The following is a 72,089-nucleotide window of genomic DNA, read 5'->3' as shown; positions in this document are numbered from 1 at the left end:
TAACCCTATCCCTGTACTAACCCTATCCCCGTACTTACCCTAACCCTGTACTAACCCTAACCCTGTACTAATCCTAACCCTGTACTAACACTATCCCTGTACTAACCCTATACTAACCCTATCCCTGTACTAACCCTAACCCTGTACTAACCCTAACCCTGTACTAACCCTAACCCTGTACAACCCTATCCCTGTACTAACCCTAACCCTGTACTATCCCTAACCCTGTACTAATCCTAACCCTGTACTAACCCTAACCCTGTACTAACCCTAACCCTATACTAACCCTAACCCTGTACTAATCCTAACCCTGTACTAACCCTATCCCTGTACTAACCCTGTACTAACCCTAACCCTGTACTAACACTAACCCTGTACTAACCCCATCCCTGTACTAACCCTAACCCATGTACTAACCCTAACCCTGTACTAACCCTAACCCTATCCTTGTACTAACCCTATCCCTGTACTAACCCTAACCCTGTACTACCCTAACCCTATCCCTGTACTAACCCAACCCTGTACTACCCCTAACCCTGTACTACCCCTAACCCTGTACTACCCTAACCCTGTACTAACCCTAACCCTGTACTAACCCTAACCCTACCTCTGTACTAACCCTAACCCTGTACTAACCCTAACCCTACCCCTGTACTAACCCTAACCCTGTACTAACCCTAACCCTGTACTAACCCTATCCCTGTACTAACCCTAACTCTGTACTAACCCTATCCCTGTACTAACCATACCCCTGTACTAACCCCAACCCTATCCCTGTACTAACCCTAACCCTGTACTAACCCTAACCCTATCCCTGTACTAACCCTAACCCTGTACTAACCCTAACCCTGTACTAACCCTAACCCTAACCCTGTACTATCCCTATCCCTGTACTAACCCTAACCCTGTACTAACCCTAACCCTAACCCTGTACTAACCCTATCCCTGTACTAACCATACCCCTGTACTAACCCCAACCCTATCCCTGTACTAACCCTGTACTAACCCTAACCCTAACCCTGTACTAACCCTATCCCTGTACTAACCCTATCCCTATACTAACCCTAACCCTGTACTAATCCTAACCCTGTACTAACCCTAACCCTGTACTAACCCTATCCCTGTACTAACCCTAACCCTGTACTAACCCTAACCCTAACCCTATACTAACCCTAACCCTGTACTAACCCTAACCCTGTACTAACCCTAACCCTATCCCTGTACTAACCCTATCCCTGTACTACCCCTAACCCTTTACCATCCCTATCCCTGTACTAACCCTAACCCTGTACTAACCCTAACCCTGTACTAACCCTATCCCTATTCCCTATACTAGTCCCACATCCACAGACAAACAGAAGAAGCTTCTCATTAACATCACATTATGATCCTAACCAGACAACAGCAGTGCAGGTTTATGTATGTAGCAGAGGAAGATGAGGTGACTCCTTTTCTCTCCTGTGGTCTCCTCTGGAGACGAGGTGTGAAATCAATGGGAAAAACAGTCCATGTGTCAAATCATGTGGTTTCAATATGATTTCAATATGGTTGTAATATGTTGTAATATAGTTGTGATATGATTTCAATATGGTTGTAATATGGTTGTAATTATAACTTCTGTTTTAGGACAAGATTGCCCATTATTATGTGAACTGGTGGTATTTACCTCTGCTCTTTTGTTAAGGATATAATTAGTGTGTAATGTGTTTAATGCCACTGCCTTTGAAATGGTGCGTGGATGTGTATTGTGATTGTCTCATACGTCAATTCAATCAATCCAATCCGTCACCCCAGTTATTGAGATGATTTTAACTGGTGGGTTATATACACTACTATAATGCTTTGCTGCTAGGATAATTCTCTCCAAGAACATGGTTTTATCAGCATACATTGTGTGTCTGTTCCAGTGTGTTTCATCAGAGTTAGATGGATCAGCGGAGCGCGGCAGGGTGATTATCATAGAATTTAGAGGTGCATATGGCCCAATCGACAAGGGGTAACACCTTCTCTGGGCTGGAGCCAAATGGGGAAACTAGAGCATTTATTCAGTGTTAACACAAGGTTAATGTACTACACAGGGGTTAAACACCAAGTAGTGTAGTGTGTATAAGCTGAATTCAGTTCTATTTATATATATATACATATACAAAGATAATGTCTGCACAACTCGAACATGCTCCCACTGTGATTTATTCAGACACACACATAACACAGTGTTGGTATATTGTGTATCAGGTGAAATCTTGTTGCATTGTGAAATATTGTAGAACCTAGATTCTAAGGATGGCTGTTGGAAATGAGAACCAGCTAGACACACTGTAGAGCAACTCTTCAGCTTGTTAGCTCAATGTGTCAGTGTGTTTGTCTACCTCTTACATGAATCTTCCAGTTACAGCATAAAGGCCTATTTGATTTCTTCTTCGTTGTGACCGTGGGGAATAGACAGACTGGGGAGTCTGGAACATACAGGCGTCAGTGTGAATAATATAAAGCAGGGTTGAATGTTGTTGATCCCCAGATGACATCTGAGACATGAAGTCACAAGCCTGCCACACACATGAAACCACACACACACCTCAACCCCCACACTAACACTGTCACTGAGGTGTGACCTGCTGGAGTGTGTGAGGACTGAGTTAGAGGAGGGGGAGGTTTGAGTGAGAATAGGGGAAAGGTCACACACAAAGAGGTTCTGTGTGTGTGTGTGTGTGTCTGTGTGTGTGTGTGTGTGTGTGTGTGTGTGTGTGTGTGTGTGTGTGTGTGTGTGTGTGTGTGTGTGTGTGTGTGTGTGTGTGTGTGTGTGTGTGTGTGTGAGGGGGGTCGTGAAGTCAGGGAAGGATAGGGCACAAGTCGTTTCGCTCCACCGGTTACAGAGACCCCCTGCTCCTGTCCTGATAAGACCAAGCTTAAAGGCCACGATGGGGACAGTCCTTCCCCTCCATCCATCTAGACAGACTAGGAGTGGAGGAGGAGACGATAAGGATTCTGAATGTAGAAGCAACAAAGCCAGCCTCTGGAAATGGGAAAGGCATTAGCATGACACCGTACGTCTTTTAACAGCAGTGTAAAACTGTCACTCCTACACGAAGGCAGCAGACAGAAGAGGTCCTATCAGGCTTTATCAGAGCTTCTGTGGTTACCATAGTCACTCAGGGCCAAATCGGCTGCCATGAGATGTGACTGACTGACTGACTGACTGACTAACTAACTAACTAACGAACTGCTGGACTGTAATGACTGGTCAGAATGACTGCAGGGACAGTATTTGTAAAGTATCTCAGAGAAGGAGTGCTGATCTAGGATCATGTCTTTCCCCGTCCATTCATAATGTAAAAAGACAACATTATCCTGCCCTAAATCACCACTCCTATTCTGAGACGCTTTACGAATCCCGGCCCGGGACTGATATTTCTGACTCTGTTCCATGTGGAATCTGTGGGGGTGGCTGTGTGTTTCTGTTCACAGTGACTGGATGTGATGGGAATTAGACAGGTGTTGCTAACGGTCCTGAAAAAGGCCTTTGTGCTGTAAGGTCGTCTGAACTATATCCCCTCTTTATTTGATATAGTATGTAACCCTGAAGCTTTGCTGTGTTATTCTGGATGTGATGTGACCAACAGTAGGCCGTTACTACCATCACACCCTTCAGCCCCGCCACCCCCACATCCCGAAGTGTGGCTCCTCACTTATCAGTAACCAGACTCCACGTCTCGTGTCCGTTCCCCTCTGCTGCCCCCGTCTGTCCGTCTGTCCGTCTGCCTGTCAGTGCCAAAATAACGCTGATTTACACAAGCCACCCTTGGAGATGGCACCTGTGTGTGTGTGTGTGTGTGTGTGTGTGTGTGTGTGTGTGTGTGTGTGTGTGTGTGTGCGTGTGTGTGTGTGTGTGTGTGTGTGTGTGTGTGTGTGTGTGTGTGTGTGTGTGTGTGTGTGTGTGTGTGTGGGGGGGGGGGGGGGGTGCGATAGTTTCCCCCCTTCCCCTGTCTGATAGATATTAGTCCCTCTCAGGACAGGGCTAATTTCCCCTTCCCCTGTCTGTGGCGTCTGTCTCTGATTCAGTTTGAAGCTAACCTTGTGCTACTATAACCTCATAATATACTGTAGCTCATGGATACACTTCTGGTCTTCTGGGCTCCGTCTGTTGAAATGGACAGATGCTCCATTAAGAGGTAGCAGGTTCTTCATATGTCACTTTTCCATCACGTGTGTGTGTGTCTCTGTGTGTGTGCCTCTACCACCCGAACCTCGTCCCACTTCATGCCCATGCGTGCCTGTCCACATGCTCACGTGAAGTTGAGGCTTAACCAAGTGTACTAATGAGGTATTACATTACAGTACAGTCTGGTGTTAGGTTCCCACTTAACCAACTGTGCTTTAGTGTGTGTATGTGTGTGTGTGTGTGTATGTGTGTGTGTGTTTTGATGTGTTCGCATGTGTTTGCGTAAGCGTGTATTTGTGCATGCATGCATGCGTGCATGTGTGTGTGTGCCCACATGAAAAAATACTATTGTATACTATAGTAAACTACTATAGTATTCACTGTAATTGTTTTTGCAGACCTTACTGTAGTATTCACTAAAGTTTGCAAAAACACTACAGTGAACACTGTAGTATTTAGATTGCAAGCCCTGCCACATCCGTTGAGTGTCAGAACCGGTGTAGTACGATTCAATCTTATCCCTGTATTAATGCTTTGCCTGTTGGATGGTTCATCTGAGGGCATAGCGGGATTTCTTATACGCTTCCGAGTTAGAGTCCCGCTCCTTGAAAATGGCACCTAAACCATTTAGCTCAGTGCGGATGTTGCCTGTAATCCATGACTTCTGTTTGGGGTATGTACGTACGGTCACTGTGGGGACAACGTCATCGATGCACTTATTGATAAAGCCAGTGACTGATGTGGTGTACTCGGAAGAATCCCAGGAATATATTCCAGTCTGTGATGCAAAATAGTCCTGTAGTTTAGGATCTGCTTCATCTGAACACTTCTTTATTGACCGAGTCACTGGTGCTTCCTGCTTAAATGTTTTGCTTGTAAGCAGAAATCAGGAGGATAGAATTATGGTCAGATTTGCCAAATGGAGGGCGAGGGAGAGCTTTGTACGTGTCTTTGTGTGTGGAGTAAAGGTGGTCTAGAGTTTTTTTCCCTCTAGTTGCACATTTAACATGCTGATAGAAATGAGGTAAAACGGATTTAAGTTTTCCTGCATTAAAGTCCCCGGCCACTAGGAGCACCGCCTCTGGATGAGCGTTTTCCTGTTTGCTTATGGTGGTATACAGCTCATTGAGTGCGGTCTTAGTGCCAGCATTGGTCTGTGGTGGTATGTAGACAGCTATGAAAAATACAGATGAAAACTCTCTAGGTATATAGTGTGGTCTACAGCTTATCATGAGATACTCTACCTCAGACGAGCAAAACCTTGAGGCTTCCTTAGATATCGTGCACAAGCTGTTGTTTACAAATATACATTTTCTTACCAGAGGAAGCTGTTCTATCCTGCTGATATAGTGTATAACCCGCCAGCTGTATGTTATTCATGTCGTTGTTCAGCCGTGTCCCGTTGGTAGGATATCCCGGAATATATTAATGTCCCGTTGGTAGGATATCCCGGAATATATTAATGTCCCGTTGATAGGATATCCCGGAATATATGAATGTCCCGTTGGTAGGATATCCCGGAATATATGAATGTCCCGTTGGTAAAATATCCCAGAATATATTAATGTCCCGTTGGTAGGATATCCCGGAATATATGAATGTCCCGTTGGTAGGATATCCCAGAATATATTAATGTCCCGGAATATATTAATGTCCCGTTGGTAGGAAATCCCAGAATATATTAATGTCCCGTTGGTAGGAAATCCCGGAATATATTAATGTCCCGTTGGTAGGATATCCCGGAATATATTAATGTCCCGTTGGTAGGATATCCCGGAATATATGAATGTCCCGTTGGTAGGATATCCCGGAATATATTAATGTCCCGTTGGTAGCATATCCCAGAATATATTAATGTCCCATTGGTAGGATTTCCCGGAATATATGAATGTCCCGTTGGTAGGATATCCCGGAATATATGAATGTCCCGTTGGTAGGATATCCCGGAATATATGAATGTCCCGTTGGTAGGATATCCCAGAATATATTAATGTCCCGTTGGTAGGATATCCCAGAATATATTAATGTCCCGTTGGTAGGATATCCCAGAATATATTAATGTCCCGTTGGTAGGATATACGTGCTTTTAGTTCATCCAATTTATTATCCAGCGATTGTACATTGGCCAGTAGTACGGATGACGGGGATGAGGGCGTGTTCGGGTGTCTGGAGTAAATCCCTCTCGTCCGACTCATTAAAGAGTTAACTATATTATAAATACTCTATTAAAAGAAAGGTGTAGAATATACTGTAGTAGTGTAGTGTGTTTGCAGACTGTAGTATACTGTAGTATTTACTGCAGTTTTTCTTGTTTTATTATCTTCCACATAGAAGGTTTTCTCCTTGAGGAAACTGGAGAAATACTAAGGGAGCTAATTTTCCATAGCCTGTAGGTAGATAGGACTGGAGTGTGAACACATACTGTAGGTCGGCGCTTCTGCTCTGTTCTACTTATAGGGAACACAATATATGCTCTATACTTGGTATGTCGGTTTCTCACTTATGTGTGGCACAAATTGGGAGATGGGGGAGGGGAATGGTTAGGGTATATGCAAGATAAATACAGTGGATTTGCTCTAGTTAAAAGTGTAGTGTTTTTGCAGACTGTAGTATTTTGGGGAATAATATTGAAGTATCTACTATAATATTTTACAGTATACTACAACATACTCGATATGTTGTAGTATACTCGAGGGATTCTACAGTGTGTAGTATAGTATTCTACAGTATACTACAGTTTACTACAGAATTATATAGTAAGTACTGTAGTCTTCTATAGTAAACTGTTTTTTTTTTCATGTTGGTGCGTGTGTGTGTGTTTGTGTGTGTGTAGTAGATTTGAGTCCCTCTCAGGACAGGGCTCTGTGTCGCCTTACAGATAGAATATCATCCCACCATCTGTTCTATCCACTAACAGAGGTTTCACTCTGCTGGAACCAGAGACCAGCTACAGTTATTATTATGGGTTATTATAGGAAGTCAGGACACACGTTACTGTAGATGTGTGTGTGTGTGTGTGTATGTGCGTATATGTGCGTGTGTTGTTCTGTGTTTAAGCTATCCTAAGCAACGTTTATCATAATTTATCATCACATAATGATCCTTTTTATTATCTCACTCCATTCACACATTGATCCATAGTAAAGAAAGCACTATGAATGTAATGTTAAGTGGTTGAGGTGGTTGAACGGAGCGGAAATACAGTTTCAATACGTCTTCTACACGTTTTTTCTTTGCTGTTGAATAACTGCTCTTTTCCGGTGGTATTTTCTCTCCGGGCATATCCCCTCTTCCGTTCAGGCTCGCTGAAGTGTGAAGTCCTTTCTTTTCCCAGGAAACTATGGGGTGGGTTAAAGGAAGGGAGGAAGCAGTGGTTATGAATATGCTAATGAGAGAGGTGCTTCCAGTAGAAATATGCATTACATTAAAATAAAAAGAGGTGGGGAGAAATGTGATAGTTGAGGCAGCTAGGCTTATTAGGTGAATTCCACCTTCATCATTTTATGCGCATACATTAGTCTCTTTCTCAGCAGCAAAATGTTTCACTTTATAAGCTTTTGGCATGTTCTCTAATTATGCCCCCACCCCTTGTACACAAAGCTGTTTTGCTCCCAACCAAATTTGAGAACCCCCCCCCCCCTCCACCCTGTTCCCCACCAAATAACGTAAGATGGCTGACAAAAAAAAGCTAAACTAAAAAACTCTCCCCAGGCTTTCCAGTGGTGTCTGGCATCTGGAGTCTCTCTATTAACCCTGTGTAGAGAGCTTGTCTCAGCCTCAGTCACAGAGCTGCTGTCAACTAAAAACAAACCTGTTTCTCTCTCAAACGAGAGACTGGAGAACAATAGGGAGGCAGAGCAACAGGGCTGACACCATGAGACATAGTGGTGTCTACAGGGCTGACACCATGAGACATAGTGGTGTCTACTGGGCTGACACCATGAGGCATAGTGGTGTCTACAGGGCTGACATCATGAGACATAGTGGTGTCTACAGGGCTGACACCATGAGACATAGTGGTGTCTACAGGGCTGACACCATGAGACATAGTGGTGTCTACAGGGCTGACACCATGAGACATAGTGGTGTCTACAGGTCTGACACCATGAGACATAGTGGTGTCTACAGGGCTGACACCATGAGACATAGTGGTGTCTACAGGGCTGACACCATGAGACATAGTGGTGTCTACAGTGCTGACACCATGAGACATAGTGGTGTCTACAGGGCTGACACCATGATACATAGTGGTGTCTACAGGGCTGACACCATGAGACATAGTGGTGTCTACAGGTCTGACACCATGAGTACCTCACCATGGGTCAAGTCTGAGAGGGAGGTTTGACACAGATTAAAATGTCATACACACACACACACACACACACACACACACACACACACACACACACACACACACACACACACACACACACACACACACACACACACACACACACACACACACACACACACAGTACAAGCTCTCTACAGGCCCTAGAAGTACCCTGTAATGGCCTGCCAGCTTGAGCCAGTGTGTGTCCGTTCAGTACGATGGTTCGCTAATAAAACAGCAGGGTGCCCCCATCCACCATGCACCGTCCAGCCAGACCTGAGTTCAACCAGTATTACTATCCCTGCACCGTCCAGCCAGACCTGAGTTCAACCAGTATTACTATCCCTGCACTGTCCAGCCAGACCTGAGTTCAACCAGTATTACTATCCCTGCACCGTCCAGCCAGACCTGAGTTCAACCAGTATTACTATCCCTGCACCGTCCAGCCAGACCTGAGTTCAACCAGTATTACTATCCCTGCACCGTCCAGCCAGACCTGAGTTCAACCAGTATTACTATCCCTGCACTGTCCAGCCAGACCTGAGTTCAACCAGTATTACTATCCCTGCACTGTCCAGCCAGACCTGAGTTCAACCAGTATTACGATTCATTCTCCTTTGTCTGCTCTTCATTTAGCTTACCAGGCACAAAGGAACTAATGGACTAGTTCCAAAAGTGCAAACCCCAACCCAAGACAGGCAGGCTGAATAAAACACTTTAATTTAGAAAGATAATGAATACCATGTGAACCCATGTTCTGTCCAGTCAACCAGATCCCCCTCCATCACTCTGTGGGTTCCCATAGTATCCCTCTATTCTCCTCTCCTCCACCAATCCCTCCATCACAGAGGAGTATGGTAGAGGGGTAGCTACCCTCTGTCTGAACCCCAGGCTGGGTGATTAATGTGGGCCTAATCGCTGACCCTCTGAGGTCTAATTCAAACACATTGCCTGTGTTATGTGGTGGCTGGGGCTGGCAGGGAGGGATATTGTGTGGCTGTTGTTTTAATGGCAGCAGGGAGATGAATGGAGGAGTAATGATGGTGGGAGGATCAGGACACAACGGAGATCCTGGCACTGACCAGACCACATTCATTACTCTATCAGGATAGAAATCTAAAGAGGGGATAAAACCCAGCCGGAGGGAGGGAGGGAGCGAGGAAGGGGGGGAGGGAGGGCGCGAGGGAGGGAGCGAGGGGGGAGGGGGGGAGGAGTGTATAAAAGACACAGAAGTGACACACTTCCTGGATGTAAGTCCCAACATGGGGTCTTTCATGAGGTAAACAGAGCTAGATGTGTTAACACAAGACAAAGTCCTGTTCAATGTGGTTGTAAGCAGTAGAAACATAATACAACAGACATACTGGAAATGGATGCAGAGGCTTCTCACGGACCCTGTTTGTTTGTTGCACCACGACTGACACCAGCCAGAGGGATTTAGTGTAAAGCAAGGAATGTGTCCGCTCTTCTGCTAGCCAATATTGAGAGAGAGAGAGAGAGAGAGAGAGACATAAACCCTGATGAGTTCACTTGCCAACAGAGTGGTGTGGTGGAGAGATACTACTATCCAGTTGCCAGTATCCACACGACCACATACCTCGTCCAAAAAACAACACATTTTACACCCCACTGAGACAAAAGCCTAGTAATTTATGCATCGCCAGGGCTGTGTGATGTGTGAATGGTTGTTTGGGTGGATAACTGGTGTGTGTGTGTGTTTGGGTGGATAACTGGTGTGTGTGTGTGTGTGTGTGTGTGTGTGTGTGTGTGTGTGTGTGTGTGTGTGTGTGTGTGTGTGTGTGTGTGTGTGTGTGTGTGTGTGTGTGTGTGTGTGTGTGTGTGTGTGTGTGTGTGTGTGTGTGTGTGTGTGTGTGTGTGTATACATGCGCGGGTGTATGCGTCTAGTGTAATTGTATTGTGGTTGCTAGGGCGGCTGGTTAATGGTTTGTTGATGCAGTTTGTCATAACCCACACCATCCGTGGCTGCTTCGGGTGATCCTCTAGCTCTGATAACCCCATTAGTTATACAGCAGACAGACACATTGCCCTGCCATGATTTACGATGCTACACAACCCAAACACATTTTTCACACCATGATAGAAACATGAAGAAAACTGTGAAGTTTGCATTCGTTTGTAGGAACATGCTAATGTGAATGCTGAATTACTGTCACTTCTACTACTGTAGGGTGTGTTTATGTGTGTGTATGTGTGTGTGTGTGTGTGTGTGTGTGTGTGTGTGTGTGTGCTCCTTGATTACGGTATTGGTGCTAAGCATGTAGCGGGCAACATGGAGATTCTCAGGCATAAACACAGCCTCCAGTCATGGCACCTTGAAAAGCACAATAGAAGAGAAATCCCAGATGATTCTCGTTGCCTATTCTACCTTGAATCAGGAGCGTGGAGGATTTCTGAAGTGTATAATGAAGGAAAGAAGGACCCTTTTCTTCTATAGTGAAGGAAAAAACCTTCCTGTCTACTATTCACAGAGGCATAATGGGAGAGAAAATTTGATGATGAGACCCATACAGATGTAGGATCTTAATTTGACCAGTTTCTCACAGCAAGAAAATTATCCTGCAGCAACAGGAAATGTGAATTATTGTGTGGATTATAATGAATGGAATTTTTTTAAAGGGATGATACATTTTTAAGTGGAAACTTTAGAAGCCTTTTAAAATTGACACTTCGCGCAACAACAGGGCGTTCAAATTAAGAGCCGACATCTGTAGCGTGTTCTGCAACAACAGACGCTAACCTTTGATTTCCTGTTGTTACATCAGAAGGCCTGGTCGGTGGAGGTGATGGTGACTAGGCTGATCAGACTGTCTGGTTCCCTCTCACTCACCCTGCCTCTCTTCTCCCCGGATGTCTCCTATGCTGCTCCTGGAACTGGGTTGAGGAGTTTGGGTTGTTAAGAGAGAGAGAGCGTGAGTGTGTGTGTGTGAGAGTGTGTGTGTGTGTGAGAGAGAGAGAAATTCACTAACAGCAAACAAGAGAAGAGGGAGAGACCAATCTAGAGAGACCAGTGATAGAGGGAGTGAGTGATGAAGTGGTTAGTGAGAGAGTGTTATCAGTGTGTTTCCCAGAACACACTGCCTCTCTAATCCATACATATTGTAGTGTGTGATGTTGGCTGGATTGACCAGAGGGTTTTTACATCAGTCCAGGAATGACATAGATTGTCTTTTTCATGTTTTCATGTGTTTTTTAAAAATGCAGAACTAATTGATTATTTTCAGCTGTGGTGTAGTAGAGGTCTGTATCTGTGTTACCGTGAAGGACACTCATGACATGGTGGACTCATCATCAAGGACACACGCGTGTGTGTGTGTGCGTAGATTTGCGCACACACACACACACACACACACACACACACACACACACACACACACACACACACACACACACACACACACACACACACACACACACACACACACACACACACACACACACACACACACACACACACACACACACACACACACACTCACCACCATTACTATGAATAGCGATGGCTGTGTTTTAAGGTGTTCCACAGAGCTCTATGGAGTGTAAACCCTCCACTTGGAAAAGTGTCTAAAATCGCACCCTATTCCCTATATAGCTACTTTTGACTAGGGCCCCCACTATTTATGGAATAGGTTGTCATTTTGGACACACCTCTAGGGTTCTCCAGTCTCAGTTTACCCCCCTCTGTCTGATTAGCATACCTTGTCACTGTGATTAATTGGTGCAAAACAGCATATCATGGAAATAATTAACAGTCAAATCAAATCAAATTGTACTTGTCACATGCGCCGAATACAACTGGTGTAGACTTTACCCTAAAATACAACTGGTGTAGACTTTACCCTAAAATACAACTGTGTAGACTTTACCCTAAAATACAACTGGTGTAGGCTTTACCCTAAAATACAACTGGTGTAGACTTTACCCTAAAATACAACTGGTGTAGGCTTTACCCTAAAATACAACTGGTGTAGGCTTTACCCTAAAATACAACTGGTGTAGGCTTTACCCTAAAATACAACTGGTGTAGACTTTACCCTAAAATACAACTGGTGTAGGCTTTACCCTAAAATACAACTGGTGTAGACTTTACCCTAAAATACAACTGGTGTAGGCTTTACCCTAAAATACAACTGGTGTAGACTTTACCCTAAAATACAACTGGTGTAGGCTTTACCCTAAAATACAACTGGTGTAGACTTTACCCTAAAATACAACTGGTGTAGGCTTTACCCTAAAATACAACTGGTGTAGACTTTACCCTAAAATGCTTACGAGCCCTTCCCAACAACGCAGAGTTTAAAAATTAAAAAGCAACACAAGAGGAATAAAATAAAATACACAAGAATGGAGCAACAGTACATACAGGGAGGACCAGTACCAGATCAATGTGGAGCTATATACAGGGAGTAGCAGTACCAGATCAATGTGGAGCTACATACAGGGAGTAGCAGTACCAGATCAATGTGGAGCTACATACAGGGAGTAGCAGTACCAGTACCAGATCAATGTGGAGCTATATACAGGGAGTAGCAGTACCAGTACCAGATCAATGTGGAGCTATATACAGGGAGTAGCAGTACCAGTAGCAGTACCAGATCAATGTGGAGCTATATACAGGGAGTACCAGTACCAGTACCAGTACCAGATCAATGTGGAGCTATATACAGGGAGTAGCAGTACCAGATCAATGTGGAGCTATATACAGGGAGTAGCAGTAGCAGTACCAGTACCAGATCAATGTGGAGCTATATACAGGGAGTACCAGTACCAGTACCAGATCAATGTGGAGCTATATACAGGGAGTAGCAGTACCAGTACCAGATCAATGTGGAGCTATATACAGGGAGGACCAGTACCAGATCAATGTGGAGCTATATACAGGGAGTAGCAGTACCAGTACCAGATCAATGTGGAGCTATATACAGGGAGTACCAGTACCAGTAACAGATCAATGTGGAGCTATATACAGGGAGTACCAGTACCAGTAGCAGTACCAGTAGCAGTACCAGTACCAGTAACATATCAATGTGGAGCTATATACAGGGAGTACAAGTACCAGTACCAGTACCAGTAATAGATAAATGTGGAGCTATATACATGAAGTACCTGTACCAGTACCAGTACCAGATCAATGTGGAGCTATATACAGGAAGTACCAGTACCAGTACCAGTAACATATCAATGTGGAGCTATATACAGGGAGTACCAGTAGCAGTACCAGTAGCAGTACCAGTACCAGATCAATGTGGAGCTATATACAGGGAGTACCAGTACCTGTACCAGTACCAGTACCAGTACCAGTAGCAGTACCGGTGTGGAGTGTCAATGTAGTGTGTGACTGAATGTGGGAGTATTAATGTAGTGTATGAGGGAGTGTGTATGTAGTTTGTATAATGTATATAATCTAGCGAGTGTAGGATAGCATAGGGTCAGTGTGCATAGGGTCAGTGTGCATAGGGTCAGTGTGCATAGGGTCAGTGCAAGATAGAGTCCGTGTAGATAGTTTGAGTACCATTAATTGACTATTTAGCAGTCTGGCTTGGGGGTAGAGCCGATGGTCAAGTATCGTTTGCCGGAAGGTACTATTCAACGCTGGTCTGACCAATCGGAATCCATGCTTGAAGATTGTTTTGATCACGTGGACTGGGATATGTTCCGGGTTGCCTCTGAGAATAACATTGACACATACACAGACACACAGACACAGTGACTGAGTTCTTCAGGAAGTGTATCGGGGATGTTGCTCCCACTGTGACTATTAAAACCTACCCAAACCAGAAGCCGTGGATAGATGGCAGCATTCGCACAAAACTGAAAGCGGGAACCACCACATTTAACCATGGTAAGGTGACTGGGAATATGGTCGAATACAAGCAGTATAGTTATTCCATCCATAAGTCAATCAAACAGGCAAAACGTCAGTACAGAGACAAAGAGGAGTCACAATTCACCGGCTCAGACACGAGACGTATGTGGCAGGGTCTACAGACAATCACGGATTACAAAGGAGAAACCAGCCACGTTGCAGACACCGATGTCTTGCTCCCAGACAAGCTAAACACATTCTTCGCCCGCTTTGAGTATAACACAGTGACACCAACGCGGCCCCCTCCCAAGGACTGTGGGCTCTCATTCTCCGTGGACGACGAGAGTAAGACATTTAAGGCTGTTAACACTAGCAAGGCTGCCGGTCAGACGGCATCCCTAGCCGCGTCCTTAAAGCATGCGCAGACCAGCTGGCTGGAGTGTTTACGGACATATTCAATCTCTCCCTATCCCAGTCTGCTGTCCTCACTTGCTTCAAGATGTCCACCATTGTTCCTGTACACAAGAAAGCAAAGGTAACTGAACTAAATGAATCTCGCCCCGTAGCACTTCTGTCATCATGAAGTGCTTTGAGAGGCTAGTTAAGGATCATATCACCTATACCTTACCTGACGTCCTAGACCCACTTCAATTTGCATACCGCCCCAATGATGCAATTGCCATCACACTGCACACTGCCCTATCCCATATGGCCAAGAGGAATACTTATGTAAAAATGCTGTTCATTGACTATAGCTCAACCTTCAACACCATAGCACCTTCCAAGCTCATCATTAAGCTTGGGGCCACGGGTCGGAACCCCGCCCTGTGCAACAGGATCCTGGACTTCCTTACGGGCCACCCCAGGTCGTGAAGGTAGGAAACAACACCTTCACTTCGCTGATCATCAACACAGGGGCCCCACAAGCGTGTGTGCTCAGCCCCCTCCTGTACTCCCTGTTCACCCATGACTGCATGGTCACGCACGCCTCCAACTTAAACATCAAGTTTGCAGACGACACAACAGTAGTAGGCCTGATTACCAACAATGACGAGACAGCCTACAGGGAGGAAATGAGGGCCCTGAAGGAGTGATGACAGGAAAATAACCCCTCCCTCAACGTCAACAAAACAAAGGAGCTGATCATTGACAGAAGAGGGAGCATGGCCCACATCGACGGGTGGGGCACCTTCTCCGCGGTGGAGAAGGTGAAAAGCTTCAAGTTCCTCGGCGTACACGTCACTGACAATCTGAAATGGTCCACCCACACAGACAGTGTGGTGAAGAAGGTGTAACAGTGCCTCCTCAACCTCAGGAGGCTGAAGAAATTTGCTTTGGCCCCTCACAAACTTTTACAGATGCACAATTGAGAACATCCTGTCGGGCTTTATCACCGTCTGGTACGGCAACTGCACCGTCCACAAGGGCTCTCCAGAGGGTGGTGCGATTTGCCCAACGCATCACTGAGGGCACACTGCCTACACTCCAGGACACCTACAGAACCCGATGTCACAGGAAGACCAAAAAGATCAGCCACCCGAGCCACGGCCTCTTCACCGCTACCATCCAGAAGGCGAGGTCAGTACAGGTGCATCAAAGCTGGGACAGAGAGACTGAAAAACAGCTTTTATCTCAAGGCCATCAGACTGTTAAATAGCCATCGCTACCATCCGGTTATTCAACCCTGCACCTTAGAGGCTGCTGCCCTATATACATAGACATGGAATCACTGGTCACTTTAACAATGGAACACTAGTCACTTTAACAATGGAACACTGGTCACTTTAACAATGGAACACTGGTCACTTTAACAATGGAACACTGGTCACTTTAACAATGGAACACTGGTCACTTTAATAATGGAACACTGGTCACTTTAACAATGGAACACTGGTCACTTTAACAATGGAACACTGGTCACTTTAATAATGGAACACTGGTCACTTTAATAATGGAACACTGGTCACTTTAATAATGGAACACTGGTCACTTTAATAATGGAACACTGGTCACTTTAATAATGGAACACTGGTCACTTTAATAATGGAACACTGGTCACTTTAATAATGGAACACTGGTCACTTTAATAATGGAACACTGGTCACTTTAATAATGTTTACATACTGTTTTATATGTATAGACTGTATTCTATTCTACTGTATTTTAGTCAACGCCACTCCAACATGGCTCAACCCAATATTTACATATTTCTTAATTCCATTCTTTTACTTTTAGATGTGTGTGTATTGTTGTGAACTGTTATATACTACTGCACTGTTAGATACTGCTGCACTGTTAGATACTACTGCACTGTTAGATACTACTGCACTGTTAGATACTACTGCACTGTTAGATACTACTGCACTGTTAGATACTACTGCACTGTTAGATACTACTGCACTGTTAGATACTGCTGCACTGTTAGATACTACTGCACTGTTAGATACTACTGCACTGTTAGATACTACTGCACTGTTAGATACTGCTGCACTGTTAGATACTACTGCACTGTTAGATACTACTGCACTGTTAGATACTACTGCACTGTTAGATACTGCTGCACTGTTAGATACTGCTGCACTGTTAGATACTACTGCACTGTTAGATACTACTGCACTGTTAGATACTACTGCACTGTTAGATACTGCTGCACTGTTAGATACTACTGCACTGTTAGATACTGCTGCACTGTTAGATACTACTGCACTGTTGGAGCTAGAAACACAAGCATTTCGATACACATATTTAGCAGATGTTATTTCAAGTGTATGTGACCAATAACATTTGATTTGATTTGAACAGTCTATGGCTTTGGTGGCTGGCATCTTTGGCAATTGTTCGGGCCTTCCTCTAACACCGCCTGATATAGAGGTCCTGGATGGCAGGTAGCTTGTCCCCGGTGATGTACTGGTCTGTCCTCACAAACCTCTGTAGCACTTTGCGGCCAAGGGCAGTGCATTTGCCATATCAAGGGGTGATGAAGCCAGTCAAAATGCTCTCGATGGTGCAACTGTAGGACTTTTTGAGGATCTGAGACTCTCTGTCAAATCTTTTCAGCCTCCTGATGGGGAGGAGTCGCTGCTGTGCCCTCTTCACAACTGTGTGGGTCTGTGTGGAGTGGACCACGTTAAGTCCTTGGTGATGTGGATGCCAAGGAACTTGAAGCTCTCAACCTGCTCCACAACAGCCGAGTTGATGTGGATGGGGGCATGTTCTCCTTTCAAATCAAATCAAATCAAATCAAATTTATTTATATAGCCCTTCGTACATCAGCTGATATCTCAAAGTGCTGTACAGAAACCCAGCCTAAAACCCCAAACAGCAAGCAATGCAGGTGGAGAAGCACGGTGGCTAGGAAAAACTCCCTAGAAAGGCCAATACCTAGGAAGAAACCTAGAGAGGAACCAGGCTATGTGGGGTGGCCAGTCCTCTTCTGGCTGTGCCGGGTGGAGATTATAACAGAACATGGTCAAGATGTTCAATGTTCATAAATGACCAGCATGGTCGAATAATAATAAGGCAGAACAGTTGAAACTAGAGCAGCAGCACAGTCAGGTGGAAGTTGAAACTGGAGCAGCAGCATGGCCAGGTAGACTGGGGACAGCAAGGAGTCATCATGTCAGGTAGTCCTGGGGCATGGTCCTAGGGCTCAGGTCAGTTGAAACTGGAACAGCAGCATGGCCAGGTGGACTGGGGACAGCAAGGAGTCATCATGTCAGGTAGTCCTGGGGCATGGTCCTAGGGCTCAGGTCCTCCGAGAGAGAGAAAGAAAGAGAGAAGGAGAGAATTAGAGAACGCACACTTAGATTCACACAGGACACCGAATAGGACAGGAGAAGTACTCCAGATATAACAAACTGACCCCAGCCCCCCGACACATAAACTACTGCAGCATAAATACTGGAGGCTGAGACAGGAGGGGTCAGGAGACACTGTGGCCCCATCCGAGGACACCCCCTTTCATTCTCCTATAGTCCACGATCAGCCCTTTGGTTTCACTGACATTTAGGGAGAGGTTGTCACACACCCCTGAGTGGCCCCCGTGTTGAGAGTCAGCGTGTTCGGAGGTGTTGTTGCCTACCTTCACCACCTGGTGTCGGCCCGTCCGGAAATCCAGGATCCAGTTTCAGAAGCGGGGGTTCAGTCCCAGGTCCCTAGCTTGGTGATGAGTTTGGATGGGACTACTGTATGGTGTTGAATACTGAGCTGTAGTCTATGAACAGCATACTCAAATAGTTATTTCCTCTGTTGTCCAGGTAGGAGATGGCAGTGTGAAGTGCAATTGAGATAGCATCATCTGTAGATCTGTTGGGGTGCTGTGTGAATTGGAGTGGGTCTAGGATGATGGTGTTTATGTGTGTCATGACCAGCCTTTCAAAGCACTTCATAATTACAGATGTAAGTGCTACAGGGCAATATTAATTTAGGCATGTTACCTTGGAGCTCTTGGAAACAGAGATAATGGTGGTCAGTTTGAAACCTGTTGGGATTACAGACTGGTACAAGGATGGATTGAAAATGTGTGTGAAGACACTGGTCTGCGCTGGTCTGCGCCAGCTGGTCTGCGCTGGTCTGCACCAGCTGGTCTGCGCTGGTCTGCATCAGCTGGTCTGCTCATACTTTGAGAACACGCCCTGGTATTCCGTCTGTGATTGTTTTGATCACATCGGCCATGGAGAGAGAGAGATCACACAGTCATCAGGAAGAACTGGGGCTTCCTCCTAGCAAGCAAAAGGCATTTAGCCCGTTTGGGAGTTCTGCATTGCTGGGAAACTCCTGGCTGGGCTTCCCTTTGTAATCCGTTATGGTCTGTAAGCCCTGCCACATACGAGTGTTGGAGACGGTGTATTAGGATTACACCTTCCTCCTCTATTTAGTCATTTAGCAGTCTCCCATTAATAATGTTTTCAAGTGTAACAGGAAATGCAATCGATGCATGAGTTATTAAACACTACACTGTATCCTCCTTCAAAACACAACTTTCCAAGTCAGCCACAGGCAGTTTTGGGTCCCTAGTTCGAATCCCCGAGCTGACAAGGTGAAAAATCTGTTGATGTGCCCTGAGCTAGGCACTTAACCCTAATTGCTCCAGGGTTGCTGTTGGTAACGGCTGATCAAGGCACAAGACACAAGGCGAGACCCAGATGCAGACACAGGAGGCAGATGGTTGGAGTCTTACAATGTTTATTAATTCAAAAAGGGGTAGGCAAGAGAATGGTTGTGTACAGGCAAAAGGTCCAAATCAGTTCAGAGTCCAGTAGGTACCAACGGGAAGGCAGATTCAAGGTCAGGGCAGGCAGGCTGATCAGGCAGGTGGGAAAGTAGTCCAGAGTCAGGCAGTGGTCAAAACCGGGAAGACTAGCAAAAGAGAATAGAAAAGGAGTACGGGGGAAAACACGCTGGTTGACTTGACTAAACATACAAGACGAACAGCCACAGAGACACAGGAAACACAGGGATAAATACACTGGCACAGAGAGACGGGAAACACAGGGATAAATACACTGGCACAGAGAGACAGGAAACACAGGGATAAATACACTGGCACAGAGACAGGAAACACAGGGATAAATACACTGGCACAGAGAGACAGGAAACACAGGGATAAATACACTGGCACAGAGAGACAGGAAACACAGGGATAAATACACTGGCCCAGAGACAGGAAACACAGGGATAAATACACTGGCACAGAGAGACAGGAAACACAGGGATAAATACACTGGCACAGAGAGACAGGAAACACAGGGATAAATACACTGGCACAGAGAGACAGGAAACACAGGGATAAATACACTGGCTCAGAGAGACAGGAAACACAGGGATAAATACACTGGCACTGGAGACAAGAAACACAGGGATAAATACACTGGCACAGAGAGACAGGAAACACAGGCATAAATACACTGGCACAGAGAGACAGGAAACACAGGGATAAATACACTGGGGGAAAAAGCAACACCTGGAGGGGACAGGTGAAACAGATCAGGGCGTGACAGAGGGGGAGGTAAATAAATGATGCAGGGCAGGGTTTCCTCGCATAATAGAGAGACGTAATTGTATACAAATTTAAATTATTATGTTTTAATCAAATATTATCTCTGTTTTGGCTTCTTGTGGTCAATTTTCAGTCTACAAAAATCATCCTTTAACTGATTCTAGTTGATGATCCCTGATGTAGCAGAAGAGACTGGGGCTAAATATAGTGATTTCAGAAAGGTCGACAGAGTAACACTACTCTGCTGAAATGGATGTAGTGACTCTGAATTATATGAACCACCTCTGATCTCTCTGCTCTCTGCTTCATCCATTTCGCTCTAATGATGCTAACAAGAAGCAGCATTAACTTTGAAGAAAGTATTACTGCCCAAATACCAGACCTTTTAAAGCAGTTTCGCCCAGACAGTACATAGCTGCAGTTGTTGGGTGCTAATGTAAGAGTTTTCAAATAAAATATTTTTACAAATTACTTTAGCCCATTTTCACTTTTGACTGAATTCTTGTATATGTAGAAGCAGTGTCAGATCTGCATAGTGGCTACTTTCCCCATGCAGTACCAGGATCAGTCTGGTTGAGGATTGAGGATGCAGTACCAGGATCAGTCAGGTTGAGGATGCAGTACTAGGATCAGTCTGGTTGAGGATGCAGTACCAGGATCAGTCTGGTTGAGGATGCAGTACTAGGATCAGTCTGGTTGAGGATGCAGTACCAGGATCAGTCTGGTTGAGGATGCAGTACTAGGATCAGTCTGGTTGAGGATGCAGTACCAGGATCAGTCTGGTTGAGGATGCAGTACCAGGATCAGTCTGGTTGAGGATGCAGTACCAGGATCAGTCTGGTTGAGGGTGCAGTACCAGGATCAGTCTGGTTGAGGATGCAGTACTAGGATCAGTTTGTTTTAGGTAGTGGTTCCTTTCCCCATGCAGTACCAGGATCAGTCTGGTTGAGGATGCAGTACTAGGATCAGTTTGTTTTAGGTAGTGGTTCCTTTCCCCATGCAGTACTAGGATCAGTCTGGTTTTTGCCCTTGCACTACACAGTTGATTAAAAACAACTGATCATCAAACCATCATCTCTCTCATATTGGAACCGGTTGCCATATTGTGTCAAGACACTGTTATTATTGAAATGAGACATGTCAGATTCCAGACTTCCCCAGTCAGATGAGATTGGACTCATTCTCAATACGCTGTTGACTAAATTAGGTTTGGAGATTGTTTGGCCCTGGCCAGCTGAGTGTCTCTCTGTTCCTCATCATGGAAATAAAATCCATCATCCTGTGTCTGTCGTCATCGCAACATTGGATATCCATTATTAGAAAAAAATATCTGAACTTCAATTGAATCAGAGGGTACGAAGATCAAGTTAATTGTTGTACTCTTACCAATGCTGTTGAGCATCCCAAACAGCAACCTATTCACTTTACAGTGCACTACATTTCATCAGAGCCTGGTCAAAAGAAGTGCACTATATAGGGACTAGGGGGGCCATTTGGAACACAGTATCTTTAGGAGAGGAGAAGCATATGGTCCCTGCTGAATAGACTGTCTGGTTCTCTAGAGGAAACAGCCTGCTGTTCTCATTGTGTTGCAGTCTATTGTAATCTCTTTCAATATGCAGAGAAACTGTCTTCATCTAAACAACCAGCAGCCGCGGTTTGACGCTGTTAGGGTTGATGTAATGTAGGTTTAAACTGTGTGTGTGTGTGTGCGCGCACGTGCATGTGCGTGTGTGTGTGCGTGTGCGTGTGCGCGTACGTGATTGTTTCCATTAGCTCACAAAGGCATGCTATCTGTCAGCCGTAGCTGCGAGGTTGAGAGGTTTCCATCAAGCTCTTATCTCAATGTGCCCCCCCCCCCCCCCCCCCCCACACACACACACACTTATCTCACCTGTTCATATCGACCACAGGCAACAGCATTTAGCCATCTTAGTTGATAAGAATGTGTGCTGCAAGTGTGATGTCATTGAAGTGGGTAGACATTTTTTGACAATCATATTTCTATTTCTACTCAATCATCTGGTCCACTTGGCGCTCCAGGGTAGTCTATGTAACACGTGAAGAGTTTACTGTCTGTAGGGCCACATCACTGGATACCAGTCTATGTAACACGTGAAGAGTTTACTGTCTGTAGGGCCACATCACTGGATACCAGTCTATGTAACACGTGAAGTGTTTAATGTCTGTAAACAGGATACAGTCTCATAGACTGTAGTGGAGCATCACTGGCTAACATATTCTGCTCTTATCTTGAGATAACAGACCTCAACAGGAAAGGCTGGAGACAAGGCTAGCTCTCAACCAGAGCTACATTGAACAGGTCTATTGATGAAATCATTTGACATTTTACTTGAGTAGCCTGATATTATTAAGGTCTATAATCAATATAGGACTACTACCCTGATAGCCCTGTCTCCTGTCAGGGTCTCTTCCTGACCCCTATACCCTGTGGTAGACCACAATAACTACTGACCTTCACAGACTGGGGTTGGGGAAGACAAGAGCTCTCACTTCAAACACACACAGGTCCATGGGGGCCATGTTGTATTGACATCAATAACCTTTACCTCGAGGGAACCAGGAAGTACCTCATGTGGTGTTCTCTGTATGTTTCCTTACCGTATGAGACGAGATACAGTATGTCTGTGTGTACATTTCAGGTTGCACACGTTAGGAAGCTGTGTTGACGTTATGAGAAAGCAAGCTTCGGTCAAAAAAGCATTACTCTCAGACATCAATCCAGTCGTCAAACCGCTGACAATACCATAGATACTGTGTTGTTATGTGTTAATAACATTTAGACTATGTTACCCAGCAGGCTATGCAGGGGCAGGTGGTTGAAGAATGCCTTGCATGGCTAAACATGGAGTTTTCTAGCGAAAGTATATGTTCATTAAAAGTAGTTAAACCAACGGCCTGGTTTGTCATTATATAAGGAACATGGTGTCAGATTGGTAGTCGCTATAACGAGACAGGGAAAAGAAAGGAGGAACTCTGCAAAGTCGAAGATGCTAGCTTGCAAGAGCGAGGACAACGAGCCGCAGCAGCGAGAGAAACGGCAGCTAGAGGTGCAGCAGCGAGAGGTGCAGCAGCGAGAGGTGCAGCAGCGAGAGGTGCAGCAGCTAGAGTGACAGCAGCTAGAGTGACAGCAGCTAGAGTGACAGCAGCGAGAGGGACGGCAGCTAGAGTGACAGCAGCTAGAGTGACAGCAGCTAGAGTGACAGCAGCTAGCGTGACAGCAGCGAGAGCGACAGCAGCGAGAGCGACAGCAGCTAGAGCGACAGCAGCTAGAGTGACAGCAGCGAGAGTGACAGCAGCGAGAGTGACAACAGCTAGAGTGACAGCAGCTAGAGTGACAGCAGCTAGAGTGACAGCAGCTAGAGTGACAGCAGCGAGAGGTGCAGCAGCTAGAGTGACGGCAGCTAGAGTGACAGCAGCGAGAGGGACGGCAGCTAGAGTGACAGCAGCTAGAGTGACAGCAGCTAGAGTGACAGCAGCGAGAGTGACAACAGCTAGAGTGACAGCAGCTAGAGTGACAGCAGCGAGAGTGACAGCAGCTAGAGTGACAGCAGCGAGAGCGACAGCAGCTAGAGTGACAGCAGCTAGAGTGACAGCAGCTAGAGTGGCAGTAGCTAGAATGACAGCAGCTAGAGTGGCAGTAGCTAGAATGACAGCAGCTAGAGTGACAGCAGCTAGAGTGACAGCAGCTAGAGTGACAGCAGCGAGAGTGACAACAGCTAGAGTGACAACAGCTAGAGTGACAGCAGCTAGAGTGACAGCAGCGAGAGTGACAGCAGCTAGAGTGACAGCAGCGAGAGTGACAGCAGCTAGAGTGGCAGTAGCTAGAATGACAGCAGCTAGAGTGACAGCAGCGAGAGTGACAGCAGCTAGAGTGACAGCAGCGAGAGTGACAGCAGCGAGAGTGACAGCAGCTAGAGTGACAGCAGCTAGAGTGACAGCAGCTAGAGTGGCAGTAGCTAGAGTGACAGAAGCTAGAGTGACAGCAGCTAGAGTGACAGCAGCGAGAGTGACAGCAGTGAGAGTGACAGCGACAGCAGCTAGAGTGACAGCAGTGAGAGTGACAACAGCTAGAGTGACAGCAGCTAGAGTGACAGCAGCGAGAGTGACAGCAGCTAGAGTGACAGCAGCGAGAGTGACAACAGCTAGAGTGACAGCAGCTAGAGTGACAGCAGCGAGAGTGACAGCAGCTAGAGTGACAGCAGCGAGAGGTGCAGCAGCTAGAGTGACGGCAGCTAGAGTGACAGCAGTGAGAGGGACGGCAGCTAGAGTGACAGCAGCTAGAGTGACAGCAGCTAGCGTGACAGCAGCGAGAGCGACAGCAGCGAGAGCGACAGCAGCTAGAGCGACAGCAGCTAGAGTGACAGCAGCTAGAGTGACAGCAGCGAGAGTGACAACAGCCAGAGTGACAGCAGCTAGAGTGACAGCAGCGAGAGTGACAGCAGCGAGAGTGACAGCAGCGAGAGGTGCAGCAGCTAGAGTGACGGCAGCTAGAGTGACAGCAGCGAGAGGGACGGCAGCTAGAGTGACAGCAGCTAGAGTGACAGCAGCTAGAGTGACAGCAGCGAGAATGACAACAGCTAGAGTGACAGCAGCTAGAGTGACAGCAGCGAGAGTGACAGCAGCTAGATTGACAGCAGCGAGAGGTGCAGCAGCTAGAATGACGGCAGCTAGAGTGACAGCAGCTAGAGTGACAGCAGCGAGAGTGACAGCAGCTAGAGTGACAGCAGCGAGAGCAACAGCAGCGAGAGCGACAGCAGCGAGAGTGACAGCAGCGAGAGTGACAAAAGCTAGAGTGACAGAAGCTAGAGTGACAGCAGCTAGAGTGACAGCAGCGAGAGTGACAACAGCTAGAGTGACAGCAGCTAGAGTGACAGCAGCGAGAGTGACAGCAGCTAGAGTGGCAGCAGCAAGAGGTGCAGCAGCTAGAGTGACGGCAGCGAGAGGGACGGCAGCTAGAGTGACAGCAGCTAGAGTGACAGCAGCTAGAGTGACATCAGCTAGAGTGACAGCAGCTAGAGTGACAGCAGCTAGAGTGACAGCAGCGAGAGTGACAGCAGCTAGAGTGACAGCAGCTAGAGTGACAGCAGCTAGCGTGACATCAGCTAGAGTGACAGCAGCGAGAGCGACAGCAGCTAGAGCGACAGCAGCTAGAGTGACAGCAGCTAGAGTGACAGCAGCGAGAGTGACAACAGCTAGAGTGACAGCAGCTAGAGTGACAGCAGCGAGAGTGACAGCAGCTAGAGTGACAGCAGCGAGAGTGACAACAGCTAGAGTGACAGCAGCTAGAGTGACAGCAGCGAGAGTGACAGCAGCTAGAGTGACAGCAGCGAGAGGTGCAGAAGCTAGAGTGACGGCAGCTAGAGTGACAGCAGTGAGAGGGACGGCCGCTAGAGTGACAGCAGCTAGAGTGACAGCAGCTAGAGTGACAGCAGCTAGCGTGACAGCAGCGAGAGCGACAGCAGCGAGAGCGACAGCAGCTAGAGCGACAGCAGCTAGAGTGACAGCAGCTAGAGTGACAGCAGCGAGAGTGACAGCAGCGAGAGGTGCAGCAGCTAGAGTGACGGCAGCTAGAGTGACCGCAGCGAGAGGGACGGCAGCTAGAGTGACAGCAGCTAGAGTGACAGCAGCTAGAGTGACAGCAGCGAGAATGACAACAGCTAGAGTGACAGCAGCTAGAGTGACAGCAGCGAGAGTGACAGCAGCTAGAGTGACAGCAGCGAGAGGTGCAGCAGCTAGAGTGACGGCAGCTAGAGTGACAGCAGCTAGAGTGACAGCAGCTAGAGTGACAGCAGCTAGCGTGACAGCAGCGAGAGCGACAGCAGCGAGAGCGACAGCAGCTAGAGCGACAGCAGCTAGAGTGACAGCAGCTAGAGTGACAGCAGCGAGAGTGACAGCAGCGAGAGGTGCCACAGCTAGAGTGACGGCAGCTAGAGTGACAGCAGCGAGAGGGACGGCAGCTAGAGTGACAGCAGCTAGAGTGACAGCAGCGAGAGTGACAGCAGCTAGAGTGACAACAGCTAGAGTGACAGCAGCTAGAGTGACAGCAGCGAGAGTGACAGCAGCTAGATTGACAGCAGCGAGAGGTGCAGCAGCTAGAATGACGGCAGCTAGAGTGACAGCAGCTAGAGTGACAGCAGCGAGAGGTGCAGCAGTGAGAGTGACGGCAGCTAGAGTGACAGCAGCTAGAGTGACAGCAGCTAGAGTGACAGCAGCGAGAGTGACAGCAGCTAGAGTGACAGCAGCGAGAGGTGCAGCAGCTAGAGTGACGGCAGCTAGAGTGACGGCAGCTAGAGTGACGGCAGCGAGAGGGACGGCAGCTAGAGTGACAGCAGCTAGAGTGACAGCAGCTAGAGTGACAGCAGCTAGAGTGACAGCAGCGAGAGTGACAGCAGCTAGAGTGACAACAGCTAGAGTGACAGCAGCGAGAGTGACAGCAGCTAGAGTGACAGCAGCTAGAGTGACAGCAGCGAGAGTGACATCAGCTAGAGTGACAGCAGCTAGAGTGACAGCAGCTAGAGTGACAGCGGCGAGAGTGACAGCAGCGAGAGTGACAGCAGCTAGAGTGACAGCAGCGAGAGTGACAGCAGCTAGAGTGACAGCAGCTAGAGTGACAGCAGTGAGAGTGACGGCAGCGAGAGGGAGGCTGCATTGGAATCTATAGAAGAGCAACAAACTGAAGTAAGAGAAATTGACACTGTTCCTGTTCTCCATCATGGATAGCCTTAGTCCTTCTACTCCTATGCAGTTAACAGCCAATTTAGCTGACAATTGGAAACATTGCAAGCAGAGATTCAATATCTACCTAGCAGCCAGTGGTTCAGAGGGAGATGATGACAAATTGAAAGCTTCCATTTTTCTACATGTTATTGGAGAGGATGCATTGGACATTTACAATATCTTTCAGCAAGACGAGGCAAACTTGACATTGACTGTGCTAATGGCTAAATTTGACGAGTCCTTTGTACCAAGCCAGAACGTCACGTTTGAGCGATACAAGTTTTTCTCTCATGATCAGAAACAAGGAGTCAGTTTTGACCAGTATTTGGCTGAGCTGAACGCACTGAGCAAAATGTGTGAATTTAAAAATCTGAAAGACTCACTAGTGAAAGACAGAATAGTCTGTGGCATAGTTGATAATGGACTCAAGGAGAGATCGCTGCGTGAGCAAGATTTAACTTAGGATAAAGCAGTGAATATGTGTCGAGCAGCTGAAACCAGCAGAGCACAAGCTAAAGAGCTGTGCAGGGAAGAGACATCAGTGTATGCAATAACAAGAGAGGAGCACCACACACACAACACCTTACAAAACAAAAACAAGCAAAAGAGAGAAATCAAAACACTACATGTGGAAAATGTGGATTTATCCACAAGCCCAAAAAATGCCCTGCATATGTCAAATCATGTAACAACCGTGGGAAAAATATTAATTTCTCAAAATGCTGCAAAGCTGAGGCTACAAAGAAAAAGGTTCACACAGTCGAGGAGATTGAAGAATTGTTTGTTGATTCTGTGGAAATATGCAATGCAGTAAATGCTGAATGGATTGTGCCATTGACTGTGAATGAAGCTATAATACCATTCCAGCTTGATACTGGAGCACAGGTAAACCTGTTGTCGCTGGATGACTACAAAACACTGAAGGTGAATGAAGCTATAATACCATTCCAGCTTGATACTGGAGCACAGGTAAACCTGTTGTCCCTGGATGACTACAAAACACTGAAGGTGAATGAAGCTATAATACCATTCCAGCTTGATACTGGAGCACAGGTAAACCTGTTGTCCCTGGATGACTACAAAACACTGAAGGTGAATGAAGCTATAATACCATTCCAGCTTGATACTGGAGCACAGGTAAACCTGTTATCGCTGGATGACTACAAAACACTGAAGGTGAATGAAGCTATAATACCATTCCAGCTTGATACTGGAGCACAGGTAAACCTGTTGTCGCTGGATGACTACAAAACACTGAAGGTGAATGAAGCTATAATACCATTCCAGCTTGATACTGGAGCACAGGTAAACCTGCTGTCGCTGGATGACTACAAAACACTGAAGGTGAAGATGAAGGTTACTGGTTATACTGGGGAGAACGTACCAGTCAAAGGTAGCTGCATAGTAACTTTACAGCACAAAGGAAAACAGTTCAGAGCGCAGCTGCTGATTGTGGAAAAGAGTGTACAGTCTATTCTAGGTGTAGCTCAATTTGTTGAAAAGAGTGTATGTAGTGACATCACAGACTGAAAATGACCAAGAATCGCTACTGGCTGAGTATGAGGACGTGTTTGAGGGTCTTGGATGTTCACCAGGAGAACACAACTGTGTACTGATGACAAAATGACTCCAGTTGTGCATGCAGTGCAGTACATCCAGTGCATGCATGCAGTGCAGTACATCCAGTGCATGCATGCAGAAAAGTTCCATTTGCACTGAGGAAAAAACTCAAAGAGGAACTCGGACGCATGGAAAAGATGGACGTCATCACAAAAATGGATGAACCTACAGACTGGGTAAGCTCACTGGTTATTGTGGTGAAAAAGAACGGCGATCTCAGGATATGTCTAGACCCGAGAGATCTCAACAAAGCAATCAAGAGAGAGCATTTCAAGATGCCAACCAGAGAAGAGATAATGTTGCAGTTTGCTGGAGCAATGTGGTTCAGTAAGCTTGATGCCTCATTAGGATTCTGGCAAATGAAGCTAGATGATGCAAGCCCAAGGCTATGCACATTCAACACACCTGAGGGCAAGTACAGATTTCTTCGTCTACCATATGAGATTCTCTCAGCGCCAGAGGTCTACCGCAAGACAATCCACATGATCGTCGAGCACATTCCAGGAGTGGAGACCATGATGGATGACATCATCATCTGAGGGTCCACAAAAGAAGAACATGATGCGAGAGGGAGACAAGTGCTGGACCTGACACGGAAAGTCAATCTAAAACTAAACAAGGACAAATGCGAGTTTGGTGTGAAAACACTTCCCTTCGTGGGAGATGTACTTTCAGAGGACGGAGTCAAACCAGACCCAAGGAAAACATCAGCCATCAACAACATGGAACGCCCGAAGAACAAGGACGATGTGAGACGCGTCATGGGCATGATCACCTACCTTGCAAAGTTCATACCTTAACTGTCAGCACAGTCCGCTCCACTAAGATGTCTTCTGGAACAGAAAAATTAATGGGAATGGTCCCATGAACAGGAAAACTGCTTCAAAAACCTAAAGAAAACAATCACAGAAGAGCCAGTGCTCAAGTTCTATGATCCAGAGAAAAGCACAAGGATTTCTGCAGACGCGTCACAGTTTGGCCTGGGAGCAGTTTCTTCTGCAACAGCATGATGACACATGGCAACCCGTCGCTTATGCGTCCAGAGCCTTGACAGGCGCAGAGACAAGGTATGCACAAATAGAGAAAGAACTACTGGCGAGCACAAACTCTTTCGAGGTTTCACCAATACGTCTACGGACAAGAATTCGAAGTAGAAACCGACCACAAACCATTGGTGTCAATCATGTCTAAGCCACTGAATGATTGTCCAATGAGAATCCAGTGAATGTTGATCAGACTGCAAAAGTATGATGTGAAGATGATTTATACCCCGGGAAAGTTCATGTTCGCCGCCGACTCTCTTTCTCGAGCAGCAGTCGACAAGAAGGAGAGCTTCGGCACACAGAAAAACACTGAGATTCAGGCCTACGTTGACATGATCGTAAACATCACTTCCTGTGTCTTCTGAGAGAATGGAGCAGATCAAAAGAGAGACCGCAGCTGACCAAACAATGACAGAGTTGAAAGAAACAACACTGATAGGATGGCCTGCACAGAAAAACAACTGTCCAAGGAGAATACAGGATTACTGGATGTGCAGAGCAGAGCTCACCATTGTGGATGACATAGAGTTCAAACGCAACAATATTGTCATTCCCATGACACTATGCAAAGAAATGCTACAGAAAATACACGAGGGCCACTTGGGTGAGGAAAAATGCAAATGACGAGCACAAGAAGTAATGTACTGGCCAAGAATGAACCAGGAAATCAGCCAGACCACTGCTTCATGTGAACTGTGTTTGACCTTCAGGCCAAAGCAGCAAGCAGAGCCGCTAATGCCTCATCCAGTACCCAACAGACCCTACTACAAAGTTGGAGTTGACCTTTTTGACTGCAACGGCATAAGTCACAATGTTGTTACCGACTACTACTCAAACTACCCTGAAGTAGCAACACTGACAACTACCTCCAGCAGAGCTGTAACCACCTACCTGAAATCAGTCTTTGCAAGACATGGGGCTGCGTCTGAACTGTACTCGGACAATGGCCTGCAGTTCTCAAGATCTGAATTCCGATCGTTCGCTACCTCCAGCCCCAACTACCCAAGGTCCAACGGCTTAGCAGAGAGTTCAGTCAAAATTGTCAAAGGTCTGATGAAAAAGGCACACGATGGAAAGGAGGATTTCCTAAAAAATCTGATGATCTACCGCAGCACACCGCTGCAGAACGGACTTTCAACTGCACGAATGTTGATGGGACGTCGCATCAGAACCAACCTACCCATCCATGAGGACTTGTTAACACCCAGAGGTGCTCACAAAGTCAAACTCGCAAAGGAAAAACAGAAAGACAAACAAAAACCTGGAGATCATGTACAACTCCGAGACACCACTACAGGAACCTGGATGCAACAAGGGTGTGTGCAGAGAGAAGTTGCACCGCGATCCTATGGAATTCAAACGGAGCATGGATCACAACTGAGACGAAATAGAGTGTATCTAAGGCTTCAGCCATTCACCCATTCACCCTGAGGATACTGCTGAAGCGTCAAATGCCTTTAGAAATGGACAATTCAGTCAGAACATCCTGACTGACAATGATCGCTGTCCAACTGTTTCAGGAAGCACTTCAGCAGAACAACCAAAAAGGACTGTCAGAGCCCCTGAAAGGCTTATTGAGAATTGCTAAAAAAAATGTTTATGTGAAAAGAAATAGAGCCACAATAGAGTATTGTTGGACAGACTATATATTTTAATAATGTAAAAAAATAATAATATTACATTTGGGGAAAGAAATGTGTGTTATTGAAAATATCAGAGAGAGAGAGAGAGAGAGAGAGAGAGAGAGAGAGAGAGAGAGAGAGAGAGAGAGAGAGAGAGAGAGAGAGAGAGAGAGAGAGAGAGAGAGAGAGAGAGAGACGAGAGAGAGAGAGAGAGAGAGAGAGAGAGAGAGAGAGAGAGAGAGAGAGAGAGAGAGAGAGAGAGAGAGAGAGAGAGAGAGAGAGAGAGAGAGAGAGGAGAGAGAGAGAGAGAGAGAGAGAGAGAGAGAGAGAGAGAGAGAGAGAGAGAGAGAGAGAGAGAGAGAGAGAGAGAGAGAGATCATTCAGCCTAGAAGCATGATGGAGGAAAAGTGAAATAAACCATTGTTTATTATCTATTTCACTTGCTTTGGCAATGTAAACATGTTTCCCATGCCAATAAAGCCCCTTAAATGTAATTGAGAGAGAGCACAGAGATTAAAACATCACAGTTCACAGATGGTCTTTGCTATATTGCTGTGTGCTGAGCCAGGCAGTAACTCTGAGAGTGTAGCTCAGGTCAAATAAGATACATGTTATTTCTCTATTAGTGGTTAACCACAGGGTGTTGCTTTATTCTGTCTTTGCTGTATGCTGATCTTAGCAAGAGCTCTAACAGTCAGTCAGTAGATCTAACAGTCAGTCAGGAGATCTAACAGTCAGTCAGTAGATCTAACAGTCAGTCAGTAGATCTAACAGTCAGTCAGGAGATCTAACAGTCAGTCAGGAGATCTAACAGTCAGTCAGTAGATCTAACAGTCAGTCAGGAGATCTAACAGTCAGTCAGTAGATCTAACAGTCAGTCAGGAGATCTAACAGTCAGTCAGGAGATCTAACAGTCAGTCAGGAGATCTAACAGTCAGTCAGTAGATCTAACAGTCAGTCAGGAGATCTAACAGTCAGTCAGGAGATCTAACAGTCAGTCAGGAGATCTAACAGTCAGTCAGGAGATCTAACAGTCAGTCAGTAGATCTAACAGTCAGTCAACCTCATTACAGAGATACATGGAGCTGGTTTTAACCTCATTACAGAGATACATGGAGCTGGTTTTTAACTCATTACAGAGATACATAGAGCTGGTTTCTATCTCATTTCAGAGAGACATGGAGCTGGTTTTAACTCATTACAGAGATACATAGAGCTGGTTTCTATCTCATTTCAGAGAGACATGGAGCTGGTTTTAACCTCATTACAGAGATACATGGAGCTGGTTTTAACCTCATTACAGAGATACATGGAGCTGGTTTTTAACTCATTACAGAGATACATAGAGCTGGTTTCTATCTCATTTCAGAGAGACATGGAGCTGGTTTTAACTCATTACAGAGATACATGGAGCTGGTTTCTAACTCATTACAGAGCTGAATAGAGCAACCATCTATTTCTTTATTTCTGCATCATTTAATAATAAATAGATTAATTCAGTACTGGGTTAGGGTTAGGTAAGTAAGTGTGTGTGTGTGTGTATCAGCGGGTGCATACATGTGTATCCATGTGCGTATGTTTGTGTATCTATGTGTGTGTGTGTGTGTGTGTGTGTGTGTGTGTGTGTGTGTGTGTGTGTGTGCGCCCCAGTTTGGCATCCTGACACATTTCAACAATCCGTGTTGAAAATAAATCTGAGGATGTGATTGATTGAACATGAATTTGACATCTGTACTGTAATGAGGCTCTGTAATTGGATAAACCGTGTATCTGAGGTCACAGATGACTGCAGACCATTAGACAGATGAGGGACATCCAACCCTTACCTCAACCCTAACCAGCTCTCTGCCTTCATCGATCCCTCAGGCAAAAACCGGCCCAATGTTCTACCCTCTTCAGACCAGACTGACTTGCAATATGCAGACAGAGCAGGAAGTTGCAATAGGCCCGTGCAACCCAAGGTTTGACACCAACAGAAATCCTCTCAACCCTAACCCTCAACTCTAACCCTAACCCTCAACTCTAACCCTAACCCTCAATCCTTACCTCAACTCTAACCCTAGCCTCAACCCTAACCCTAGCCTCAACCCCAACCCTAGCCTCAACCCTAACTCTAGCCTCAGCTCAGGTGTTACTTGGCAGGTGTCAGTATGATGAGTGTACCTCCCACTGAAACCCAGACATCTAGTTTGAACCCCACAGTGCTGTGATGATCAGACCCAGAGACAGAGACCCAGAGCTCAGACCAGTCCAACCCAGGGGAAGAGGCCTCCACCCTGGCCTTCTCCCTCTCCACCTCCCCTGGAGAGACAGCAGGTGCCCTTTAAAACTGACAGGCTTTTCTTCTCCAGGCTCACCCAGGCTCTCAGGGATCATTACTGAACTGTTAGTCCCAGGGGTCCACTGTTCTGTTCGGTGGTGGATAGGAGGTCTCAGTAAGTCAGTTCAGTACTGGATATGAATAAGAATGGAGAAGAAAGGAGCATCAGTGTGTGAAATCGTAGCATTGTAATGCTTCTCTGAAATACAAGTATATAATAGTGTTTTCAAATGGCTTATGTTGTTGCCTTGGCAAGACAATGACAAAGGTGTTGGCTGATGCAGAAACAGACTGGTATTCAGCAGGCTGTAATTGGATCACTAGGTGCACAGTATCACATATGCTGCTTCTCTGTGGGCTCCCGACATACGACTAACAGAACACCTCCATCTCCTCTATCTGGTGGGACTTGGGAATGCTAGGGACTTGGGAATGCTAGGGACTTGGAAATGCTAGGGACTTGGGAATGCAAGGGACTTGGGATGCTAGGGACTTGGGAATGGTAGAAACTTCGGAAAGGTAGGGGCTTGGGAATGGGAGGGACTTGGGAATGGTAGGGACTTAGGAATGGTAGGGACTTGGGAATGGGAGGAACTTCTGAAAGGTAGGGACTTGGGAATGGTAGGGGCTTGGGAATGGTAGGGACTTGGGAATGGTAGGAACTTCTGAAAGATAGGGACTTGGGAATGGTAGGGTCTTGGGAATGGTAGGGACTTGGGAAAGGTAGGGGCTTGGGAATGGGAGGGACTTGGGAATGGTAGAAACTTCGGAAAGGTAGGGGCTTGGGAATGGGAGGGACTTGGGAATGGTAGGGACTTGGGAATGGTAGAAACTTCAGAATGCTAGGGACTTGGGAATGCTAGGGACTTGGGAATGCTAGGGACTTGGAAATGCTAGGGACTTGGGAATGCAAGGGACTTGGGAATGCTAGGGACTTGGGAATGGTAGAAACTTCGGAAAGGTAGGGGCTTGGGAATGGGAGGGACTTGGGAATGGTAGGGACTTAGGAATGGTAGGGACTTGGGAATGGTAGAAACGTCTGAAAGGTAGGGACTTGGGAATGGTAGGGGCTTGGGAATGGTAGGGACTTGGGAGTGGTAGGAACTTCTGAAAGGTAGGGACTTGGGAAGGGTAGGGGCTTGGGAATGGTAGGGACTTGGGAAAGGTAGGGGCTTGGGAATGGGAGGGACTTGGGAATGGTAGGGACTTAGGAATGGTAGGGACTTGGGAATGGTAGAAACTTCGGAAAGGTAGGGGCTTGGGAATGGGAGGGACTTGGGAATGGTAGGGACTTAGGAATGGTAGGGACTTGGGAATGGGAGGAACTTGGGAATGGTAGGGACTTGGGAATGGTAGGGACTTGGGAATGGTAGAAACTTCAGAATGCTAGGGACTTGGGAATGCTAGGGACTTGGGAATGCTAGGGACTTGGAAATGCTAGGGACTTGGGAATGCAAGGGACTTGGGAATGCTAGGGACTTGGGAATGGTAGAAACTTCGGAAAGGTAGGGGCTTGGGAATGGGAGGGACTTGGGAATGGTAGGGACTTAGGAATGGTAGGGACTTGGGAATGGTAGGGACTTTGGAATGGTAGGGACTTGGGAATGGTAGGGACTTGGGAATGGTAGGGACTTGGGATTGGGAGGGACTTGGGAATGGTAGGGACTTAGGAATGGTAGGGACTTGGGAATGGTAGGGACTTAGGAATGGTAGGAACTTCTGAAAGGTAGGGACTTGGGAATGGTAGGGGCTTGGGAATGGTAGGGACTTGGGAATGGTAGGAACTTCAGAAAGGTAGGGACTTGGGAATGGTAGTGACTTCTGAAAGGTAGGGACTTGGGAATGGTAGTGACTTCTGAAAGGTAGGGACTTGGGAATGGTAGGGGCTTGGGAATGGTAGTGACTTCTGAAAGGTAGGGACTTGGGAAAGGTAGGGGCTTGGGAATGGTAGGGACTTGGGAATGGTAGGAACTTTGGAAAGGTAGGGACTTAGGAATGGTAGTGACTTTGGAATGGTGGGGACTTGGGAATGGAAGGAATTTGGGAATGGTGGGGACTTGGGAATGGAAGGGACTTGGGAGTGGTAGGGACTTGGCTGTGGGAAGAGTTTAGCTTTTGTGATACTGACTCACCACATAGACACCTAGTTATTCCTGTACAGTATACATAGGTTTAAGACTCTTCTGTCTCCCACCCCATAGACACCTAGTTATTCCTGTACTGTGTACATAGGTTTAAGACTCTTCTATCTCTTCCCTGTTCAGGTGAATGGCAGGGACTACTCCAAGGCCAGCCATGACGAGATGGTGGAGGTCATCAGAAGAGACCCCATCGTGGTGCAGGTTGTCCGTCGCCATGGCAACCCCACCCACTCACACCAAACATTACAGGAAGTTCACGTGGTGGACGTGTGCACGCAGACGGATATCACTTTTGAACACATCATGGCCCTGGCTAAGCTGAGGCCTGCTACTCCACCTGTACCCGACATCTGCCCCTTTCTGCTGTCAGACAGGTGAGGGGCATCTAATCCTAACCCTAACCTTATCCCTTACCCTACCCCTAGCCTTAAAACTTACCCTAACCTTAACATTAACCTTATCCCTTACCCTAACCTTAACCTTATCCCTTACCCTAGCCTTAAAACTTACCCTAACCTTAACATTAACCTTATCCCTTTCCCTAACCCTAGCCTTAAAACTTACCGTAACCCTAACCCTCAACTCTAACCCTAACCTGTTATCTGCCCCTTCCTGCTGTCGGCCATGTTGCCATAGAGATAACCTCACTAGGGGTTAATATACAGGGAGCCAGGATTTGAGAACCATTGTTTAGAACTCTGTCTGAGTAATACACGTTCTGTATGTGAACAAGGGGTTTGGCCTGAATTTTCTGCCGGAACTTTCTAATAGATAAACCCTTTATTCAGAAAGAATGTGAGTTACCCTTGAATATGAATTAATAACATGTGGATAATGTAATAATATGTGCCATTAGTAGACACTTTTATCCAAAGTGACTTACTGTGGTGAATGTCTACATTTGTATGAGTGGCCCCATGGATAGTTCTCCTCAAGATGGAGATGCTTTATTATGGGTTACATCAACCTGATGTGGTTGATCAGAGCCTCTACTGTATCATGGAGGACAGCAGCATTACTGCCCCCCCAGTACAGCTGATCACATCCCTTTAATGTCATTAGGATGCTCTCCAACTGGCATGTAATCATTGTGTCTGCAGTGCAGCCAGACTGCTGCATCCATTCCCTTTAAGAGTTTACAAGGTGATTAAAAACAAACAGAGTGACTGTTATACAGCGCTACGTTCATTCTCAGTCTATTTATAGGTCTTTACTGGGCCAGAAATGAAATACATTATGTCCTATAAACTACAAATCATCCGTTCCCTGGTCTGTGATACGGCTGATAAGGGGGAGACAGAATGGATGCTGTTGTGATTCTAAACAACAGTGATGTTACTGTGGGCTGGTTATATCAGGGCTGACATGTCTCTGTATAGGTGCCAGGTAACCATCTGTTAATCAACCAATTACAGAGGAGACAAAGCTGTCTTTTCACAGGTTCTTTTCACAGCTTCTGTCACTTACATGGGTTTTTTGTCTTGTTTAAAATGTGTCCATGTTTAAAATGAAACAATGTGTGTATAGATCCCTGTCATCAGTTGCTTTCCTGGAGGTTGTAAAAGGGATTTTATGTTAGCGACCAATATGCACAACACAGGGAGAAAGGTGTTGAAACCAGCTTGAAACTCACACATCTTTCTCCTCTTCCCCCTCTCTCTTCCTCTCATTCTGTCTCTCCTCAGCTGTCACTCCATCCACACCATGGAGCATGAATTCTACGAGTGTCCAGAGTACCTCTCCAACACCCCAGCTGAAGTGGACAGGCCAGAGGAGTTTGAGTATGAGGTAAATCAATATGGAGCCACACAAATTCCTGCGATGACAATTCTCCCACAGGGGTTATATTGACAAGTCATCTGTCTCTTGGTCAAATACAGTGTCCCCTACTTATTCACTGCAAAGATAATTACAACCACATCTCCACCGTAGCTCATTATGTCATCGGAATGATAAAGATTAAAATACCGGTATGAATCTTACTACCTCAATTTGGTATGTTTTCCCTATAAACAATGACACTTTTCAGATACAGTTGGAGTGTTGAAAAATAGCCTGTCTGGGAGGCTGGGTGGAGATTGTAATTTGTGTCAGAGAGGCAGTGACCGTGGGAGACGTGAGGTGATGGGTGACGTGGTAGTGTGTGTGTTTGTGCAGTGGTGCTGCTCGTATAATGGGTGCCCGTGGTTCGCTGCACAGGATTCTGGGTCATTAGTGTTCCTCTGCTGTCAGCTGTGGTTTAACGGCCACTTCTGACTAAATGGATGGATGTCTCTCTGTGTGAGAGAGGGATGAGAGACAGCGTGAAGTTCGAGCACACACTCACAGACACACACACACACAAGTGCACACACACTCGCAGGCAGGTGGACACACACGCACACACACACACACAGTTTGGCCAGCCCAACTGAGGCAGGGTCAGTGGCAGGTCGTGACCTGATTACTGTTGTTATGGCTACTCCTTCCCCTCACACAGCTGGCCCTCAGTTACTCTTTGTTCAGTCAAGTGTATCTAACTGTACCCTGAATGCCCTTGCTCCTCAGTAGCCCCGGCAGCTCAGGGAAATTAGCTGTGAAGGATGTGTTTAGCCTGGCTTCACACTACTGCCGTGTAACTTAAGGACAGCTACAGGGCAGCTGTGGGAGGTTTTTCTTCCTAGTGGCCCGCTATAAAAACAACACACAGATACAGATGATCTTCTAATCAAGACTAGCGTGGTCTCTCTAACCTCAGTACATCCACAGATTATTACTAGGTCCCGTGCTGACGAGTATAAGGTTGTGTCCTGTAGCCCTATACGAGTAAATGTACTGTCTGCACGACACACTGTGATTTGTAACTTTAGGAGGGAGTCTCTAATCTAAACTCAAACGTCTCCAGATTACAAGGTTGTGTCCTGTACTACTCAGTGGGATTGTTCTCTCTAGTAATGCCCTCTGACAGTAGTGAGCTGGTGTTCTCTGATCTCTCAGTACATGGTAGTTAATCAACAGTGATGGTGCGTTCGTGTCAACCACATTTCTCGACCGTTCTGACCCGTTCTAAACTGTGTGGAAGTGTGGAGTCTACTCGCCAGTAACAGCTGAGACCTAGTCAAAAGTGCCCTCCCTCCTCTGTTTGTCCTCTGTTTGTTGTGGCTAGATGTCAAAGAAATTCATCTTTAAAAAAAAATATTTCCCAACTGCCAGCCAGAATCCTTTGGAAATTAGGCTATCCTTTTAATTAGGCTATCCCTTTAATGAGGGTATCCCTTTAATTAGGCTATCCCTTTAATGAGGGTATCCCTTTAATGAGGGTATCCCTTTAATGAGGCTATCCCTTTAATGAGGGTATCCCTTTAATGAGGGTATCCCTTTAATTAGGCTATCCCTTTAATGAGGGTATCCCTTTAATTAGGCTATCCCTTTAATGAGGGTATCCCTTTAATGAGGGTATCCCTGATATAGTCCCTTCTTTTGACCCCCTGCCATCCAGCTGTAACTCCACACGTAAAATAACTTTTGCAGAGCAAAATGTCAAACTGTAAAATGATATCATTCTGTTTCTTCCCAACACAGCAGTGACCAAACAGACAGGGGTTAATACACCTGCAACATTAAGGGAACACGCTGTGTAGTAAATGCCATCAGTGCCATCAGACCATCAAAGACATACCCAGTGGGACACTCGTCTGTGTTTTATTTGATATGAGGTTTTAGTGCTATTGATGTACAGACCACCCTCTGGGCAGTGGACATGTGTTACCATGGTGATGAGAGATTAGGAACCACACAACAAGAATAAGCAAAGACCACAGGAGGTGGAATGTCATTTATCAGACAATAAGTCAACATCAATTGCAGTCTTAACTGGTCTGGAATGATGCAGTTTTAGTACCAATGTCACAGCATGTCATGGTGATATTGGGTTACTTGTTGAATTTGTTTGAGTGATACAGTTGGTTTACATTTACACACACACACACACACACACACACACACACACACACACACACACACACACACACACACACACACACACACACACACACACACACACACACACACACACACACACACACACACACACACACACACTCCTCAGAAGAGGAGGACGAGATCACACACAAACACACAGATTATTTCACCCTTTGCAGAGACTTACTGGAGAACTGTGTGTTACTCCCTATGAGCTGTTGATCAACATGTTGGTCTTGGTAAAGTTGAGGCACCAAAGTATGTGTCAGTTAAAGGGGGATTTCCCCCTGGGGGAATCTGGGCCTGTTTTCATCATGTCTGAGGCATTTCTAGGACAGTGATATACAGTGCCTTGCAAAAGTATTCGGCCCCCTTGAACTTTGCGACCCTTTGCCACATTTCAGGCTTCAAACATAAAGATATAAAACTGTATTTTTTTGTGAAGAATCAACAACAAGTGGGACACAATCATGAAGTGGAACGACATTTATTGGATATTTCAAACTTTTTAACAAATCAAAAACTGAAAAATTGGGCGTGCAAAATTATTCAGCCCCCTTAAGTTAATACTTTGTAGCACCACCTTTTGCTGCGATTACAGCTGTAAGTCGCTTGGGGTATGTCTCTATCAGTTTTGCACATCGAGAGACTGAAATTTTTTCCCATTCCTCCTTGCAAAACAGCTCGAGCTCAGTGAGGTTGGATGGAGAGCATTTGTGAACAGCAGTTTTCAGTTCTTTCCACAGATTCTCGATTGGATTCAGGTCTGGACTTTGACTTGGCCATTCTAACACCTGGATATGTTTATTTTTGAACCATTCCATTGTAGATTTTGCTTTATGTTTTGGATCATTGTCTTGTTGGAAGACAAATCTCCGTCCCAGTCTCAGGTCTTTTGCAGACTCCATCAGGTTTTCTTCCAGAATGGTCCTGTATTTGGCAAACATAACTTTTTTCATTGTTGCCAAAAAGTTCAATTTTGGTTTCATCTGACCAGAGCACCTTCTTCCACATGTTTGGTGTGTCTCCCAGGTGGCTTGTGGCAAACTTTAAACGGCACTTTTTATGGATATCTTTAAGAAATGGCTTTCTTCTTGCCACTCTTCCATAAAGGCCAGATTTGTGCAATATATGACTGATTGTTGTCCTATGGACAGAGTCTCCCACCTCAGCTGTAGATCCATTTCGACGCCAGCTGAGACGCCAGCTGAGACGCCAGCTGAGACGCCAGCTGAGACGCCAGCTGAGACGCCAGCTGAGACGCCAGCTGAGACGCCAGCTGAGACGCCAGCTGAGACGCCAGCTGAGACGCCAGCTGAGACGCCAGCTGAGACGCCAGCTGAGACGCCAGCTGCAGTTCATCCATAAAAAAAAAAAGATACTATATCAGCAATTCTATTTTGACTTCTAATTGAGAATCTTCCGTTTTGCTGTGAAGGGAACAAATCAATGGTATCTCACCACGTCTCAGCTGGCGTCGAAATGGATTCCCTAACAGTCCAGTCTGATAATCCCTCTGGTAATCTTTGGTCACCGCATCTTTCTTGATAGCCGCAAGCCACTAGGAGAATCAGGGTGAATCTCTGGTAGGTAGAACAGTGAAGGTAACACATTTTTGCGTTTGTTGTAATGAGCACAGCAAGGCACAGAACGCCACATGGGCATGATAACAAACAATAGTGAAAAACAAAAGTTTACAAAGTAATCTTCTGAGATTACTCTGTGTTGGTCATTCGAGGTAAACAATGGCATTATTCAAGTTTGTGGGCACGCCCCCTCTACCTAGCAGGCGGTATCAGCATTCGCTATGAATGCTGGACTTTGTAGTTTGCTATGAGCAGACAATACACATTAAGTCAAAACTTCCCGATACTAACAGTGAAATGAAAATGCCCGAGTTCTAGCTTGTGGTTTGGATAATTGTGATGTTTATGATGAAAACATCATGTTGTTAATATAGTAATGGCTATATGCCATGGCAAGGCCAGGGTGACATTCCCCTTTCATAAACAACTGGAACAAGGCTTGAAGGGACTGGAGTCTGAACCCCATTAGAGTGAATGGTGAATATTTCATCACTGTGGTAACCACAGCCTACTCAGCAACGGGGATCTACACTGGCTCCAAGCTGAATATCCTCAGTAAAAATGACCAGAGGGCCTTAATGTTGGAAGCGTCCGATTTTGAGTGCTTCTGTATAATTATCTCATACTTATCTCACTTTTGAAAAGGATAATTGACCCTTCTGTGCCACTAACCTACTTCCTACATGATGAATGAAGTCAGTACCGTATGTTCTTGGCAACAAGCTCAGTGACAATTCTCAGAGAGTAAGCTCAGAGTACTCTTAAAGCATTTCAGAGAGGGCTGATCTAGGATCAGATCCCCCCTGCCCATTCATTATAAATTGAAAGCCTAAACTGATCCTAGATCAGCACTCCTACACTGAGACGTTTTTGGAATATGGGCCCAGCTCTTGAACTTGAAAAGAACAAGGTCATTATGAAGTCTCTGCCGGTAACACATCTCTGTTGGACTCTCCTCCTCCTCTCCTCTCCTCCTTCTCTCCTCTCCTCCTCTCCTCTCCTCTCCTCCTTCTCTCCTCTCCTCCTCCTCCTCTCCTTCTTCTCTGCTCTCCTCCTCCTCTCCTCCTTCTCTCCTCTCCTCCTCCTCCTCTCCTTCTTCTCTGCTCTCCTCCTCCTCTCCTCCTTCTCTGCTCTCCCCCTCCTCTCCTCCTTCTCTGCTCTCCTCCTCCTCTCCTCCTTCTCTGCTCTCCCCCTCCTCTCCTCCTCTCCATTGTGAATTCTGTCTCTGTTCTGTCTCTACAGCAGGTAGAGCTCTGTCGGCTCAACAGTCAGGAGAAGTTGGGTCTGACGCTGTGCTATCGGACTGACGACGAAGAGGATACAGCTATCTACGTCAGCCACGTAAGAACCACCACCACCATCAGCATCCTTAGGAGCCATGGAACCAATTCAGACTTAGGAAATGTACGGCTTTCCTACGCACTTCTCAGTAGCTGATAATCAGACTTCATGCAGGTGTTAACAGGCTTTGCAGGCGTGGCTTCCTAGCTGAATACATTCATTTCAACTGCTGAAAAAACTCCCACTTGCTGGCCATCAGATTTTCCTGTGGAGTTTTCGTTTAATAGGGGTTTCAGTACATTTATGTAAAGCCAATCCTTTAAAGTTGGTGTACCTTATATTATAATTTTCTCGACAGGCTTACTAGCATAGATGGAGAGAACGGTTCAGAATATTAGGAATCAATGAAAGAAAACCATATATTGTAAATACATGCATATTCGTGTACTGTTCACCACCAATTGGTTGATTTTAAAATACTCTGATCTTGTATATTATTTAGGGTTAGGAAAGTATTTATGAATAATTTCATAAAAGTTTGGCGAGCCTTTACGCATAACATATATTGGTGAATCAAAAATACAGTGGTTTGATTCATTCTTAAAGTTTCCATATTCAATTGTTCAATTCATGACATATTGAAAGGTGAGAAAAGTGTAGAATAGGGGTGGAACAGTAGTTCTATAAATCTACTGTAATAATCCTCACTGATCATAGAACCGTGACGACGGCGGTCCAGTCATGGTGAACCGTGCACCAGAGTCCGGGTTTAACCCGCTACGTGTGCTCTGAGTTCCAGAATTGATTCAAATAGGCTACGTCCTAAATTACTGCACAACTTGTGATACGTTAGCCTAATATGCTCTACTATTGCTAGCAATCCTCTAGCAAAATGTAAGGAAACAAACACTAAAGGGACAGTTATAAATGAACGTGAGTTTACCTGAAGGTGCCAACGATAGTCATTAATATTTAACATGATACAAGTTGTAAAAAACACAGTGAACAGTCCAGGCATATAATTAAAACATTCTAGAAATCCTAAATCAACTCGGTAGTTATGTTTCAGTTTGCTGCCATATGACTGGTTTCACATTGTCTCCAGTGATCATAAGGTGAAATGGAACTAAAACATTGTTATATTTAAAATCCCCTTATTCAAATGGCTTATTCATTCACTGCATATCCATCGCCAAACCCACTGGCTCCAGGTCATCTACAAGTCTTTGCTAGGTAAAGCCCCACCTTATCTCAGCTCACTGGTCACCATAGCAACACCCACCCGTAGCATGCGCTCCAGCAGATATATTTCACTATATACACCAAAGCCAACACCTCCTTTGGCCACCTTTTCTTCCAGGTCTCTGCTGCCAATGACTGGAACGAATTGCAAAAATCTCTGAAGCTTATATCTCCCTCTCTAACTTTAAGCATCAGCTGTCAGAGCAGCTTACCGATCACTGTACCTGTACACAGCCAATCTGTAAATAGCACACCCGAATACCTCATCCCCATATTATTACTTACCCTCTTGCTCTTTTGCACCCCAGTATCTCTACTTGCACATCATCATCTGCACATCTATCTCTCCAGTATTAATGCTAAATTGTAATTATTTTCTCCCATAGGGCCTGTTTATTACCTCCCTACTCTTCTACATTTGCACACACTGTACATAGATTTTTCTATTTATTTTATTTTGTGTTATTGATTGTATGTTTGTTTATGTGTAACTCGGTGTTGTTGTTTTTGTCGCAGTGCTTTGCTTTATCTTGGCCAGGTCAAAGTTGTAAATGAGAACTTGTTCTCAACTGGCCTACCTGGTTAAATAAAGGTGAAATAAAATAAATGAACATTTAAAAAAATTACCTAGCTCTTATCAATCAAATTCCCATCAATCAAATGTATTTATAAAGCCATTTTTACATCAGCCGATGTCACAAAGTGCTACACAGAAACCCAGCCTAAGACCCCAAACGGCAATTGGTCTTATCAATAGGTCTTATCAATAGATATTATCAATAGGTCTTATCAATAGGTCTTATCAATAGGTCTTTTCAATAAGTGTTATCAAAAGGTCTTATCAATTAGTACATGACAGTACGTGGGGAATGGTGTTATTTCTATCTGAACAAAGAAAGTAGATGCTTTTACACTTGGAACTGACAAGTTGCTCGACCACATTCATTGTTTCGTGGTGCATAAGGGTGGTGGAATTGTGAGGGAATTATGTCAAGGTCAGAATACGGTGTATCTGTAGACACACCTCCGCTACACCTTCATTTCTTTCATCTTGCACACGAACAAATAGCGAATGAATAGCGTGCTATTCTCATGCTTAAATTCAAGGTCAGAATACGCATGGAGAGAAAAGTGCATAAAAAAAGGGAATTATGTTCCATGAATGTGCGCTTAACTCTGGTCGGAATTCCCCGTCATGAGACTCGATCTTCCCCAGAGAAGTGTCCTGTTTGGTGGGACACAGATCTATCCATGCCCCCCTCCTGAGTCTGGTTCTCTGGTACACGGTCATATGACAAACTGCACTCCCAAGGAAGGGCTTGGTTAACAGGAAGGGCTTGGTTAACAGGAAGGGCTTGGTTAACAGGAAGGGCTTGGTTAACAGGAAGGGCTTGGTTAACAGGAAGGGCTTGGTTAACAGGAAGGGCTTGGTTAACTGGAAGGGCTTGGTTAACAGGAAGGCCTTAGTTAAAAGGAAGGGCTTGGTTAACAGGAAGGGCTTGGTTAACAGGAAGGGCTTGGTTAACAGGAAGGCCTAAGTTAAAAGGAAGGGCTTGGTTAACAGGAAGGGCTTGGTTAACAGGAAGGGCTTGGTTAACAGGAAGGCCTAAGTTAAAAGGAAGGCCTTGGTTAACAGGAAGGGCTTGGTTAACAGGAAGGGCTTGGTTAACAGGAAGGGCTTGGTTAACAGGAAGGGCTTGGTTAAAAGGAAGGGAAGAGACATGGCGTGTTAGAATAAATCAAACAAGGAATCCCACCACATATCAATTACCTTTTACAGTCAGAAGCAATTAAAAGATAACTGTGAATTCCCATTTGATATCATATAATGTTGTGGAATATTGACTGACTTTAACTGAATTAGAAGGTGTTAAGGACTGAGGAGGTGTTTGAATGTTTGCCAATAATATCTCTTTCGCTCCAAATAAACCATGCATGGAGAGAGAGGAGAGGAAAGCAAGTGAAGTTTGAAATACTCCCCTCGTTCTGTTCAATATTCTAATTGAGGATTTTAATTAGTCCACAGTGAGTGACACCCTTCCTTCCTTCGTCTCCTGCAGAGTGTAAAATGACACATTTTCCCACCACCGCCTCTGCATACCAAAGACTGAAACAAAGAGCAGAGAGACAGCTGAGTGGAAATAATGTCTCTCAGACTAAAGTAAAGCTCTCATTCTGGTGGTGTCTGGGGGGGGGGGGGGGTGTTCGTGTGTGTGTGTGGTATTGCCTTGCTCTTACACCAGCTTCCTCTTCAATAAGCTGAAACGTTACCTCAGGTAAAGTAGGAACAGCACCTGCAGTTGCCTCATACCCCTCTAACATCATGTAATAAACCTAAACAGTATATCTGTATATCTTTTGATTCCAGAACATGCTAATGAGCCTCATTCAAATGTATTTCTGTGTTGGTGTCACTTTCCTTGTGGAAGCATAGGTATGTTTTCCCGGTTGGTTTTCAACACCGACGTATAGCTCTTGATCTTGACTCTGAGAACTACAAAGTGTTTGAAGTAATTGCAGAGAAATGGAAGCAGTATTGAAATCATACCAAGTAGATTAGATTCCCTCAAAAACTTATCCACTGGGATTGCCTGTGAACAATATGAAATGTTATTATTGAAATTAGAAATGTCTACACATTTTCAGCTTAATCATTCCTGACTTATTAATACGCTTCCAATGTTAATTTTCTCTTGCTGAGCTCCTTATTTTGATGTTCAGTTCTTTGATGAAAGAAATTGTTTTTTTAAACTGAAATTCAAAGGTAGGAAGAAAACTCAGAACACATATCGTCAAGGGAACGGTTTGAGATTCCATACAAGCAACTCCCCACAAACTGAACACATATCGTCAAGGGAACGGTTTGAGATTCCATACAAGCAACTCCCCAAAAACTGAACACATATCGTCAAGGGAACGGTTTGAGATTCCATACAAGCAACTCCCCAAAAACTGAACACATATCGTCAAGGGAACGGTTTGACATTCCATACAAGCAACTCCCCAAAAACTGAACACATATCGTCAAGGGAACGAGTTGAGATTCCATACAAGCAACTCCCCAAAAACTGAACACATATCGTCAAGGGAACGGTTTGAGATTCCATACAAGCAACTCCCCACAAACTGAACACATATCGTCAAGGGAACGGTTTGACATTCCATACAAGCAACTCCCCAAAAACTGAACACATATCGTCAAGGGAACGGTTTGACATTCCATACAAGCAACTCCCCAAAAACTGAAAACAAAATAATGAGAAAATCAATAAATGTTGAAATGAGTTTTCTCATGAAGATTCATTCCCTTTTCTTAAACCAGGTATTTGACACCAACATCAGTGTCTTGGTGGACAGCTACCACACTAATAAACTACAATCCATACTGTCATATTTCAAACTATATTGTGCGACCCAAATGGCACCCTATACTCTATATAGTACACTACTAGAGCCCTATGGACCCTGCTCAAAGGTAGTGCACTATTTAGGGAATAGGGTGACATTTGGGAAACACATCCTATTACCATGTGATGATGAGCTCAATGGAAGTTTTGAGGAATGGTTGGATGCTCGGCGTTGTATTGGTGAAGCTATATCTTCAGATGGGGATCTTGACAAGAAGAGAAAGCAATGAAGGTGTTTGATAATGATCCACCAGACAGTGGCATGGCAACAGTAGTGACTTGGGTATCCAGCTGCCTGTTCTAGCAGACAGTGACATGGCAACAGTAGTAACTTGGGTATCCAGCTGCCTGTTCTAGCAGACAGTGACATGGCAACTGTAGTGACTTGTGTATCCAGCTGCCTGTTCTAGCAGACAGTGACATGGCAACAGTAGTAACGTGTGTGTATGGCATCTGGATTGATTTGTTGTTTTGTTTGTTCAGGTTGGACGCAACAGCATCGCTGCCAGGGACGGGCGCATTAGGGAAGGAGATCGAATATTACAGGTACGTATTTTCATCTCAAGACCAATTACATGAGTGCAACCACTCACACACACACACACACACACACACACAAACACACACACACACACACACTCAAAGGCACCCTCCCCGTAAGCTCTCTTCTAGGAGCAGAGCTGTTGTTGTCTTCGGGCTACACATCATATGCATATTTAATGGCTACACTTAAGCTGGAAAATGAAAGTCCTTAGTGTTGTTTTCACACAGCAGCCCCACATCCTCCCTGGCGGGTCTCTCTCTCTCTGAGAACTGTAGAGCCACCTGGTGGGTCTCTCCCTCTCTCTCTCTCTCTCTGAGAACTGTAGAGCCACCTGGCGGGTCTCTCTCTCTCTCTCTCTGAGAAATGTAGAGCCACCTGGCGGGTCTCTCTCTCTCTCTGAGAACTGTAGAGCCACCTGGCGGGTCACATCAGAGGGAGAGAAAGGAGTGTGGACGTGGATTTGAGTGTGATAGTGTGAGAGTGTGTGTGTGTGTGTGTGTGTATGTGTACGTGTGTTTCTAGTTTTCTATCCTTGTGGGGACCAGAAGTCCTCACAAAGATAGTAAATCAAGGAACATGTGGACAAGTAGGGACATTTCGTTGATCCCCACAAGGAAAACGGCTATTTTAGGTTTTAGGGGTTAGGTTTAGGGTTAGGGTTAGGGTTACAATTAAGATTAGGGTTAGACGTCGAGTCAGTGTTAGGGTTACGTTTAGGGTTAGGTATAGGTAAAGGGTTTAGGGAAAATATAATTTTGAATAGGAATCAATTGTTTGGTCCCCACTTGGATAGTAAATTAAACGTGTGTGTGTGTATGTGCGGTGTGTGTTAGCTGTGTTAGGTGTGAACAGAGATTAGAAGTAGTAGTCAGTGATTTCTACACTCCCCAGTAGTAGCAGTAATGATGTTAGGTGACTGGTGGACCCAAACACTGCACAGTCTCTTCTGATTGGAGGGCTAAGCCCCTGTTGCATTCTGATTGGAGGGCTGAGCCCTGGTGTTCTCTGGGTCCCATTATCTCTCTGTGACAAGCCCATTACTCTGCAGGGGAAAGATGAACGCCACCTGTCACAGTACAGTTAATTGTATGTCTGGATGGGCGCAGTGCTCTGCTGAGACCAGCCTTTCATGAACACCGTGCAGCTCTCTCTCTCTCTCTCCCATGGTCGTGGCTGGCCCCCACTGCCCTCCATCTTTAATCAATGCAGAGAAGAGACAGGACACAGAGCAGACCAGACATCCTCTGCCTGCCTGTGAAAGTGAGAATTCATAATCGACTGGAGGTGCTTTTCTCAGAGAGACGGAGAGGTGGAGGGAGAGATTAAAAGGGGGATGGTTTCCTCAAACACTCCATCTTCTGTGATGGAGGAGTTAAGTGAATGACTGTGATGTGCACTGTATAGAGGCGGAAGGGAGTCATTTAAAGGGGGATGGTTTCGTCAGTCAGTCAGGAGTTTAATCGCTGTATGTACAATATGTGAGTGAGTGTGTACTAGATACAGTACTTTCTAATCTCTTTGTGTACTAGATACAGTACTTTCTCATCTCTTTGTGTACTAGATACAGTACTTTCTAATCTCTTTGTGTACTAGAGACAGTACTTTCTTATCTCTCTGTGTATTAGATACAGTACTTTCTAATATCTTTGTGTACTAGATACAGTACTTTCTCATCTCTTTGTGTACTAGATGCAGTACTTTCTAACATCTTTGTGTACTAGATGCAGTACTTTTTTATCTCTGTGTACTAGATACAGTAATTTCTGATCTCTTTATGTACTAGATACAGTAATGTCTAATATCTTTGTGTATTAGATACAGTACTTTCTAATCTCTTTATGTATGTGTTTTACATCATTTCTTCATTAATTCTTCTTCCGTGATGGAGTTTAGTTGTCAGTGAATGTAACAGACAGTAACAGGATCTCTTTCTTAATCAGTATGTGTGGACTATATATTTTCTCATCTCTTTACGTGCGTGTTACCAGATCAATGGCTGTGACGTACAGGACAGGCAGGAAGCTTTCACTCTCCTGTCCAATGAGGAGTCCAGGAGTATCGTTCTCCTGGTGACCAGACCAGAGGAGGCGTGGCTGGATGAGGAGCACAATGAACTCCTAGAGGAGCTGAAGATGGAGATCCTTGAGGAGAGGAGGAACGAGGAGGTGCAGAAGACAGGAGGAGGAGAGGAGCAGGTGAGAACAGCCTGGGGAATATGAGATGGACATAGTTGTCCATTATACACTTAAGAGTTCAAAACATTAGGAAGACTTTCCTAATATTGCGTTGCACCACTCCCAAATAGATCATATTTCAATGTTGAGAGTATAGATGTCCAGATATTGCTATTCTAACAGTATAGATGTCCAGATATTGATATTCTAACAGTAAAGGTGTCCAGATATTGCTATTCTAGACAATACACATGTCCAGGTATTGATATTCTAGACAATACACATGTCCAGATATTGATATTCTAACAGTACAGATGTCCAGATATTGCTATTCTAGACAATACACATGTCCAGATATTGATATTCTAACAGTAAAGGTGTCCAGATATTGCTATTCTAGACAATACACATGTCCAGGTATTGATATTCTAGACAATACACATGTCCAGATATTGATATTCTAACAGTAAAGGTGTCCAGATATTGCTATTCTAGACAATACACATGTCCAGATATTGATATTCTAACAGTACAGATGTCCAGATATTGCTATTCTAGACAATACACATGTCCAGATATTGATATTCTAACAGTACAGATGTCCAGATATTGCTATTCTAGACAATACACATGTCCAGATATTGATATTCTAACAGTACAGATGTCCAGATATTGCTATTCTAGACAATACACATGTCCAGATATTGATATTCTAACAGTAAAGGTGTCCAGATATTGCTATTCTAGACAATACACATGTCCAGATATTGCTATTCTAGACAATACACATGTCCAGATATTGCTATTCTAGACAATACACATGTCCAAGATATTGATATTCTAAATGCTTAAGAGCTGGCACTATGATGTGGGCTGATGCATGTTGATAGGCTCTAGTGTTATAGAATATCTTTCATCTTCTCTACCACAACTCTTTGTTCTCTTTCAAGGCCAAGCAGCTGGAGGAGGATGACGTCATGACAGACACGGCCACGTGTTCCTCCAATACTCAGGACAAAGACAGCGGCTTGGGGACGGGGCGCAACGAGGAGAGCTCCGAACAGGAAGTCCTCCTGGCCCGTGTCCACCGGAGGCCTGCCCAGGGCCTGAGAGACCGATGGAGGGCCAAGCATGGCCAGGGGCTGGGCAAGAGGGTGGTGGTACCCTCGGACACCCAGGGACCCAGGGGTCTGATCCAAGCCCAGGAGGGTGAGGGTGGAGTGGGGTTAGGACTGGAGTGTGACAGCCGCTTCAAGCAGCTCCTGGAGCTCAAGTGCCAGATCCGTAACAGCGGGGAGTGTGGTGTGTACTATAGCAGGAGAAGCACCATCGAGTGCAGCCTGACGGAGCAGAGCGGGGTGGGGGTCAGTGGTGGTGGAGGGATGGAACAGGAGCTGAGGATGTTGAACGATGAGCTGAGGAGTATTGAGCTGGAGTGTCAGAGCATTATGCAGGCCCACCAGCTCCGTAAGAACCAAAGGGATCCCCCCTGCACCCCTATGTGCTCCCCAGGACGAAGCCCCAAACATGGGCGTGAGCACCATGCCAAGCTGGCCGATATCAACGAGCATCCAGGGGAAAGGCAGTGGGACAGCGACAAGCTAAGGGGGGACAAGGACAGCTCCAGTGCCTATAACACGGCTGAGAGCGCCAGGTCCACTCCTCTAGGCATGGAGAGATCCCCGGACCACTCTCTACAGAGACGCATCAGCCTCACCAACCAGAAGAACCTCCGGAGCACCATGGCAGCCTCCGGCCAGTCCATCTCCATCCCCATCCCAGACAGGTATGTAGACAATCAATCAAATGTGTTTTATTAAGCCCTTTTTAGCCTTGAGTTTAGAAAGGTGGGCCAGCAGCCGGAGGGTTGTCGGTTCCAATCCTGGGTCTGACGTTTCTTTTATAGAAAATGGATAATAATGTATTATTCTAATCTTCTTTTCAGAGAGCTCCTGAGTGAGACCTCGACCGGGCCCACCACACACAGCCGACAGGATCCCAACTCCAGCCCTGGAACCACGGTCATCTCCAGCAGCCCCGACCAGTCCAACCCTTCCCCCTCCGAGTCAGACCCGGCCCTGCCTGCAGACGACGAGCGCTGCGACCGCACCAGGAGCCACCGGGGGCCACGCAGGGTCCCTCCCTACCCGTCCCCTTACCACACAGCCCCCCAGCAGGGCACCTCTCCAGCCCACGCCAGACACCTTCAGAGCTACATGCAGCAGCTCCTCCAGCAGACCTCCAGTCTGGAGACCTACTCCCAGTCCCAGCTCAGCCTCCTCAGCGTCTGCCGGGACCGCTCCACCCGCCCGGGGGAACCACGCCTCGAATGGAAGGTCAAAGTTCGAGCCGACGGGACGAAGTATGTAGCCCGGAGACCGGCGAGGGACCGGATTCTACGAGAACGGGCGCTGAGGATCAGGGAGGAGCGTAGTGGAGGGATGACCACGGACGACGACACTATGTCCGAGATGAAGATGGGGCGGTACTGGAGTAAAGAGGAGAGAAAACAGCAGCTGGCCAGGGCCAGGGAGCAGAGGAGGAGGAGGGAGTACATGCAGAGGAGCCGGCTGGAGTGTCTCAGAGAGGGCCCTGGGAGCGGGGCCGAGGGCCGTAAAGAGGTCAACATCCTGGAACTCAGCCACAAGAAGATGATGAAGAAACGCAACAAGAAGATCCTGGATAACTGGATGACCATCCAGGAACTAATGAGTCACGGGGCCAGAGCACCTGAGGACCAGGGGTCTAAACAAGTACACAATGCCTTCCTGTCTGTTACTACAGTATAGGACCACAGCTCCGGGTAGAAGTTTCCCTGTACACACAGATCTAGGATCATTTAAAACTACCCGGGTCGGGCATTAACCATTTGGACGATAATGAAAAACTGACCTCAGAGCAGTGTCTAGGGACAACCTTGCCCCATCTCTCTCTCTCATCGCGTCCATGCGGTATGACCTTACTTGCCTCGTTCAATGTGGCATTTTTTATAATGGGGAAAATCCTATATTTTTCACACTTTGTAAACTCAATAACATTTTGTAAAATGTTTTTTTTTTACACTGGTTGTCGATGCACTGTGAAATGTTTTCTGCAGTTGCTCATTTATGATGTCATGAAACATGTTTCTATCATAATCAGAATTCTCTGTAAACCACATCATCATCATCAAGTCAAAGACATCGTGGTACGTTATCATGTTTGCATTGTTTATCCAGCATGGCAGTGATTAACTGTAGTGGTCAGAAATGTACCATACACCTGAGAACAGACACTGGACTCCTTGTCTTTTACTGAGGATCGACCATATAACTGCACAACCCTCTAAGACCCATTCAATATGCCAAGCTGGCCTTGCGAGTCAAGACACCACTAAATCTCTGAAGGAGCTTTCATCATTTCTGAAAATGTCAACTCAGAGTTCTCTTGGAAAATTCTGAAGTCCTGAGAATGTCAATAATTCAGTGGTGTCTCAGAGGCTTTCAGTTTCTCAGTTTAAAACTGTCTTAAAGGGAAGGTTCACTAGTCAACAGTTTCTCAGTTTAAAATAGTCTTGAAGGGAAGGTTCACTAGTCAACAGTTTCTCAGTTTAAAACCGTCTTAAAGGGAAGGTTCACTAGTCAACAGTTTCCCAGTTTAAAACCGTCTTGAAGGGAAGGTTCACTAGTCAACAGTTTCTCAGTTTAAAACCGTCTTGAAGGGAAGGTTCACTAATCAACAGTTTCCCAGTTTAAAACCGTCTTGAAGGGAAGGTTCACTAGTCAACAGTTTCTCAGTTTAAAACCGTCTTGAAGGGAAGGTTCACTAGTCAACAGTTTCTCAGTTTAAAACCGTCTTGAAGGGAAGGTTCACTAGTCAACAGTTTCCCAGTTTAAAACCGTCTTGAAGGAGGGGTTCACTAGTCAACAGTTTCTCAGTTTAAAACCGTCTTGAAGGGAAGGTTCACTAGTCAACAGTTTCCCAGTTTAAAACTGTCTTGAAGGGAAGGTTCACTAGTCAACAGTTTCCCAGTTTAAAACAGTCATGAAGGGAAGGTTCACTAGTCAACAGTTTCTCAGTTTAAAACCGTCTTGAAGGGAAGGTTCACTAGTCAACAGTTTCTCAGTTTAAAACAGTCTTGAAGGGAAGGTTCACTAGTCAACAGTTTCTCAGTTTAAAACCGTCTTGAAGGGAACAGTTTTGAAGTCAACAGTTTTTCCCCAACATCTCATTGCAAAAGTGATCTCAATGTCTCTCATCAATGGTAAATCAGTATCACCAATGAAAAAAGTGCATTTCTTACTGATTAAATAATTAATTCAAGTGATTTGATTGTTCCATGAATACATTAAATGTAATTTAAAAATACAAAACATATTTATTATTTTTTATTGCTTATTTTCAATTATTGTACATTTATTAGTCTATTCTGCATATTTTCGGACCTGTCTGAAGATCTCTTTGTGTTGTCAAAAATAACACAAGTTATTGTCTCTAACGTATTATATTCCACCTAACAGTCCTTTCTGGCATTTGGTGGCGCTTCAAACGGGTGCTTTTCACTGTACACTGCTCTTCTATCTTTGCTCAGTGTTTATCGTCTTCTTTCCAGTAATCGGTAGTTGGTAACTTCATAGGCAGGTCAATGTGTACTAATTGTGATATTTGCAAAGGAAATGTGAATAAATTATTGTTTATCTTTATGAAACAAATGATTGTATTGTGGTTGGTTGGTTGGATGTATTTCCTGGTTACACGTCATAATATTCCAATCAGCATCGTCCCACATCTCATTCAGCATCTACTTCATCCATAATGTTGCTATGAGAGGTCTATCAGCATCGTCCCACATCTCATTCAGCATCTACTTCATCCATAATGTTGCTATGAGAGGTCTATCAGCATCGTCCCACATCTCATTCAGCATCTACTTCATCCATAACGTTGCTATGAGAGGTCAATCAGCATCGTCCCATATCTCATTCAGCATCTACTTCATCCATAACGTTGCTATGAGAGGTCTATCAGCATCGTCCCATATCTCATTCAGAATCTACTTCATCCATAACGTTGCTATGAGAGGTCAGTCAGCCATTTTGGGGCAAACTCCACCAGCTCTAGTTATCAAGCCCTGATGCTCAGACCACACCAGCTGCAAACGCCTCTGGCTATCAAAAGCACTGGCATGTATCCCGTTCTCGTCACGTTTGAAACATGGAGGTTGACATGCGTGTCAGAGTAATATCATGACCCTATCATCTCTGCTCAGTGTCCCTGTTGCACCAGGAAGTGTCAGAGTAATATCATGACCCTATCATCTCTGCTCAGTGTCCCTGTTGCACCAGGAAGTGTCATAGTACTATCATGACCCTATCATCTCTGCTCAGTGTCCCTGTTGCACCAGGAAGTGTCAGAGTAATATCATGACCCCATCATCTCTGCTCAGTGTCCCTGTTGCACCAGGAAGCTGTCTCATTATGCAGTTGAAACGCAGCAGCTGCGTCTCACATCACGTGAAGGATAAACACACCTACATCATGTGGGAAAATAGAAGGCATTCAGAATCAGTTCTGGTGGTGTGTGTTTGGTTTTCAGTAACACATGAGGAAAATATTATGGCTTTCGTGATCAGGATGCCAGGAAGTGACCTCATTGTGTATGCTTCTTGTATTCACGTAGATCAAAATACAATCAAGTCAATGATTTGTTATAAGTGAGTTATTCTGTATATGATACATACTGCACATGGATAGAAATACACATTTAGAGAGTAAACACCAAGACTTTCTGGCACAATCTACAGAATTATAGATGAATGACTACTCAGAAGTCACAGTTAATTCGTAACAGAAAGAGCATCAAGTAAAAGGCTTCAAAGAGGTTCCTTGAATCTTCTGTTGACAGAACACTGACGGTTGAAATAGAGTAATGCTCTTTCTCGGTAGTGCTACAGCCACTCGCCGCCCAGCTCTGAACGGCATGCTTATTCACGTCAGTGCTCAGAGTCTGAACTCTGTCTTGTGACGCATCGTACTGTGAGTACACAGGCTGTCCAATACCAGGTCATTGGTTTTCTGATGTGGTTGGTCTCCTTTAAAGAGATTCTACAGGTCACAGCATCCTTCAGCTGATTCTGACAGAGATATTGGAGCCAGAAGGGGAGAACGTCAGCAACAGAGGAGTCATTCCGTCAGTCACCTTGGAGTGGATGTTGGTTAGATTAGATAGAAACTGTCTTTCTATGAGAGGTTGAGGATTGGGAGAAAGAACGATTGAGCCCAACGCTCTCAACCTCTTGTTCTCAGATTGTTTCCATTTAGAAATGTCACAAAGTATTCTCACCACATTATCGTTGACATTTTAAGCGCTTAATGTTTTTGTCGTTGTTGTTGCATTTGGATGAATTTGTATTTATTTCATATATTTCTCAATTTCAAATTTAGATTTGAAGGAGATTGGATTTGGAAATTCTCCACCTGATTCATTTGGCCCTATCTACTGACAGTAGAAGGATTTGAATGAAGCCACAGTCAAACCATTTGGCATTGCTTCTGGTCTGTGTAAATGGTTTGCTAGGCGTTGCTTCTGGTCTGTGTAAATGGTTGGCTAGGCGTGGCTTCTGGTCTGTGTAAATGGTTGGCTAGGCGTTGCTTCTGGTCTGTGTAAATGGTTGGCTAGGCGTTGCTTCTGGTCTGTGTAAATGGTTGGCTAGGCATTGCTTCTGGTCTGTGTAAATGGTTGGCTAGGCATTGCTTCTGGACTGTGACAGATCCTGATCCACAGACCAAATGTATTCAATTATCTTTGGTAGCACATTGGGGATGAATCATTAATTATACTGTGTGCCATAATTCCACATTTCCACTGCCACTGACTGTCACCGAATCAGATTGACTTACTAATGGCTGCGCTACGGAGAGTAACAGCATGCCATCACAGCAGCAAGATTTGTGACCTGCTGCCACAAGAAAAGGGCAACCAGTGAAGAACAAACACCAGTGTAATTACAAGCTATATTTATTTATTTAACCTTTATTTAACTTGGCAAGTCAGTTAAGAACAAATTATTATTTACAATGACAGCCTACCCCGGCCAAACCCCGCTGGGCCAATTGCGTGCCACCCTATGGGACTCCCAATCACGGCCAGTTGTGATACAGTCTGGAATCGAACCATGGTCTGTAGTGAAGCCTCTGCACTGAGATGCAGTGCCTCAGACCGCTGTGATACAGTCTGGAATCGAACCATGGTCTATATTGAAGCCTCTGCACTGAGATGCAGTGCCTTAGACCGCTGTGATACAGTCTGGAATCGAACCATGGTCTGTAGTGAAGCCTCTGCACTGAGATGCAGTGCCTCAGACCGCTGTGATACAGTCTGGAATCGAACCATGGTCTGTAGTGAAGCCTCTGCACTGAGATACAGTGCCTCAGACCGCTGTGATACAGTCTGGAATCGAACCATGGTCTGTAGTGAAGCCTCTGCACTGAGATGCAGTGCCTCAGACCGCTGTGATACAGTCTGGAATCGAACCATGGTCTGTAGTGAAGCCTCTGCACTGAGATGCAGTGCCTCAGACCGCTGTGATACAGTCTGGAATCGAACCATGGTCTGTAGTGAAGCCTCTGCACTGAGATGTAGTGCCTCAGACCGCTGTGATACAGTCTGGAATCGAACCATGGTCTGTAGTGAAGCCTCTGCACTGAGATGCAGTGCCTCAGACCGCTGTGGTACAGTCTGGAATCGAACCATGGTCTGTAGTGAAGCCTCTGCACTGAGATGCAGTGCCTCAGACCGCTGTGATACAGTCTGGAATCGAACCATGGTCTATATTGAAGCCTCTGCACTGAGATGCAGTGCCTTAGACCGCTGTGATACAGTCTGGAATCGAACCATGGTCTGTAGTGAAGCCTCTGCACTGAGATGCAGTGCCTCAGACCGCTGTGATACAGTCTGGAATCGAACCATGGTCTGTAGTGAAGCCTCTGCACTGAGATACAGTGCCTCAGACCGCTGTGATACAGTCTGGAATCGAACCATGGTCTGTAGTGAAGCCTCTGCACTGAGATGCAGTGCCTCAGACCGCTGTGATACAGTCTGGAATCGAACCATGGTCTGTAGTGAAGCCTCTGCACTGAGATGCAGTGCCTCAGACCGCTGTGATACAGTCTGGAATCGAACCATGGTCTGTAGTGAAGCCTCTGCACTGAGATGTAGTGCCTCAGACCGCTGTGATACAGTCTGGAATCGAACCATGGTCTGTAGTGAAGCCTCTGCACTGAGATGCAGTGCCTCAGACCGCTGTGGTACAGTCTGGAATCGAACCATGGTCTGTAGTGAAGCCTCTGCACTGAGATGCAGTGCCTCAGACCGCTGTGATACAGTCTGGAATCGAACCATGGTCTATATTGAAGCCTCTGCACTGAGATGCAGTGCCTTAGACCGCTGTGATACAGTCTGGAATCGAACCATGGTCTATATTGAAGCCTCTGCACTGAGATGCAGTGCCTTAGACCGCTGTGATACAGTCTGGAATCGAACCATGGTCTGTAGTGAAGCCTCTGCACTGAGATGCAGTGCCTCAGACCGCTGTGATACAGTCTGGAATCGAACCATGGTCTGTAGTGAAGCCTCTGCACTGAGATGCAGTGCCTCAGACCGCTGTGATACAGTCTGGAATCGAACCATGGTCTGTAGTGAATCCTCTGCACTGAGATGCAGTGCCTCAGACCGCTGTGATACAGTCTGGAATCGAACCATGGTCTGTAGTGAAGCCTCTGCACTGAGATGCAGTGCCTCAGACCGCTGTGATACAGTCTGGAATCGAACCATGGTCTGTAGTGAAGCCTCTGCACTGAGATACAGTGCCTCAGACCGCTGTGGTACAGTCTGGAATCGAACCATGGTCTGTAGTGAAGCCTCTGCACTGAGATACAGTGCTTCAGACCGCTGTGATACAGTCTGGAATCGAACCATGGTCTGTAGTGAAGCCTCTGCACTGAGATACAGTGCCTCAGACCGCTGTGATACAGTCTGGAATCGAACCATGGTCTGTAGTGAAGCCTCTGCACTGAGATACAGTGCCTCAGACCGCTGTGGTACAGTCTGGAATCGAACCATGGTCTGTAGTGAAGCCTCTGCACTGAGATACAGTGCCTCAGACCGCTGTGGTACAGTCTGGAATCGAACCATGGTCTGTAGTGAAGCCTCTGCACTGAGATACAGTGCCTCAGACCGCTGTGATACAGTCTGGAATCGAACCATGGTCTGTAGTGAAGCCTCTGCACTGAGATACAGTGCCTCAGACCGCTGTGGTACAGTCTGGAATCGAACCATGGTCTGTAGTGAAGCCTCTGCACTGAGATACAGTGCCTCAGACCGCTGTGGTACAGTCTGGAATCGAACCATGGTCTGTAGTGAAGCCTCTGCACTGAGATACAGTGCCTCAGACCGCTGTGGTACAGTCTGGAATCGAACCATGGTCTGTAGTGAAGCCTCTGCACTGAGATACAGTGCCTCAGACCGCTGTGGTACAGTCTGGAATCGAACCATGGTCTGTAGTGAAGCCTCTGCACTGAGATGCAGTGCCTCAGACCGCTGTGATACAGTCTGGAATCGAACCATGGTCTGTAGTGAAGCCTCTGCACTGAGATACAGTGCCTCAGACCGCTGTGATACAGTCTGGAATCGAACCATGGTCTGTAGTGAAGCCTCTGCACTGAGATACAGTGCCTCAGACCGCTGTGATACAGTCTGGAATCGAACCATGGTCTGTAGTGAAGCCTCTGCACTGAGATACAGTGCCTCAGACCGCTGCGATACAGTCTGGAATCGAACCATGGTCTGTAGTGAAGCCTCTGCACTGAGATACAGTGCCTCAGACCGCTGTGATACAGTCTGGAATCGAACCATGGTCTGTAGTGAAGCCTCTGCACTGAGATACAGTGCCTCAGACCGCTGTGATACAGTCTGGAATCGAACCATGGTCTGTAGTGAAGCCTCTGCACTGAGATACAGTGCCTCAGACCGCTGTGATACAGTCTGGAATCGAACCATGGTCTGTAGTGAAGCCTCTGCACTGAGATACAGTGCCTCAGACCGCTGTGATACAGTCTGGAATCGAACCATGGTCTGTAGTGAAGCCTCTGCACTGAGATACAGTGCCTCAGACCGCTGTGATACAGTCTGGAATCGAACCATGGTCTGTAGTGAAGCCTCTGCACTGAGATACAGTGCCTCAGACCGCTGCGATACAGTCTGGAATCGAACCATGGTCTGTAGTGAAGCCTCTGCACTGAGATACAGTGCCTCAGACCGCTGCGATACAGTCTGGAATCGAACCATGGTCTGTAGTGAAGCCTCTGCACTGAGATGCAGTGCCTCAGACCGCTGTGATACAGTCTGGAATCGAACCATGGTCTGTAGTGAAGCCTCTGCACTGAGATGCAGTGCCTCAGACCGCTGTGATACAGTCTGGAATCGAACCATGGTCTGTAGTGAAGCCTCTGCACTGAGATGCAGTGCCTCAGACCGCTGTGATACAGTCTGGAATCGAACCATGGTCTGTAGTGAAGCCTCTGCACTGAGATACAGTGCCTCAGACCGCTGTGATACAGTCTGGAATCGAACCATGGTCTGTAGTGAAGCCTCTGCACTGAGATACAGTGCCTCAGACCGCTGTGATACAGTCTGGAATCGAACCATGGTCTGTAGTGAAGCCTCTGCACTGAGATACAGTGCCTCAGACCGCTGTGGTACAGTCTGGAATCGAACCATGGTCTGTAGTGAAGCCTCTGCACTGAGATACAGTGCCTCAGACCGCTGTGGTACAGTCTGGAATCGAACCATGGTCTGTAGTGAAGCCTCTGCACTGAGATACAGTGCCTCAGACCGCTGTGATACAGTCTGTAATCGAACCATGGTCTGTAGTGAAGCCTCTGCACTGAGATACAGTGCCTCAGACCGCTGTGGTACAGTCTGGAATCGAACCATGGTCTGTAGTGAAGCCTCTGCACTGAGATACAGTGCCTCAGACCGCTGTGGTACAGTCTGGAATCGAACCATGGTCTGTAGTGAAGCCTCTGCACTGAGATACAGTGCCTCAGACCGCTGTGGTACAGTCTGGAATCGAACCATGGTCTGTAGTGAAGCCTCTGCACTGAGATACAGTGCCTCAGACCGCTGTGGTACAGTCTGGAATCGAACCATGGTCTGTAGTGAAGCCTCTGCACTGAGATGCAGTGCCTCAGACCGCTGTGATACAGTCTGGAATCGAACCATGGTCTGTAGTGAAGCCTCTGCACTGAGATACAGTGCCTCAGACCGCTGTGATACAGTCTGGAATCGAACCATGGTCTGTAGTGAAGCCTCTGCACTGAGATACAGTGCCTCAGACCGCTGTGATACAGTCTGGAATCGAACCATGGTCTGTAGTGAAGCCTCTGCACTGAGATACAGTGCCTCAGACCGCTGCGATACAGTCTGGAATCGAACCATGGTCTGTAGTGAAGCCTCTGCACTGAGATACAGTGCCTCAGACCGCTGTGATACAGTCTGGAATCGAACCATGGTCTGTAGTGAAGCCTCTGCACTGAGATACAGTGCCTCAGACCGCTGTGATACAGTCTGGAATCGAACCATGGTCTGTAGTGAAGCCTCTGCACTGAGATACAGTGCCTCAGACCGCTGTGATACAGTCTGGAATCGAACCATGGTCTGTAGTGAAGCCTCTGCACTGAGATACAGTGCCTCAGACCGCTGTGATACAGTCTGGAATCGAACCATGGTCTGTAGTGAAGCCTCTGCACTGAGATACAGTGCCTCAGACCGCTGTGATACAGTCTGGAATCGAACCATGGTCTGTAGTGAAGCCTCTGCACTGAGATACAGTGCCTCAGACCGCTGCGATACAGTCTGGAATCGAACCATGGTCTGTAGTGAAGCCTCTGCACTGAGATACAGTGCCTCAGACCGCTGCGATACAGTCTGGAATCGAACCATGGTCTGTAGTGAAGCCTCTGCACTGAGATGCAGTGCCTCAGACCGCTGTGATACAGTCTGGAATCGAACCATGGTCTGTAGTGAAGCCTCTGCACTGAGATGCAGTGCCTCAGACCGCTGTGATACAGTCTGGAATCGAACCATGGTCTGTAGTGAAGCCTCTGCACTGAGATGCAGTGCCTCAGACCGCTGTGATACAGTCTGGAATCGAACCATGGTCTGTAGTGAAGCCTCTGCACTGAGATGCAGTGCCTCAGACCGCTGTGATACAGTCTGGAATCGAACCATGGTCTGTAGTGAAGCCTCTGCACTGAGATGCAGTGCCTTAGACCGCTGTGATACAGTCTGGAATCGAACCATGGTCTGTAGTGAAGCCTCTGCACTGAGATGCAGTGCCTCAGACCGCTGTGATACAGTCTGGAATCGAACCATGGTCTGTAGTGAAGCCTCTGCACTGAGATGCAGTGCCTTAGACCGCTGTGATACAGTCTGGAATCGAACCATGGTCTGTAGTGAAGCCTCTGCACTGAGATGCAGTGCCTTAGACCGCTGTGATACAGTCTGGAATCGAACCATGGTCTGTAGTGAAGCCTCTGCACTGAGATGCAGTGCCTTAGACCGCTGTGATACAGTCTGGAATCGAACCATGGTCTGTAGTGAAGCCTCTGCACTGAGATGCAGTGCCTCAGACCGCTGTGATACAGTCTGGAATCGAACCATGGTCTGTAGTGAAGCCTCTGCACTGAGATACAGTGCCTCAGACCGCTGTGATACAGTCTGGAATCGAACCATGGTCTGTAGTGAAGCCTCTGCACTGAGATACAGTGCCTCAGACCGCTGCGATACAGTCTGGAATCGAACCATGGTCTGTAGTGAAGCCTCTGCACTGAGATACAGTGCCTCAGACCGCTGTGATACAGTCTGGAATCGAACCATGGTCTGTAGTGAAGCCTCTGCACTGAGATACAGTGCCTCAGACCGCTGCGATACAGTCTGGAATCGAACCATGGTCTGTAGTGAAGCCTCTGCACTGAGATGTAGTGCCTCAGACCGCTGTGATACAGTCTGGAATCGAACCATGGTCTGTAGTGAAGCCTCTGCACTGAGATACAGTGCCTCAGACCGCTGTGATACAGTCTGGAATCGAACCATGGTCTGTAGTGAAGCCTCTGCACTGAGATACAGTGCCTCAGACCGCTGTGATACAGTCTGGAATCGAACCATGGTCTGTAGTGAAGCCTCTGCACTGAGATACAGTGCCTCAGACCGCTGTGATACAGTCTGGAATCGAACCATGGTCTGTAGTGAAGCCTCTGCACTGAGATACAGTGCCTCAGACCGCTGTGATACAGTCTGGAATCGAACCATGGTCTGTAGTGAAGCCTCTGCACTGAGATACAGTGCCTCAGACCGCTGTGGTACAGTCTGGAATCGAACCATGGTCTGTAGTGAAGCCTCTGCACTGAGATACAGTGCCTCAGACCGCTGCGATACAGTCTGGAATCGAACCATGGTCTGTAGTGAAGCCTCTGCACTGAGATACAGTGCCTCAGACCGCTGTGATACAGTCTGGAATCGAACCATGGTCTGTAGTGAAGCCTCTGCACTGAGATGCAGTGCCTCAGACCGCTGTGATACAGTCTGGAATCGAACCATGGTCTGTAGTGAAGCCTCTGCACTGAGATACAGTGCCTCAGACCGCTGTGATACAGTCTGGAATCGAACCATGGTCTGTAGTGAAGCCTCTGCACTGAGATACAGTGCCTCAGACCGCTGTGATACAGTCTGGAATCGAACCATGGTCTGTAGTGAAGCCTCTGCACTGAGATACAGTGCCTCAGACCGCTGTGGTACAGTCTGGAATCGAACCATGGTCTGTAGTGAAGCCTCTGCACTGAGATACAGTGCCTCAGACCGCTGCGATACAGTCTGGAATCGAACCATGGTCTGTAGTGAAGCCTCTGCACTGAGATACAGTGCCTCAGACCGCTGTGGTACAGTCTGGAATCGAACCATGGTCTGTAGTGAAGCCTCTGCACTGAGATACAGTGCCTCAGACCGCTGCGATACAGTCTGGAATCGAACCATGGTCTGTAGTGAAGCCTCTGCACTGAGATACAGTGCCTCAGACCGCTGTGGTACAGTCTGGAATCGAACCATGGTCTGTAGTGAAGCCTCTGCACTGAGATACAGTGCCTCAGACCGCTGCGATACAGTCTGGAATCGAACCATGGTCTGTAGTGAAGCCTCTGCACTGAGATACAGTGCCTCAGACCGCTGTGGTACAGTCTGGAATCGAACCATGGTCTGTAGTGAAGCCTCTGCACTGAGATACAGTGCCTCAGACCGCTGTGATACAGTCTGGAATCGAACCATGGTCTGTAGTGAAGCCTCTGCACTGAGATACAGTGCCTCAGACCGCTGTGATACAGTCTGGAATCGAACCATGGTCTATATTGAAGCCTCTGCACTGAGATACAGTGCCTCAGACCGCTGTGATACAGTCTGGAATCGAACCATGGTCTATATTGAAGCCTCTGCACTGAGATACAGTGCCTCAGACCGCTGTGATACAGTCTGGAATCGAACCATGGTCTGTAGTGAAGCCTCTGCACTGAGATACAGTGCCTCAGACCGCTGTGATACAGTCTGGAATCGAACCATGGTCTGTAGTGAAGCCTCTGCACTGAGATACAGTGCCTCAGACCGCTGTGATACAGTCTGGAATCGAACCATGGTCTGTAGTGAAGCCTCTGCACTGAGATACAGTGCCTCAGACCGCTGTGATACAGTCTGGAATCGAACCATGGTCTGTAGTGAAGCCTCTGCACTGAGATACAGTGCCTCAGACCGCTGTGGTACAGTCTGGAATCGAACCATGGTCTGTAGTGAAGCCTCTGCACTGAGATACAGTGCCTCAGACCGCTGCGATACAGTCTGGAATCGAACCATGGTCTGTAGTGAAGCCTCTGCACTGAGATACAGTGCCTCAGACCGCTGTGGTACAGTCTGGAATCGAACCATGGTCTGTAGTGAAGCCTCTGCACTGAGATACAGTGCCTCAGACCGCTGCGATACAGTCTGGAATCGAACCATGGTCTGTAGTGAAGCCTCTGCACTGAGATACAGTGCCTCAGACCGCTGTGGTACAGTCTGGAATCGAACCATGGTCTGTAGTGAAGCCTCTGCACTGAGATACAGTGCCTCAGACCGCTGCGATACAGTCTGGAATCGAACCATGGTCTGTAGTGAAGCCTCTGCACTGAGATACAGTGCCTCAGACCGCTGTGGTACAGTCTGGAATCGAACCATGGTCTGTAGTGAAGCCTCTGCACTGAGATACAGTGCCTCAGACCGCTGTGATACAGTCTGGAATCGAACCATGGTCTGTAGTGAAGCCTCTGCACTGAGATACAGTGCCTCAGACCGCTGTGATACAGTCTGGAATCGAACCATGGTCTATATTGAAGCCTCTGCACTGAGATACAGTGCCTCAGACCGCTGTGATACAGTCTGGAATCGAACCATGGTCTATATTGAAGCCTCTGCACTGAGATACAGTGCCTCAGACCGCTGTGATACAGTCTGGAATCGAACCATGGTCTGTAGTGAAGCCTCTGCACTGAGATACAGTGCCTCAGACCGCTGTGATACAGTCTGGAATCGAACCATGGTCTGTAGTGAAGCCTCTGCACTGAGATACAGTGCCTCAGACCGCTGTGGTACAGTCTGGAATCGAACCATGGTCTGTAGTGAAGCCTCTGCACTGAGATACAGTGCCTCAGACCGCTGCGATACAGTCTGGAATCGAACCATGGTCTGTAGTGAAGCCTCTGCACTGAGATACAGTGCCTCAGACCGCTGTGGTACAGTCTGGAATCGAACCATGGTCTGTAGTGAAGCCTCTGCACTGAGATACAGTGCCTCAGACCGCTGTGATACAGTCTGGAATCGAACCATGGTCTGTAGTGAAGCCTCTGCACTGAGATACAGTGCCTCAGACCGCTGCGATACAGTCTGGAATCGAACCATGGTCTGTAGTGAAGCCTCTGCACTGAGATACAGTGCCTCAGACCGCTGTGATACAGTCTGGAATCGAACCATGGTCTGTAGTGAAGCCTCTGCACTGAGATACAGTGCCTCAGACCGCTGTGGTACAGTCTGGAATCGAACCATGGTCTGTAGTGAAGCCTCTGCACTGAGATACAGTGCCTCAGACCGCTGTGGTACAGTCTGGAATCGAACCATGGTCTGTAGTGAAGCCTCTGCACTGAGATACAGTGCCTCAGACCGCTGTGATACAGTCTGGAATCGAACCATGGTCTGTAGTGAAGCCTCTGCACTGAGATACAGTGCCTCAGACCGCTGTGGTACAGTCTGGAATCGAACCATGGTCTGTAGTGAAGCCTCTGCACTGAGATACAGTGCCTCAGACCGCTGCGATACAGTCTGGAATCGAACCATGGTCTGTAGTGAAGCCTCTGCACTGAGATACAGTGCCTCAGACCGCTGCGATACAGTCTGGAATCGAACCATGGTCTGTAGTGAAGCCTCTGCACTGAGATACAGTGCCTCAGACCGCTGTGATACAGTCTGGAATCGAACCATGGTCTGTAGTGAAGCCTCTGCACTGAGATACAGTGCCTCAGACCGCTGTGATACAGTCTGGAATCGAACCATGGTCTGTAGTGAAGCCTCTGCACTGAGATACAGTGCCTCAGACCGCTGTGGTACAGTCTGGAATCGAACCATGGTCTGTAGTGAAGCCTCTGCACTGAGATACAGTGCCTCAGACCGCTGTGATACAGTCTGGAATCGAACCATGGTCTGTAGTGAAGCCTCTGCACTGAGATACAGTGCCTCAGACCGCTGTGGTACAGTCTGGAATCGAACCATGGTCTGTAGTGAAGCCTCTGCACTGAGATACAGTGCCTCAGACCGCTGCGATACAGTCTGGAATCGAACCATGGTCTGTAGTGAAGCCTCTGCACTGAGATACAGTGCCTCAGACCGCTGTGGTACAGTCTGGAATCGAACCATGGTCTGTAGTGAAGCCTCTGCACTGAGATACAGTGCCTCAGACCGCTGTGGTACAGTCTGGAATCGAACCATGGTCTGTAGTGAAGCCTCTGCACTGAGATACAGTGCCTCAGACCGCTGCGCCACTCGGGAGCCCTTTATGTTTATTTATTTTCAATGTTGTACTTTAACAATGTTGTACTTTAACAATGTTGTACTTTAACAACACTGTATATAGACATAATATGACATTTGAAATGTCTTTATTATTTTGGTACTTGTAATGTTTACTGTTAATTTTGTATTGTTAATTTAACTTTGTTTGGCAATGTAAACATATGTTTCCCATGTCAATAAAGCACTTAAATCAAAACAGAATTGAGAGAGAGACAGAGATAGAGATAGAGTGAGAGAGAGAGAGAGACAGAGATAGAGATAGAGAGAGAGAGAGAGAGAGAGAGAGAGAGAGAGAGAGAGAGAGAGAGAGAGAGAGAGAGAGAAAAGCATGAGCGAGAGAGAGAGAGACAGAGACAGAGACAGAGACAGAGAGAGAGAGAGAGAGAGAGAGAGAGAGAGAGAGACGAAGGAGAGGAAGACGCAGTACTTACCTGAGGTAATGTCATGTTCAATGGACCAGCATTGGGGTGTGTCTGGTATCTCTCATGAACTGAAGACAGACAGAGGAGATTGACAGGGATGGGGGGGATCTCTCTCTCTCTCTCCTAATGCTTTTAATATTGGATGGGATGCCTTTGATCTTCTCTATCACTAAATGGACAGGCATCCCCATGCTCCCGACCCCCATCCCACTTTACCTAGTCTGTCTATCAGTCTGTCTGTCAGGATTTATTGGAAGTGTGTGAACAAATGAACAGGGAAAACTACAGTCGACAAGGTAAATGACTAGCTACGGGAAATCAGCCTCCACATGTCAAAACACACAGTAATACTTATCACACCTCATATAGGAAGAAGGTTTGTTAATGATTACCTGATGGTAATATTATATTATATATTATATTCTGTTTTATAAACTGGGTGGCTCGGTCTCTGAATGCTGATTAGCTGACAGACGTGGTATATTATTTTAGTTTAGTTTATTTCACCTTTATTTAACCAGGTAGGCAAGTTGAGAACACCTTTATTTAACCAGGTAGGCAAGTTGAGAACACCTTTATTTAACCAGGTAGGCAAGTTGAGAACAAGTTCTCATTTACAACTGCGACCTGGCCAAGATAAAGCAAAGCAGTTCGACACATACAACACAGAGTTACACATGGAGTAAAACAAACATACAGTCAATAATACAGTATAAACAAGTCTATATACGATGTGAGCAAATGAGGTGAGATAAGGGAGGTAAAGGCAATAACTAGGCCATGGTGGCGAAGTAAATACAATATAGCAAGTAAAACACTGAAATGGTAGATTTGCAGTGGAAGAATGTGCAAGGTAGAAATATAAATAATGGGGTGCAAAGGAGCAAAATAAATAAATAAATATAGTAGGAGGAGAGGTAGTTGTTTGGGCTAAATTATAGATGGGCTATGTACAGGTGCAGTAATCTGTGAGCTGCTCTGACAGCTGGTTCTTAAAGCTAGTGAGGGAGATGTGTTTCCAGTTTCAGAGATTTTTGTAGTTCGTTCCAGTCATTGGCAGCAGAGAACTGGAAGGAGAGGCGGCCAATGGAAGAATTGGTTTTGGGGGTGACCAGAGAGATATACCTGCTGGAGTGCGTGCTACAGGTGGGTGCTGCTATGGTGACCAGCGAGCTGAGATAAGGGGGGACTTTACCTAGCAGGGTCTTGTAGATGACCTGGAGCCAGTGGGTTTGGCGACAAGTATGAAGCGAGGGCCAGCCAAGGTCGCAGTGGTGGGTAGTATATGGGGCTTTGGTGACAAAACGGATGGCACTGTGATAGACTGCATCCAGTTTATTGAGTAGGGTATTGAAGGCTATTTTGTAAATGACATCGCCGAAGTCGAGGATCGGTAGGATGGTCAGTTTTACAAGAGGCAATCATTTGAGAAACCAAGGCTATCGAGTCTGCCGATGAGGATGTGGTGATTGACAGAGTCGTAAGCCTTGGTCAGGTCAATGAATACGTCTGCACAGTATTGTTTATTATCGATGGCGGTTAAGATATAGTTTAGGACCTTGAGCGTGGCTGAGGTGCACTCATGACCAGCTGTGAAACCAGATTGCATAGCGGAGAAGGTATGGTGGGATTCAAAATGGTTGGTAATCTGTTTATTGACTTGGCTTTCGAAGACCTTAGAAAGGCAGGGTAGGATAGATATAGGTCTGTAGCAGTTTGGGTCAAGAGTGTCTCCCCCTTTGAAGACGGGGATGACCGCAGCTGCTTTCCAATCTTTGGGAATCTCAGACGACATGAAAGAGAGGTTGAACAGGCTAGTAATAGGGGTTGCAACAATTTCGGCAGATCATTTTAAAAGAAAAGGTCCAGATTGTCTAGCCCGGCTGATTTGTAGGGGTCCAGAATTTGCAGCTCTTTCAGAACATCAGCTGACTGGATTTGGGAGAAGGAGAAATGGGGAAAGCTTGGGCGAGTTCCTGTGGGGGGGTGCAGTGCTGTTGACCGGGGTAGGGGTAGCCAGGTGGAAAGCATGGCCAGCCGTAGAAAAATTCTTATTGAAATTCTCAATTATAGTGGATTTATCAGTGGTGACAGTGTTTCCTATCCTCAGTGCAGTGGGCAGCTGAGAGGAGGTGCTCTTATTCTCCACAGACTTTACAATGTCCCAGAACTTTTTTGAGTTTGTGTTGCAGGAAGCAAATTTCTGCTTGAAAAAGCTAGCCTTGGCTTTATCAGACCGTATCAGACCGTATACCATGGGTATGACAAAACATTCATTTTTACTGCTCTAATTACATTGGTAACCAGTTTATAATATCAATAAGGCACCTCGGGGGTTTGTGGCATATGGCCAATATACCACGGCTAAGGGCTGTGGGTCGTGCCTAAGAACAGCCCTTAGCCTTGGTATATTGGCCATATACCACACCCCTCCTACCTTATTGCATAAATATACCAGGTACAGTATTTAACTACAGTTACACAAAAATATGGAAAGCTTTTACCGACTCACTCCTCAGAGACCGGCTGTCCTGGTGAATATTAACCATTACTCCCAGCTTCTGATTGGCTCTTACAGTGAGGCCCCACCCTCAGAGACCGGCTGTCCTGGTGAATATTAACCATTACTCCCAGCTTCTGATTGGCTCTTACAGTGAGGCCCCACCCTCAGAGACCGGCTGTACAGGTCATTATATAACCATTACTCCCAGCTTCTGATTGGCTCTTACAGTGAGGCCCCACCCTCAGAGACCGGCTGTCCTGGTGAATATTAACCATTACTCCCAGCTTCTGATTGGCTCTTACAGTGAGGCCCCACCCTCAGAGACCGGCTGTACAGGTCATTATATAACCATTACTCCCAGCTTCTGATTGGCTCTTACAGTGAGGCCCCACCCTCAGAGACCGGCTGTCCTGGTGAATATTAACCATTACTCCCAGCTTCTGATTGGCTCTTACAGTGAGGCCCCACCCTCAGAGACCGGCTGTACAGGTCATTATTAACCATTACTCCCAGCTTCTGATTGGCACTTACAGTGAGACCCCACCCTCAGAGACCAGCTGTACAGGTCATTATTAACCATTACTCCCAGCTTCTGATTGGCTCTTACAGTGAGACCCCACTCCCAGTTGGATATTTGGGTTGAAAATGTGAATTTGACTCTTCACGCCCTTTCTCTGTCTCCCTTCTTACCCAGATCTGTCACATTCAAACTCAAATTCCAACAGTTGAATTGAACTACGTAGCTAGCTACCATGAGTCCATCAGACAGTGATGAAACCCCTGGTACTGTGGTTCTCTTTAATCTGCTTCTCTTTGAACCTCTGACGGAACAGTAGAGCAAAGTGAATGGTTCACATGCAGCTGAACAAGGTGTTTAAATGGACGCTGTGACGGGAGGCTCTGTTGTAAGGCTCTGTGAACTGAACTCATTTCATACTATTGTGCCGACCCAAACCCACTGTGCTGCCTCTGATATCTTCTCTTCAAAATGTCCTTTCAGCGCGGTTACAGAAACTACTAAAGAAGAACATAGACATATTACAGTTGGGCCATAACAGAGCACGTCTGGCCCTTCAAAGTAGAGGAGAGATAACATCAGCAACATGCACGTCTGGCCCTTCAAAGTAGAGGAGAGGTAACATCAGCAACATGCACGTCTGGCCCTTCAAAGTAGAGGAGAGATAACATCAGCAACATGCACGTCTGTCCCTTCAAAGTAGAGGAGAGATAACATCAGCAACATGCACGTCTGGCCCTTCAAAGTAGAGGAGAGATAACATCAGCAACATGCACGTCTGGCCCTTCAAAGTAGAGGAGAGATAACATCAGCAACATGCACGTCTGGCCCTTCAAAGTAGAGGAGAGATAACATCAGCAACATGCACGTCTGGCCCTTCAAAGTAGAGGAGAGATAACATCAGCAACATGCACGTCTGGCCCTTCAAAGTAGAGGAGAGATAACATCAGCAACATGCACGTCTGGCCCTTCAAAGTAGAGGAGAGATAACATCAGCAACATGCACGTCTGGCCCTTCAAAGTAGAGGAGAGATAACATCAGCAACATGCACGTCTGTCCCTTCAAAGTAGAGGAGAGATAACATCAGCAACATGCACGTCTGGCCCTTCAAAGTAGAGGAGAGATAACATCAGCAACATGCACGTCTGGCCCTTCAAAGTAGAGGAGAGATAACATCAGCAACATGCACGTCTGTCCCTTCAAAGTAGAGGAGAGATAACATCAGCAACATGCACGTCTGTCCCTTCAAAGTAGAGGAGAGATAACATCAGCAACATGCACGTCTGGCCCTTCAAAGTAGAGGAGAGATAACATCAGCAACATGCACATCTGGCCCTTCAAAGTAGAGGAGAGATAACATCAGCAACATGCACGTCTGGCCCTTCAAAGTAGAGGAGAGATAACATCAGCAACATGCACGTCTGGCCCTTCAAAGTAGAGGAGAGATAACATCAGCAACATGCACGTCTGTCCCTT

The 72,089-nt window shown here is 46.3% G+C and overlaps 2 protein-coding genes across 2 annotated transcripts; one reads left to right on the top strand and one right to left on the bottom strand.

Annotated features, from left to right (window-relative positions):
• Window positions 1-26,102: 26,102 nt before the first annotated feature.
• Window positions 26,103-26,741, bottom strand: LOC116372999 (keratin-associated protein 4-12-like; the record flags this gene model as incomplete). The annotated part of the gene is made up of 2 exons (XM_031821598.1): window positions 26,103-26,175; window positions 26,566-26,741. Coding segments are annotated over 2 exons (249 nt in total), but the record flags the coding sequence as incomplete, so codon positions are not given.
• Window positions 26,742-29,933: 3,192 nt separating this feature from the next.
• LOC109886006 (PDZ domain-containing RING finger protein 4-like) lies at window positions 29,934-54,686 on the top strand. Its single transcript, XM_031821610.1, has 8 exons — window positions 29,934-30,056; window positions 35,925-36,175; window positions 37,487-37,589; window positions 42,590-42,688; window positions 47,761-47,823; window positions 49,810-50,016; window positions 50,946-51,781; window positions 51,941-54,686. The coding sequence occupies exons 1-8, from the start codon at window positions 29,934-29,936 to the stop codon at window positions 52,782-52,784; spliced, it is 2,526 nt and encodes an 841-aa protein (XP_031677470.1). The 3' UTR covers window positions 52,785-54,686.
• Window positions 54,687-72,089: the final 17,403 nt, after the last annotated feature.

Source organism: Oncorhynchus kisutch, unplaced genomic scaffold, assembly GCF_002021735.2.
Source record: "Oncorhynchus kisutch isolate 150728-3 unplaced genomic scaffold, Okis_V2 scaffold3997, whole genome shotgun sequence".
Lineage (NCBI taxonomy): Eukaryota > Metazoa > Chordata > Actinopteri > Salmoniformes > Salmonidae > Oncorhynchus > Oncorhynchus kisutch.
Note: the sequence above shows the minus strand (reverse complement) of the source record. Positions and strands in the feature narration are given on the sequence as shown.

Excerpts from the sequence above, each read along its gene's own strand:
- LOC109886006 (XM_031821610.1), top strand. The coding sequence starts at position 29,934 with ATGATTTATACCCCGGGAAAGTTCATGTTCGCCGCCGACTCTCTTTCT. Across the intron at positions 37,590-42,589 it reads CAGAGGAGTTTGAGTATGAG|CAGGTAGAGCTCTGTCGGCT; the intron begins GTAAATCAATAT and ends CTGTCTCTACAG. Across the intron at positions 50,017-50,945 it reads CAGGAGGAGGAGAGGAGCAG|GCCAAGCAGCTGGAGGAGGA; the intron begins GTGAGAACAGCC and ends TTCTCTTTCAAG.